At 41.0% G+C, this 72,089-nt stretch overlaps 1 long non-coding RNA gene and 2 pseudogenes across 1 annotated transcript; 1 reads left to right on the top strand and 2 right to left on the bottom strand.

Moving 5' to 3' along the window:
- Positions 1-2,375: 2,375 nt before the first annotated feature.
- LOC137572535 (uncharacterized) lies at positions 2,376-5,076 on the bottom strand. Its single transcript, XR_011031698.1, has 8 exons — positions 5,012-5,076; positions 4,853-4,949; positions 4,666-4,782; positions 4,383-4,558; positions 4,172-4,310; positions 3,338-3,509; positions 2,634-3,235; positions 2,376-2,480 (listed from the first exon to the last, which is right to left on the bottom strand). It is a non-coding gene; the product is annotated as an uncharacterized lncRNA (long non-coding RNA).
- A 6,617-nt stretch (positions 5,077-11,693) lies between these two features.
- Positions 11,694-14,720, top strand: LOC137572527 (uncharacterized; annotated as a pseudogene).
- A 30,692-nt stretch (positions 14,721-45,412) lies between these two features.
- Positions 45,413-47,907, bottom strand: LOC137572529 (interaptin-like; annotated as a pseudogene).
- Positions 47,908-72,089: the final 24,182 nt, after the last annotated feature.

Here is a 72,089-nt window from a genome sequence, read left to right on the forward strand (position 1 = left end):
TAAATCAACGATCCGATTTAATTGTTCGGAAAATACCCTCCGATTATTTTCATACCGCTTGGTTAACAGTTCCCAAGCGGCACTATAATTGTCAGCTGAACCTGACAAAAGATGAGCTACCATGCTCCTTGCTTCGCCCTTTAACGCGGATTTTAAATAATTAAACTTGAGAGCAATACTTAAATCTTCTCTTTTTTCAATTAATTCTGTAAATAACTCCACAAACAGGTCCCATTCTCTAGCCTCTCCAGCAAATGTGGGTACCTGAATCTTGGGCAACACCGGTAATTCGCCCCTCACGGTAACATTCTCACTCTTACAATTTTCCTTTTTGTTCATTTTCATTTCTAACGCTGATAGAGAATTCCGGACATCGAATTCTAAATCATCCATAGTATTCTTAAATCTTTCATTACTTGTCAGTACCTGGCACGCCTGAACTTTCTCCCATAAATAATTGATTTTATTAACATACACTATGCATGTCTCATTGCCTGTTGAATTGTCTAAAGTGTGTAAATCTTTGACTATTCTATCCAAATATTCCTGGAGCTGTTGGACTCTATCCATAAATATCTCCTGGTTAACCTTAGGGTTTTCATTACTGGAGGTCGCATTCCCGCGCGACTCTCCTATGCTATCATCAACTATCTCTGACATGTTTGCCTCCGCTTCAACGCACACCGACTTACTAGTGCCTGGTTTTTCTGACTCCCCTGTGGCTATAATTTTGGCAACTATCGTTAACGCTTCTTCATGTAGTTTATTTCTGAAATAATCATGATCTAAATTTGGAGCAGTCTCAATCAATTTTTTGTTATTAGGTATCCATTGATTCCTTATCTCTTTTACTTCCTCTACAACTTTGCTAGTTATGCTTCTAGCATCTAGTGCTTCCAACTGCCTTAACCTGGCATGTAACCCTGCCTGCTTCTCTAACACTTTTGCAGCCTTATTTGTGAACATTTTAACTTATGAGTATATTTGGATATCGATAATATTAAAATATATAGGTTGATGTAAGTACTTATGACTATTTTAATTTATATCTTATCTGATGATCCTGTTTGCTGCTGCTTGTCCGCCAATGGGTAGAGTTCGCCGTTTTATTTTTATTGTTTCGTCGCTCAGCTGCTGTTGTCCAGGGCCTATGGGCTCAGGCGGTACCGGTGCCGGATTTCGCACCAGATTTTCTTATACTGACACTTTTCCAGCCTCTTTTTTGCAACTATCTTGTTGCTCTGCTGCTGTTGGTAGTTGCCGACTTGCAACTACATATACTGCCAGCCACTTTTTTTTTTTCGATATTAGGGCTTCGAATACGCCACACACGAACTTTATATTGTTCTCTTTTTTTTTTTTACCGCCGCCGAAATTATTGCAGTTGCTCGACTAGCCAAACTGCCTTTATATATTCGGTCGCACTCACTTTTTTTTTTTAGTATTGGGCTTCGATTACGCCACCCACGAAAAAACTCCGCCGCCGAAATTACTACAGTTGCTCCGCTAGCCAAACTGCCTTTAAATTCGAACGCACGCACTTTTAATTTATTAACCAATAATATTTTGCTTTTATTTTATACTCTGTCTCTTACCACTGGTGGGGAAAACAAGAGTTATTTATTTTGCTACCTTTAGCTGTTCTAAGCATTTACACTTGCATTAGATCTCAAACTCTTAAGGAGCTGATTGAACCTCTGAGTCTCTTACCACTGGTGGGGGAAAACTACAGAGTTCTTTCTTATTTTGCTACCTTTAGCTGGTCTTAGCATTTACACTTGCATAAGATCTCAAACTCTTAAGGAGCTGATTCATTCTCTGAGTCTCTTACCACTGGTGGGGGAAAACTACAGAGTTCCTTTTTTCTCGAAGGACCAAAATGAATAGGGATTCCGGAAGAGAAAGAATAACCCAATCTTCATTCGTTAAATTCAAAATATGAACTGATTTTATTAACAAAAGTATGGAGTTTATATAGGGAATCTTAGGCTCTAGGAGGTAACAATTGTTCTTAAAATATCTTATTCTAATGAGACTCAAACCCAAGATTTCGGGGGTTGAAAATTATTATTATTTTGGGCACGGCTTCGGCCACTTGACATCCTGCCGTTGTGATCTTTTGGGTTAGTTTAGAGTTACAAGTGTTTTTTCTACAATGTGTGTGGCTGATTGTAATTCTAGTCATATGCTAGATTACTTGTTTGTGACAAAAGTACAGTTGTATTATGTTTTCTTTAGTGCATCTGATTTGGTGAAGCCGCTTCAGATGAACACGATGTTTATTCTTAAACATCTATGTGTACAAGCCAAAGCCTTTTGACACTGCCTAAAATGGCTCATAGGGGAAAAGAGCTCACTTAGCACACGATGCAAAGTCACTGTTTTTAAGCAAATTATTGTACCTATCCTAAACCTATCCAGTATGAGGCAGCGTGATCTCGGAAACTCTGTTTAAACAAATCTGTGGAGCGCACAACAAGCTGGTAAGAAAAATTACGGTCTCAGACTTATTTAGCACAAATGCTTTTATTCGCGACAACACAATGTAAACTCTATGGAACACAAGTATGATTCGGCATGTGTGCGATTGCCTATCTCCACCCAAGGACACGCAAATGCAGCTCGAAACTCACCACATATCACTCACCAGCTCAACCAACAGCAACATGTAGCATCAGCTCAGAACTTTTCATCTGCTTTTGGCCCCCAGAAGCAGCAATCATCAACTCCAGATCCTCCAATTACTGCAACTTAACAATAACAGCAGCAGCAACAAACAGCATGGCAGCAGCAGCAGCTCACAGCACATGCCTCTCAGCTCCAGGTGTCTCGGCAGTAACTCTTCATAGCCAGCACAGCAAATCTCCAAGCATCTGCTCCGCAAATTACGACAGAAAACTTACAGCAATTGGGAACACCTCACGAAACTGCCAATAATATAAGTCGAGTTACAAACAAATTTGCACATACCGCAGCTGCACCAATCAGCCACACATCACCTTTCTGATGCAGTGGCCCAGCATCAGCAGCAACTCTAGATCATCAAGGCATAGTGGCCCAACAGCACCAACAGTAAACTACAGCACAGCAACAACAACAAGCGATAGCACTACAGCAGCATTTGGCAGCCTCAGATCGTTTAAATTCATCGGCTCCAATACAGCAGCAAGTGATGGAACATGCTCCTCACCTCTAGGTGACGCGACAACAGCATGCAGCGGCCAGTCCAATAAATCTGCATGTACTTGCACAGCAACAAACGGCATTAATACAACAGCCACAAGCAGCATCTCACACAACTGTAGTAAATCCATCGTCTCAACAAATTAATACTCACCTATCACAGCAGCAGAAACCAGCAGCTCAACACTCGTCAGCAGCAACCGCGAATCGACAACAACCATCAGCAGCTTCTACACATCATATCCATGTAGTGACACAGCAGCTAAACCAGCAGACTCCACAAGCCCAAGCAGTCATTCATCTAGAGCAGCGAAAGAAACAGGAGGCTACGGCCCACTTTGATAGTGCCCTCTATAAATTACTAAAAATCATAGCTCGCAAATAACTGTTGACACTTTTCTATTGTCTGCAAATAAATGTCTTTGACTGACACAATAATAAAGACTCAGACAGAAACTGTTCTTGTCGCGACTGACTTAGCTCGCTCGCGCTCTGATCGAGACAGTCATTTCTGTTTTCATTTCGCTCAAGTCAAACACTGATCGATTGCTTGAGTTGAATGAAGAAAATTGTCTTTTGCGTATGTATGGGTAAACATACGCGATTGATGCGTTCTTATTTAAATTTATGTATATGTATGTATGTATGTATTTACATGTACACGGTAGGCAAAGATCATTTCTGTTGAGTTTTTTGGTCAAACTGTCTTTTGTTGAGACTCTTTGTGTGATCAAAAATCGTTTTACTCTTTACGCGACACTCATTTGAGAGCGTCACACGAATGAGTCAATGCAAAGCGGTTGACAAAAAACAATTTAAAATAAAACAAAAAGTGCCGCTCAGAGAGAGATCGTTTCTGGAGAATCTTTTCGGTTTTGATACGAAGCAGAGCATATGAGAAAAACGATCAACTGTCATTTGCGAGCTATGCTAAAAATGAGCTCCAAAAACAAAAAAGAAGCAAAACATAGAAGAGCGAATAAAGTACCAGCCCCTTCAGATCCAGCGGCTAATCTTGCCTCTGCTCAAGCCTGGGGAAAGTATTATCTATACTGACCAGCAGCTCTCAAAAAATCTTGAGCAAAGCGAAAACGAGCTCCTGCACGAGATTGATCATAGCTTAGAAGCTAAAACGAACAAAAAAAGAGATATTACCACCCAAGAAGGTGCACAAAACTGTTAATCCTTTCTTTACTCACTTTCACCCAGTTGATTCTAGTGCAATCTCGATCCTCCCGCTTTCAGTCAACTTTCTCCAGACGGGCCTCCAGGTGGACCAGATGTACCTCCCATGTGGGGCGCAATAAAAAAGGACCGTCCCATCCTTCTTAATTGACGCTTCCTTTCGTCTGAGAGTACACCACTTGGGCCAAATCTGGAAAAAATAGAGAAAAAAGCACTAATAAGAAAACAACACAAGAAATCAACACTTCTATTTTTCTCCTTATGTTGCTGCAACCAAAACGGCTAAAGATCGCTTACCAGCTGCCTGTCTACGGAGCTGCTGCTCTTCAGGGACGGATGCGATCCTCGTCTAGAGTCCTCCTTTGGGCCGCGATGCATGCAATCCTTGTTCTGGGTCCTCCTATGGGGCTAATCCTGAAAAATAACAATAATATACAATTAGTGTATACTCAAAATTCTTGCTTATTGTAATTTTAAAACTTGCTACTTATTTCTTTCCTATAAGAAAAAATTTCCGCCGCTAAAAGCGCTGCTCCAATGGAATTGCCGTCTCCATTGACGTTGTGGATCGATTTGATGGCCTGCAAGAAAGTAATTATTCTAATTATTTTTATCTAAAACTACTTGTAAACACAAAATTTACCAATATTAATTGCACTTTGGAATATTTTTTCTTTCTTTTTCGCTTTTGTTGACGCTTGGTATGTATATCCCAGAAGCATTTCTTTGCATGTAAAATATTTCCCACAAAAATCTGCCTATCGATATAACCCAACAAACACTATGTTACATATAATAATCATGTCACACAATTATTTAAGAATAAATAAAATAATTCTACTTTTTATACCCGTCCGTGCGTATGAATTTTACCCAGCCATCTTAAGAGCTATCGGGCTGAAATTTTTTTGTGTGCTGTTTTTTATCTGGAGCAGATTAAGTATGAAAATTGTCAGGATCGGACCACTATATAACATAGCTATACAAGACACATTTTCAAAAAAATTTCATAAAAATTGGAGTATCCCCATGAAATTGCAGAAAACATATTTTGAGCTTCGGCATAGCCGAATTTAACTTCTTTGATATTTTTTATTGTATTTGTATATGCCCATAGGCGAAAAACAAAAGATGGTTGGCTCCCTGAGCTCTAGATCTGTGGACGTCTGTGGCTAATGAAGCATATATGTATAACGGTGACTTGCACATTTGTTACAAAAGAATTCAAGCTGCAAAGTGCAGTTTTGTCAACAAAAAACTAATTAGTGAGACAAATCACACAGCAAGAAAACAAAAGAAACACTTTAAGCTGTTTTTGACAAATGGAAAACTTCTACCAAAATCGTTGCAATTGTAACAGTTAATGCAAGTGCAATGTTGAAAGCATGCGAACTGCTCAAAAGAAAAATGTTCCCTGCTTTGCTCACTCGATTAATTAAGTTGTGCAGGGCTGTCAAAAATTTGAATTACTTGGCCGATATATTAACAAAGTGTAAGAATACGGTGACGTATTTTAAGTCCAGTTTGACAGCGTACAAAAAGCCGAAAGACTGCCAAGATGGAGAAACAAAATACAGTCTTAAACAAGAAGTTCCTACTCAATGGAACAGTGATTTTTACATGATAGAGCGAATTCAAAAAACGAACGAGAATATTAGCAAAGTTTGTTTAAATACATACATCAAAAACAACATCACCGTTTACTACGTTTTGAGAAGAAACGCTTCTGTGACCAATACAAATAAATTTATGGTTGCTTATTTTATTGATAAAAAATGCAAATGATTCTAAGTTTTTGTCAAAAGCATTATCGAAAGTAGCACTATCGATAGTATCGAATTTTTGCTCTCAAAACATCGAAAATATCGAATGGCGCCTTTATCGATAGTTTCCCAGCTCTACTGTATTGCACTTTCAAGGACTAGACATCTGTTAATTTAAGGAATGTTATAAGATTAGTCGAAGAGAAATGTAGCCTAATTAAGAAAACAAAGGTCGAAGCCTTTAGAAACAGAATCCTCTGCCTCAAAGTCAATCCGGCCACACGGCGCAGCGCGGAGTGCTTGGTGTTAATATTTACTACATCGACAAGGGCTTAATGTGCACTAATTGTAAGACATTTACATATGTATGTATGTAGATTGATCGAGTTGACATTTGAAAAGCAAGTGTATAGCATTTAAACCGACAATGGTCAAAACATGGTAAAGGCAGTGGAATTACTCAACAATGATTCAGAAGATAAAAAATAAGTTCCTGAGGAGTTGGATGATGAAGATCTTTTAGATTTATTCCATACGTTTGATAAAATGTGCAGGACATACCCTTCAACTTGCGGTGAAGGATTTTCTCCAACGCCACGGCTCGGCTGTATTTACTAACAAAGCACAGCAGATTGTCAAGCTTTTAAGGACACCAGCATATACATATGTACAATGTACATACATATGTATCTACACTGTAGATAGTTAGATTTGATTTCAATTATAGTTATAATTAAACATGTATAAAGTTTTTTTTTTTTATTTTGAGTGTAGGTATTTAATAACGGAGGTGTCATTGGCACAACCAATTTTAATTCAGCTTAAGAATTTTAAAGACTTTTGCGAAAGGTGCTTCGAATGTTCAATGAAGGTGACTAAGACTGAGTGGGATGACTTAAGAAGACTCGTTAGTACCCTAGAACCGGCATACATAGCTACAATTAAGCTACAAAGCACACGGATTTTAAATAATTGAACTTAAGAGCAAGATTTAAATCTTCTCTCTTTTCAATCAATTCCGTAAATAATTCGACAATTTGTTTCACCTGGTGTAAGGTATACCCAAGTCGGCGAGGCGACTTACTTACTTCATTTATTCAATTCCTCTTGTTCTTGTTGTTTGTACTTCGTCTTTTGCTTGGCATATTTGTGTGTTTATCTTTAAAGTCTCCCTTCAGTACCGGGGATTCCCCGGGGACATGTCGCTTGTCCCCTGGGACAAAGCGGCGACACTCCCATTTAAATTGCGGCAACATTTAACATTGCATGTCCTAGCTTTCAAGACTGGAACGACAACCCGGCGACAGTTGTCGCTCCAGTCGCCAAGACAAATGTCGAAATGTCTTGCCGAACGCCGGGACAAACAAGCATTGTGTCGCCGCTTTGTCGCTTTTGTCCCTCTAGTCGCGGTGACAAGAGGGACAATTGTCGCCCATTCGTCCCGTGCACAAGACCATTGAGCGACATTTGTCCCTCCAGTCGCCGGCGACCAAAGCGACTAATAAACAGCCCGGCGACCCGAGGGACAAATATCGCTCAATGGTCTTGTGAACGGGACGATTGAGCGACAATTGTCCCTCTAGTCGCCGGTACTGTGAAATTTTTCGCTCTGGTCGCCGGCGACTGGAGAGACAATGTCGCTAGGTTGTCTTAGGGACCACAGGGACAAAATAGATAGATTGTCGTACGGACGATAGGGACAATATCGATAGTTTGTCCTAGGGACTAGAAGGACAATTTCCATAGTTTGTCCTAGGGACTAGAGGTACATAAATTACATTAAAAAAAAATAATACATTTATTTTTTTTTTATTTATTTTTTATTTAGATAATTTGGCATCTGCTGCTTCAATTTTCTGCTTTTTGGGTTGTTGTCCTTATTTTTCACTCAGGCCATCGAATTCTAAAGCCCACTCCGGCTGCCCCGAGGAAGTGTTTTAAACTGCTTCTGGAATAGAAAAGTGCAGATATTATTAGAAATGAAATGAATTATAATATGAAAACTAACGCTTTAGCTCTCAACAATTAATCTACTTACCGAGTAAAATGGTCAAGTCCTTTAGAAAGGTTCTAAGGCTCAACTTTTGGTTTTTCGTATCCGGGTTGTGGCTCTTCAGAAGTGAGAGTTATTCGTTCTCCACAATCGTTTCCACCTTTCAGTATTGCTACATCGGGGGGAAACTCCACCTATGTCGGGGTTCGAACTCGAGCACAACAGAACTGTAGTTTTAGTATGTCACCATTGAGCCACCGACTAGGCTGTCAGAAGAGAGAGTTCTCTCCAGCCATTTGAGATGTCTGTAAATATAAAAAAAGTATTAAAATTTTTTTTGATTTTCATATAATAGTTGTATACTTACATGGCTTTTTTGACTTTCCCGACGTAATGCTGTTCTTCAAGTCAATTATATCCCAATCAGTTGTTTATGTTTTTTTATTTAAAAAAAAAAAAAATATTAAATTATTACAAAATAAAAAAAAAAGTATTCTTTTGGCACGGCCCGGGGTCGAACTCGCATTTAATTTTATTGGCAAAATACTTTGTTTTCCTTTCACCACTAAATATAGAATAGAATGGGGTTCCACGCTCAGGCTAGCGTTTGTAATCAACAAATCTTGAATTTGACGCATCTATGTATTCTATGGTTAGTGCTGGTACTGAAGGGCTTTTTCTGTTGATGTAAGTATGTATGTAGGTATGTAAGTACATACGTACGTCTGTACGTATGTAGGTGAACAATGATTTAGCCTATTGTGGTTGTTTTTGATATATTCAACAAATTAGATCAATTCGATTAAGTACTTTATGTTTCTCCTTTGATAGGTCAGCGCAGAATTTATGTATTCTTCATCTTGCCATCTTTCGTGCAAGAAATTGATTCCAAGCTTATAAAATGTTTGATCCTTGCTGGCAAAAAACTGGTTCAAGTGGTTTTTGACGTCCTGATTTGAGGTGAAGGTTGTGCCAAGTCTGGAGAATATGGTGCGCGTGGTATCACATCCCATTCAAGCTGCAATAGCTTTTGGCGAGTTATCAAACTTTTATGCGTTCTCGCATTATCCTGTTGGAACACTACACCTTGTCTATTGACAAATTCTGGTTTCTTTTTTTTGAGTGCATCTCTTTATTTGTCTAGTTGATTGCAATAAACTGCAAAATTATTTGTTTAGTTGTCCGGCAAAAACTCAAAATTAACGATCGAATTTAAATCCCAGGAAACATTGTAGCAACGCTATTCCCTTCAAGGCCGACGAGGAACTTAGCAGCGAGCGGAACACAATGTGCACCGATATTCACAGATGTTGGTGAAGTCGTGGAAGCAGGGAAGAGGATAAACGTACATAAGGCCCCGGGCCCGGACGGGGTTCCGGCTCTTGTAATCAAACTGCTAGTTTGCAAACACGCGTCGACGTTTGTGGAACTTTTCAACACATGCATGCTGCAACGGGAGTTCCCTACGAGGTGGAAGCTACAAAGGTTGGTCCTGCTTCCCAAAGGTGATAGAATAGATGACCCATCTGCATACAGACCCCTGTGTATGCTTGATGTGATTGGGAAACTTTTTGAGCGCATCATTTGCAACAGACTGGAGAAGGAACTGGAGCAACGTCATGGACTGGCAGTTCGGATTCAGGAGGAAACGCAGCACTATCAACGCAGCACTATCAACGCCATCAGTTCGGTGGTAGAGAAAGCCGCTAAAGCCATCTAAGGGCAACGCTGGAAAGGCGGCAACAAAAAATACTGCCTTATATCAACGTTGGATGTACGGAATGCTTTTAATTCGGCCAGCTGGGACTCCATTATCGCGTCCCTAGAGCGATTAAACATATCTGAGTACATCATTAACCTGATATGCAGCTATTTCCGGGATCGGGTGCTACTCTACGACACAGCAGCTGGTTCACGGAAACACACCATCACAGGCGGAGTACCCCAAGGATCAGTGATCGGGCCAACATTGTGGAATGTCATGTATGACACTGTCCTGCGATTGGACATGCCAACTGACACTCGCATAGTGGGATTCGCGGACGACATCGCCATCGTCACTGTGGCCAAGGATATCCAGCAAGCGGAAGAAAACACCAATGCAGCAGTGTTCAGGATTCTGGAATAGCCGCACACAAAACCGAGGCCGTGCTCATAAGCAGCAGGAAAAAAGTGGAAACAGCCAGGATCGAAGTCGCCGGATGCTCAATAACATCAAAGCCTGCCATTAAATACCTTGGAGTCATAATGGACCATAGGCTAACATTCAAAGCCCACCTGCAGTATACCGCAGATAAAGCTGCGAAGGCCACGTCAGCTATAACTCGGCTCATGGCTAACGTCGGCGGCCCCAAGCAACGGAGCAGATGGCTCATCTCGACGGTGGTAAGGTCCATCATCCTATATGCCGCCGCCATATGGGAACCAGCGATGTCATCCCCCACCTACAGCCGGGACTGCAGATCGTCGTACCGAACATGCGCGCTCAGGACCATATGCGCGTTTAGGACAGTCTCCGAAGATGCCGCCTTGGTGCTGTCTGATATGGCCCCACTAGACCTCTTGGCTAACGAGGCTAGAAATAGAGATCCGCTGCCAGTTAGAAGAGAGACGACTCTGACTAAATGGCAACGCAGATAGCGTGACTCAAACCATGGGAGCTGGACAAGGCGCCTTCTCCCCGACATTCGGCCATGGCTTAATCGCAAACATGGCCAGACTGACTTCTATCTGACACAGTTACTGACGGGACATGGATGCTTTAAATCCTACTTGCATAGGTTTAAACATGAGACGGATCCCTTTTGCACACACTGTGCGGGGAATATAGAAGACGCAGAACACGTCCTGTTTGTCTGTCCTAGATATTCTGCTGAACGGGAAGAGCTAAGCCTAGGCATTGGGAGGCCATTTATAGTCAACGACTTTATGGATATCCTACTTAGCTCGCAAAACAATTGCCTAGCTGTTAGCCACATGGCAGCAGTCATCATGCAATCCTTGCGTCGCGCTGAACGTCAGCGTAACCAAAACTTCAGTTCTAGGTAAACTCTAGACGAGGCATACGTGCCATCTCCCCCTCGTGAAGTAGTACTTCAGCGTTGGTTCCGCGAGAGGGATACGGAGCATAGGGTAGGTTTTAGTGCGGTGCGGTGACCACTAACCAAGGTCGATACCAAGTCCCACACTTCGGCTTTCAATGCTTTCCCCCTATTTATAAAATAAAAAAAAAAAAAAAAACATATGTATGTATTTATTTACAGTGCAGTATCAATCCTTAATAAGTCCTTAATTCTGAAAACCATAAAGAAAAGTGTATGAAAGTCCCTAGAAATTTTGTATCAAAAAAATATAAGTATCAAGCTTATATTCATAAAGGGGATTACAATCCTCGTTTCTCGAGTGAGCTTTAATGTTTTATTTTTTTTTTTTGTTCACTTTTTGGTACATATGTATGTACATACATACAGTATGTATGCTCATCCATATACATATGCAGTGTGACTATTCGAAAAGCAAGCAAAGTTTCGTTTTACATGTTTTAAATCTGAAAAATTTCATTCAGCACCATGAATCATTTGCGAGTGCACAAATTCAAATTAGGCGGCAAGGATAAAATGGCTTTAGCCGATATTCCTCAGACTCCAACGGAGAGCAATGATAGCGCCAGCAATAAGAACAATCACAAAGGATCATTCCTGAATCGCATTAAGCGATACTCCGTGCTGGATAATACTCTGAGCCGGCGCTATTTGGGGAGCATGACCCTGCCATGTGGTGTCGGAAGTGATTCTACGGGAAAAACTAGTTCTGGGTCCGGTTCGCCCAATAAACTGGCCTCAGGCAGCTATAACATGACTGGTAGCAGTTCAGAGGACCATCGTCTGGAAATTGGTGCCCCAATAGTGATATCGACTACCACTCTAAATACAGATCGTTTCGATGTCACGGAAGCGAGTCTAAAACAAATTGGAGGGGGGAATAGCTCAGACATCGACCTTATCGCAAAAGATATTCCGATCACAGTGCCGATCGAACCGCCCAAGCGAGAGCCACATATCAGGCGTCAGCAGCAATCGCTATCGGTTTAAAATCTTCATCGTTCTGAGCTAAAGGTGTGCCTGCAGAAATCGTCTTCAATGAGCTTGGATTTGAATGTCACCGCACCAGCTCAATTGGGCATACTAAATCTACCCGAATTGCCAGAGCTATATGGCAACAGTAAGCTCAGCTTGGCAGCTAGTGAGAATAAGGAAAATGTTCTCGATTCGGAAAATGAACCACCGCTGCCGTCCGGCGCAATATCGCCCATTTCGCCCCCACACTCCACCGGCCAGCAGTGATAGTTGCACACCTGTCGTGCAAGGCGTGGGTTTCGTTGCCCAGCAAGCCCATTTCAAAAGTATTGATGCCCTCTCCCTCACGAATCCCGCCCACGGATCCAAGCAGAGTTCCAAGCAAAGTCTAATGAGCTCACAATGCAGTTTGAGTCGTGATGATAAAGAGGAGGAAGGATTTGATTATGATCTCAAATCTGTGAGCTATGCCCAAAATCTATTCGTTTCGATTGATGAACTCCAAGAGATCACCAGACAAATTAATGAATCTGAAGACTTTAGTCGCGAAATCGACCAGCTACGTCCGAGCGAACGGCGAATTACGCTACTCAAGAACAGTCACAATAAGGAAAAGTTACGCAAAGGTTGGAACGGCATGAAAAACTGTATAGACGAGGAGAGTACGCGATTAAAAGAAGTGGTGCGACAGCAGACACCGCTGAAACGCTTAGCGCAATCGCGGAGCAATCTTAATCAATCAGTATCGGAGTGTAGAAGCCGCCAACAGAGCATGTCCCCCGAATGAAGTCGGAGTCGCAGTCGAACGAACGGAATTTGAGTATTCTCCATCACAGAGATCCAGTGAGGAGGACGTCTCTCCACATGCCAAAAGGTTCAAGGATGAGGTATAATGATTCGAACTGTTAACGCCATTTATTTAAAGGGTTTAGGCTGGAGTTGAAATTGCTTTGAATGAATAAAAAACAGTAATACATTACTTTAATTTTACCTTACAGGGACAAAACGGCTTTGAGGAACTGAGACGATATGTTAAACAAGGTGGAGATTTTAGCAAAGAGTTAATCTTTGTCCTGCAGGAGCGGTAAGTAATCCATGCATCTACCTACTTCATTTATTGTATACTCTATTATTTATGTACTTCAAACAGGACCGATTCCGAGCTCATTTATTCAAAGTCTCTCTCAAAACTGGCCAATAAACTAAATAAAGCTGGAAGGGAGATACCTGGCAGTGTGGCCGATGCTTGGCGTTGTGTGGCTACAGAAATGGAAAGTCGTAGCGATATGCATCGCTCGGCAACATGCACAACTTTGCACAGCAATACGCCCGTCTCATCTCCGATATGAATCCAATTTTGGGCACACTGAGCACTCGTCTACAGCCACAGCTGGATGCCTGTAATGTGACAAAGGATATGCAAGTGGTTCGCAATATACTCCGCAATTCGGAAGGTCCTAGCGAGCAATTGCTCCCCGACTTCTACTGTGAGCACACCACATTGGCCATGAACCGTGAGAGACGTTAACATGCCCTGATTAAGCTACTGCAATTGGTGAAAACGGATCTGGAGAGGGGACGACGCTCCCGTGATGGCCTAAGGGGCTTATCTCAGTCACTGAAAAACCAGGAACATAAAAATATTACCGATAAGCTGTATCATGTGAGTTAAAATTAAACAACTTTGGATTTTTGTTTTAATCAATTATGCTTACCTATTTGGAAGGAGCTCGTCTTAAGCTACACTCGGCCTTGCTAGAGCTAGATCATAAACCCCGTTCCACCCATCCGCTAGCTCAGCATAAACAGGTAAGTTTCGAAGCGAAATGCCCCGTGTTTCCATCCGTAAAACTAACTCATTGATTCCGACTGCTATCTGAAGATCACTCGCGATCGCACTGGTCTGCAGCAAAGTATTCTCAAAGTACCCACGTGGCTGAAGAACAATTCTCAAAGTACCCAACGTGGCTGAAGATGCCACAAACACTGCCGATGACGATGATATTGTCGATGAGGATTGCTCGCATTTGCAAATGCAACATCGAGACATTCACCAGTCAACCAAAGATAATCTCAACGACGAATCCTTCACTGGCTGCAGCCAAATCGAAAACTATACGAGCAGCAACAACAGGAACGGTATCGGAACAGGACCGCGGCCAAGCCGATGGTGTTTCCAATCAGCAGGACTCCGATTTCGATGAGTTCAGTTCGCAGGACGAAGACGAGGACGATGCTGACACTGAGCCAGCCAAAAAGTTACCAGGCCAAACGCCAAATCCGCCGACGCAGCATTTCTATCAGAATGCTCAAGAGTTGCAGAAGAACGGCAAGGACAATCAAGTGCTGGGCAAATGTAAGGCCCTCTATAGCTATACACCAAAACTTTACGATGAGCTGGAACTGAGTCCTGACGATATCATAGAAATTCATGCCAAGCAGGACGATGGCTGGTGGCTGGGAGCGCTAAGGAATCACATTGTCATCTTTCCGGCCACGTATGTGGAGGAGTGCTCGTAGTACTTAGAATCACATATAAGATATTGTACACATCATCTTTTTTTAAAATACATATATATATATACATATATATATATATATATATATATATATATATGTGAGGTTAACATTATATTTGTAATAGTTTATTGTACATAATAATATTAACTGAAATGTTTAAATTGAGGTGTAGTACATATTTCTTTTAGAATAATAATTGATTTCATAACTGCCGAACGCTCTCGTAACCCGTTTATCTCTTGCCCGTTCTCGACGACGACTGCCCTTAGACTCTCTCTCTTCGATGCCTCTGCCTCTCAGCTGCTACACGACTCGAAAATAGGGGCAATCTCAGATCAGTGTGCCCATCTCGTCTTTACACTCGGCCCTCCTGATAATCGTCTTCTGACTCAGAAGACAGCAACTCGTCGTTCTCAGCCACATATCGCCAAAGTCTCATATAGTCCACGCTCGTAATTGTCATCCTTGGCCCTTCACCATTGGTCGCTTTCTTTACATCGTACCGGCCGTTGCGCTTAGCTTTGATCACTTCATAGGGTCCCAAAAACTGACTTGCCAATTTACGGCCCGCTACAAACTGCGTTCTCTTTATAGCTACCAAATCGCCAACTTGGTAGATAGCTTCGCCTTTCCTGTTCTTATCATAGTTCCTCTTGTAAGTCGCCTGCGCCTTCTCTATATTAATCTTAGCCTCTTGTCTTAGCTTTTGACGCTCGTCGTTGAACTGATCTACTTGTTCCTCCTGTAATATATCCAGCAAACGGTCATCTATATGGTTACGCATTCTCGTTCCAAACAGGACTTCAAAAGGTGACATTTTAGTTGAAGAATGCATCGTTGTATTAATAGCCTTCTGTACTTGAGAAACCGCTTTATACCATTTCGTGGGTTCATCTGCTGATATTTTTCCGGTAATAGACAGGATACAACGGTTAACTCGTTCGATTTGGCCATTGCCCCTTGCTACTCCTGTGGTTGACAGTACATGCTCTACATCGTTTGATCGAAGGAATTCTTTAAAAGCGTTTGATGTGAAGGCCACCCCTCTGTCACTTTTGATCTTCTCGGGAAATCCAAAAATGTCTGTCCATTCGTTGAGTCTTTTAATTACTTCTTCCTGACCTGTGGACTTCGTTGGAAACAACCATACAAATTTCGAAAAACCATCTACCATTGCCAAAATGAATTTGTACTGCTTGGAGGTGCTGTCCATGGGTCCTAGATGATCGAAATGTAAAGTATGTAGCGGTGTGTCTCCTTCTTTTTACCCAGCTGTTTATTATGAACTATACATTTTATGCAGTTTGCAACCAATCTTGATACTTTACTTTCCAAATGCGGTATCCAGTACTGTTGGTCGATAGCGTGCATTGTCTTGCGCGTCGAAAAATGTCCAACCTCGTGCGATCGTTGTATTATCTACCGTTCCATTAGCTTTGGTACAACCAATAACTCATTACCTTCAACTTCTTTGAATAGCAAACCACCTTTCAGGTTGAAGCTTTTATATGGTTGCTGCTTTAGTAACTCTATAATCGCGATAATATGATCATCTGTCTGCTGTGCCTTCTTTAGACGCGCTGTTATTTCACTTTTACTACTAAGCACGACTGCGGGTAACGGCTTAAACAGTCCACGTGCTGCATCTTTACTGCTGATCGGTGCTCCACGTTCAAATTGAAATCTTGTAAATACAATATCCACTGCGCAACCTCCCTTGGGATGTCCAGCTTTGACGTAGTTTGCTTAAATGCAATGCAGTCTGTCACCAATTTCACCGGGATCCCTAGCAAATAATGTCGAAATTTTTTTAACGCCATATATGCTGCCTTGACTTCAAGAATGTAGCTATGCCTCTTCGAATCTGCTTCAGATGCTTTCTTACTCCAAAAATAAATCGGATGTAAATTGTTGTCAAATAGCTGAAGAGTACTGCTCCAAATCCGTCTTTTGAAGCATCCGTGTGTAACTCGGTTGGTGCCTCGCGGGAATAGAGGTGTAACACTGGTTCGTTTATTATCGCCGTCTTCAATTGCTGCAACGCCTGAAGCTCGCTTGGACCCATAATAAACTTAACATCTTTTTTCAGCACTTGGTAAGAGGGCTTGCTATCTGCGCATACTGAGGAATAAACTTTCTAAAGAATCCGGTTAAACCAAGAAATGCCTGAATCGATTTGACGTTTGTGGAATTCCGAAACCACAAACGCCTGATCGCCATCGTCTTATCTTTACCGGGCCAAATCTGTTGGTGTTTTGATTATATAAAATAAGCTAACATTAAGACAATTATAATATAGAACAAATAGAAATGTATGTCAATTAAGTATGTAACCCGATTATAGATATAGATGGCTCATCAGTCATAAGTAGGTCTGATATGGTCAGCAGTAAACAATAAAGACCTAGTTAATCAATAAAAACGTCTTTTGCTGACCTAACACTATGTCGAACTATGCACTGGTGAGCTCGCTATTTTGTACTATAAAAGAAATGCATTATTCTTAGTAAGATCAGATACCAATTGTAGCTACATCGGGTGTGCATCGCTGTGTCTTTGGCCCCCATCTCTACCTTTGTAATCTCACCCCGAGGTCCACCCAATTTATGTGTTGGTTGCGACAACCTTTAGTCACTGGTTTATGTGCTAGTGCCTAGATATATATATAAATAAATAAACATTTAATAACTTCAAGAAACACTAACGTTTTTCATTGAACATTTTGGTGACCCCGACATTGGCGGCTCCAAGTTAAAAGAATAACAGACTTGGTGAAACCGTCATCAAGCGAGAACATTTGGTCAACTCAGGCGACCAATCTCTCAACAAAAAGGAAACTGGTCAACTAGGCGACTACTTTCTTTGCACGCTTGGGACACGACAATCCTAAGCGAGGGCACAAATTGATGAACATCTCACATCAATCTGGGGTCCCGACTAAAAACATCGCAATTGATTAACTTGGCAATCATTGCGTAGCCACCTTGGCGAATAAAAAGATTTACTGGAAAACTAGGAGTTGGTTTCCGCAACGGGGTAGCAGTGCATACCCATTTAATAAAAGTTGATCAACTAGGCGATCACCTTATAAAAATCATTTAACAACGATTTGTGTCAACGAGGCGACCAAATCATAAATCATTTTGAATCAAATCATAAAAAGTTATTTTTGTATAAAATAAAGTTTGATCAACTCAACTCTGTTGCATTCCCTGGCGTCAGCAATATCTGACCTAGTTAACTCGGTCAGTAACCCAGGTAGTACGCACGAGTATAGATTTTGGCATTGATCAGCAATTTTTTTTTTTAAACAAAGAAAAGAAACTCCAAAAATTGGTTTCACTGTCGTGGCAGTTATCAGTGTAAAAGAATAGGTATATTGGAAATAAAAATAAAACTATTGTTAAAACACTATTCAAAAGGCAACTTCGATTTATTTCTTATTCTTATTTGTGCTACACTTGACCATTTTTAGGAACGAGTCGGAGCGTTCCCTGTCTTTGACAAAATAAATAAACTCCCATCGGGTCAAGTACTAGTACAGACAAGCAATTACATAAGAATATAAAAGAACATGGAGGAATTTTATAAACAGCAGACAGAACGAGGAGAGGCAATCCAGGCCTTGATTCGGAATAGCAAAAAAGATTCTTTCGCCAGGAAAACGAAGCCATCTTATTTCGAGGAGAAACTTGAGCTCCTGGAATACATGTGGGAGAACTTCGAGAAAGGTCATCAGGAGTTGATGGACAAATTAAATAACGTGCCAACTGAAGATGACTACTTTATAACGGACTATTTCAGCAAAATGAAGACGGTTGTATCTAATATAGTGGAAGATTGGAAGGACCATTTGGCAAAAATAAAGCTAGAGAGACAAGCTCGCCAAAGAGAGGAAGAGCGAGTCATGGTCAAACCACTGGTTCGTAAGCAAAGTGCTCTGCTGGAGTCATTGTCCAGGACATTAAGACAAATTGTGCCTGAAGAAAAAATGACTTACAAATCGGTAGTCGACAAATTATGGATGCAAATTGAAGAAATCCATTATGAGATTCATCGGCTAGCTGAAAATCCAGCCGAAGCCGGATATAATATAGCTACGTTTGTGGCCGCAGAAAATACAATGCTGAAATTCTGTGTGGCACCAGCAGAAAATGTAGTAATACAATCACCACCTGTATTGCAATCGATACAATCATTGCAACTACCCAAAATTCCCATTCCAAAATTTGATGGGGATTATCTGAAATGGCAACAATTTCATGACATCTATAAAAAGGTGGTTCATGAGTCAAATGTATCCACGATAGAGAAAATGTGGTACCTAAAATCAAACCTTTCTGGAGAAGCAGAGAGACTGATACGGCACCTGGAATTAACAGAAGCCAATTACAACACTGCTTGGTCAGTGTTGCAGGAACGTTTTAATAACAAACGAGTTCTAGTAACAGCCATACTGGCAAAGCTGTTTGATCACCCAAATGTGGGAAATGACGCAGCTTCTATAAAGAATTTGCATGATAACATTTTTGAATCATTGCAAGCCTTAAAAAATATCGGCGTCAATATGGAATCGTCAGATGCTGTCATAATGTTTCATATGACAAGAAAATTGGATAGATTCAACCACGCACTATATGAGCAATCTCTTTCCAACACAAGGGATCTGCAGGAAGTAAAGGACTTCTTATCCTTCTTGGAACAGCGCTTCCTAACATTAGAGGCGATTGGGAAACCGAGAAACGAAAATCGCAGCATTGAGAAACCAAGTCCAAGGAAGACATGCGCAACAGCATCTGGGACAAACAGTACCCTGTGTGCTTTCTGCGAAAGAGCAAAGCACAAACTCTTCCAATGTGAAAAGTTCAAAATCAAATCCGCAGCAGAGCGGCTTAATTGGGTGCAGAGACACAAATTGTGTGTCAATTGCTTCAAGCCGGACCATATAGCAAAAAATTGCTCTTGGAGGGGATGCTTTAAATGCGATAAAAAACATAACACAATGTTGCATTTAGAAACAGGCAACCAAATTGCTACATCTGCTTCTGCAGCTTCTGCGTATGGAATTGGCAGAAAATACACCCTGTTGGCAACGGCCAAGGTAGTGGTAAAGGGGATCAATGAAAGGAAAGGAGAATTTCGAGCACTCCTGGATAGCGGCTCTCAAGTAAATCTCGTCTCAGAGAGACTGGTAAAGAAGTTATCGTTAAAAATTAGCGAGACTCATGTTCATATAAATGGAGTGGGTGGTCAACCACAGATAAGCAAGGCGCGAGTAAGCTTGGTTGTAAGGTCAAGATACAACAAGTTCGCAATGCTAGTTGAGGCATTTGTATTGCCACACATAATAGGTGACCAACCCACAGAACAAATAACGCAGAAAGTCACATTACCAGACAACATTCAATTAGCGGACCCAACATTTGATAAACCCGGAAAAATTGATATGCTGTTGGGAGCTGATGATCACTATGCTATACTGCTACCAGAAAGGAGACGGGGCAATCGAAACCGTCCAACATTACAAAACTCAGAGTTTGGATGGATTGTTGCTGGCAGAATTAATATGTCAACGTCAGCTTCAATCACATGCATGGTAGGCATGACGAATCCAGAGGAATCACTGGAAAGATTCTGGCAACTAGACACACTAGAGCCAATAAAAAGGTACAGGAGTCCGGAGGAAGAGTATTGTGAAAAATTCTTCCTCGATAACCTACACACGGCGGCGGACAATCGGCTAATTGTAAAGCTTCCATTTGCTGAAGAGGCGTCATCTCTTGGAGAATCTCGGGAAGTAGCCATAAGAAGATTCATGTCGTTAGAGAGGCGAATGAACCCTGACATAAAAAAGGAGTATGTAAAATTTATGTCAGAATATGAACAGCTTGGACATATGAAGCAAGTAATGGTAGAACAAATTCCCAAGAACCATTACTTTATACCGCATCATTGTGTACTAAAACCAGAAAGTACCACCACCAAGCTAAGAGTGGTATTTGATGCTTCATGCAAAACGTCATCAGGAAAATCACTGAACGACATTTTATATCCTGGACCAGTTGTACAGAGTCAACTCTTCTCAATTCTTCTGCGGTTCAGGACACACAAATATGTGTTCACGGCAGATATTGAAAAAATGTATCGTCAAGTTTGGATAAACCCTGCCGATCAATTCAATCAGATGATTGTGTGGAGAGAGGATCCAAGTCAAGAACTAAAGTTTTATCGTTTAAAAACGGTAACTTATGGAACCACGTCAGCCCCATATTTAGCGACGAAGTGTCTGGAATATTTGGCACTGAAAAACATTGAAAAATTGTCGTCTGGAGCATCAGCATTAAAAAATGACTTTTATGTTGATGATTGTCTCACAGGAGCAGACAGTTTACCAGAAGCCCTGCAAATAAGACAAGAGCTTCTAGAAATCTTGAAACCTAAGGGTTTCAACTTACGAAAATGGTGTTCAAATAGCAGTCAACTTCTAAAGGAAATTCCAAAGGAAGATACGATTGCTGACATCAATCTCGGTGACACACTGGAACAAACAAGTGTCAAAACATTGGGAATCATATGGGCACCCAAAGAAGACCAATTATGTGGAAAGGCTCAAAGACATACAAAAGGAATAACCAGACGAGTGGTGCTATCCGAAGTCGGTCAAATCTTTGATCCTCTAGGACTGTTCGCACCGGTAGTGGTAAGAGCGAAAATGTTTCTTCAACATGTTGCTACCGAACGAATTGAGATGGATGGTGACCTACCGCCGTATTTGGAGAAGCAATGGGAAGCTTACCGAGAGGATGTACAGGCACTAAACCACATGAAAATTCCAAGGCATATTTTTGATGGCAAGGTCCCCACTACAAAGGAATTGCATACATTTGTTGATGCATCAGAAAAGGCGTATGGTGCGGCAGTTTATGTCCGATCAACCTATAAAAATGGACAAATTTCGGTCAGATTGTTGTGCGCCAAGTCGAGAGTGGCTCCCCTGGAAAAACAGACACTGCCCCGGCTGGAACTATGTGCAGCTGTACTTGGAGCTGAACTCACGGATAGAGTTCGACAGGATCTCCAATTCGGATCAGAAAGTGTAGAATCATTCCTCTGGTCAGACTCAACAGTAGTACTCTCGTGGATTAATTCACGGGCATCACATTTCCACACGTTTGTGGCTAATCGGTTGACAAAAATACACGCAGTATCACATCCAAGGCAATGGCGGCATGTGTCATCAGCGCTCAACGCAGCTGATGTTCTGTCTCGAGGCATATCAGCAGTTCAGCTTAGCACACATACATTATGGTTGTATGGACCACTATTTCTGCATGGACCACAACGTGGCTGGCCAGCACCATTTAAGCCTACAGAGCACACGATGGATACCGCTGAGAAGAAAACCAAGGTATTCAGCATGGTGACTGCCACGGCAAACAACAAGAGTGAATGGATATATACGGTAAATCACAAAAATTCGTTTTACCGGCTACAGCGAATAGTGGCGTATGTGCTACGGTTTTGTCACAAGCAGAGCAGGAAACCAACGGCTCAGTTAGAGTTGGAAGAGTTAGACCAAGCACGGAGAGTGATCATTAAGCAAATTCAAGAAACAGGATTTGCATATGAATTACGGCACTTAAAGAAACGACCTGATCAACCGCTAGATCGCAAAAGCACGGTGGCAACATTGCCACTAATACTGGATGAAGATTCAATGATACGAGTAGCAACTAGGCTACAACAAGCACCAGTATCAACGGAAACAAGGAATCCATATCTCTTGCCGTATAATGATCCGGTGGTAAAAATGATGCTACGGAAACTTCATGAAGATAATCTTCATTGTGGACATGAGGCACTACGCGGAATAGCTCGGCAACAGTACCACATCATTAAGGTGAAACCGATGGTCCGGAATGTGATTCAGGGCTGCGTAGTATGCACCAAGTACCGGCCTCAGTTCTTTAAACAAGTCATGGGCGACTTACCTGAGCATCGGGTATCTCAGAATAGACCCTTTCTCAATGCCGGAGTAGACTATTGTGGACCATTCTGGATCCACCATAAGGTTCGAGGAAAACGTCCCGACAAAGCCTACATTGCAGTATTTGTATGCTTTGCAACCAAGGCAGTACACTTGGAGTTGGTCGGAGACCTGTCCACCTCTTCATTTGTGGGCGCGCTTCAGCGCTTTATTGGGCGCAGAGGAAGATGCCAGACATTATACTGCGATAATGCAACAAACTTTGTTGGAGCAAACAACCAACTTAAGGAACTGACCGATACAATACACTCAGAAACGGCAGCAGGTAGTATCAAGGAATTTTGCAATCAAAAAGGAGTGCAATTTAAGTTCATACCACCACGGTCTCCACATTTCGGAGGATTATGGGAAGCTGCGGTAAAGTCCGCTAAGCATTTACTGTTGAAAAACGTATCGACAGCAAACTTAACGTTCGAACAACTGTCTACCATCATTGTCAATGTTGAAGCAGTGCTGAACTCTCGTCCGTTAACGCCGAACTCAGACGATCCCAACGACTTAACAGCTCTAACCCCAGGCCACCTATTGATCGGAGAACCATTAGTAGCCCAACCAGATGCAGAACCAATAACACAGCGATCGATTCCAGAGCAATGGGAATTAGTGCAACGGCTTAAGCATACATTCTGGACACAATGGTCTCAAGAGTACTTACAAGAATTGCAGGGTACATCCAAGTGGAAAAAACCATATAACAATGTCAAAGAAGGCATGATGGTAATTCTAAAGGAGGATAATGTGCCAATTTTGCAGTGGCCAATTGGACGAATTGTTAAGTTATATCCAGGCTTGGATGGATACGTCCGCGTGGTAGACGTTAAAACAGCCAGAGGCACCTACAAGCGGGCTATCCATAAATTGGCCCCCTTGCTTAGAGAGACGGCAACAAAACGTAAAATCGAGGCAGATGACACAGAAGCGAATTCCCAAAAAGACCCTGGTATCGAGGACAACGCAGAACCAAAAACAAAAAGACGCTTATCGATCGGTCTGCCACCGTTGGCAATGACGATCTGCCTAATGCTGTTGTTATTGCCTATAGCATTTGCTCAAAGAACTAATATAACTCGATTCAACCCCAAACCAGGCATATACTATGAAAGTATTGGCACAGGAAGGATGGCAACGTCTGACTGGACTATTGTGGCATTCTACGATCTCGAACCATATTGGGCCGACCTGAAGACATTTTCAGACGGAGTAGTAAAGGTTGGAGAAATATGCGTATTAATGAAGGTTCCAGAGGCATGCACCGCAATGCAGAGGCACTTCGAGCATGTCAACTCAGAGCTACGGACAGGAAATGATCTCCTTCACATAGAACGCCAACGACGATCGCCTTTAGATATAATTGGGAACATTGCGAACGGCTTATTTGGTGTGCTGGACTCAAAGTATGCAACAGAGATGTCAGGCACCATAAGAAAGGTTAAATCAAATGAAGATTACTTATTGAACTTGCTGCAAAATCAGACATCTGTAATTGATTCAACGATAAATATCATTAAGCGAGATGAAGCCACAATTGAAAATCAGATGAAACTAATGGAACAACAAATGAACGACATGACCAAAGTCCAGGACAATGCGGTAAAGGCGTTGCAATGGTATATTACGCTAACTACTCAGATGACAGTTATTGCAGGGAATTTGCAACGAATTCAAACAGAAATTTCCCGAGTATTTACAGATGCCCATCATAGCAAAATAAGCCCGTTACTTCTATCACCAGGCCAACTTCGGGAACATCTGAACCAACTGGAGAGACATCTTCCGTTTGGTTTGGAGTTGCCAGTTCCAGATAACGACGTCTTGCAACTATATGGCTTAATGAAGGCACAAGGAACAATCGCAAACAATCATGTGATATTTAAGGTCACATTTCCATTAGTGGCAACGCAGGCAGTACAACTGTATAACCTGGTACCCATTCCAGCAATTGGAACTCATGGGATTGTAATCATGAACATTAAAATTCCCATCATTGCTGTCAACAAGGAACAGAATCAATACATTGGGCTCTCAAGAGCTGGTTTGGAACAATGCCATCAGCTCAACAACGAGCAATATATTTGTTTTGATAAACAAACGACGTTTTCGGCTAATAGCAACTGTGAGTTCCAGCTATTCAAAAACACAAAATCATCAACTTGCCAAATACAACACACAAACAGATCATTCGGGTGGTACGACATGTATCACAAAAATCAGTGGATTTTTGCCACCACTAGACCAATTGAACTCGCAGTGACCTGTGACGATAATATACAAGGTGTCACTATTAAGAAGACTGGATTGTTAACTCTAGACCCGACGTGTACAGCTAGGAGTTCTGGTATACGAATAACAGGTCACCGTATAACTACGACAGACACAATGAAATTGTCATATGTCCGATTTGGCAACTTCAGCATGGGCCCAACAAAAGTAGCGCCAACAACAACACAATTCACAAAGATGCAGCTAAGCTACGATGAACTAAGCAACGTTCAAGGAAAACTGGAAACTAAGCAAAACTGGAAATTGCCAGAAGACCTCAGCCAGCCGGCTCATCATGTTATAGTCTCCTACGTAGCGCTAACAATACCATTGGTTCTTGTGATGGTATATGGAATAAAAAGATGCTCACGACCCCCACGACACAATGGTCCAGAGCAGACAACCGTGAGGATCGTCAATCCCATACCGACTCCTGCTGCAGTAAGCCCAGCCCCCAGCAATTTTGCGGTCAACGTTGGATAACGTTGAACAGGTGTTCAACGGCCGGGAGTATGTTGGTGTTTTGATTATATAAAATAAGCTAACATTAAGACAATTATAATATAGAACAAATAGAAATGTATGTCAATTAAGTATGTAACCCGATTATAGATATAGATGGCTCATCAGTCATAAGTAGGTCTGATATGGTCAGCAGTAAACAATAAAGACCTAGTTAATCAATAAAAACGTCTTTTGCTGACCTAACACTATGTCGAACTATGCACTGGTGAGCTCGCTATTTTGTACTATAAAAGAAATGCATTATTCTTAGTAAGATCAGATACCAATTGTAGCTACATCGGGTGTGCATCGCTGTGTCTTTGGCCCCCATCTCTACCTTTGTAATCTCACCCCGAGGTCCACCCAATTTATGTGTTGGTTGCGACAACCCTTAGTCACTGGTTTATGTGCTAGTGCCTAGATACATATATAAATAAATAAACATTTAATAACTTCAAGAAACACTAACGTTTTTCATTGAACAAAATCTTTCCATCTTTAATTTCGTGACCTAGAAAGCTTATGCGTTTTTGCAAAAAACTACATTTTCCCCATTTTATTTTTAAATCATACTTTGCTGCAGTTTTTAATACCAATTTGGTTTTGTTTAGACACTCGTTTGGTCAGCATATACTATAATGTCATCCATATATAATTGCATTATATTCTTGTTAATCAGATCCTGAAATATGTGGTTAACGAAAAGAATGAATGAAGCAGGAGAATTACGAAATCCAAGTGGCGCTCTATTAAACTCGTATAATCCTTCTCTAGTAATAAACGCTGTATATGATTTGCTAGATTCCTCTATGGGCACATGGAAGAATCCATTTTCCAAATCCATAATCGTATAAAAGCTTGCTGTCTGCAATTTCTCAAGTACTTCATCCATTAAAGGAACTGGAAAGCAGTCTTCCAAGACCATGCTATTTAGCTTCCTGTAATCTACACAAACCCGCAAAGTATTGTCTTTCTTCTTTACGACTACAACTCTGCTAGCAACATTCGAAGTGGATTTGCGCACTATTCCGTTTTCTTCCCACTCATCAACTTGATTTTTAACCGCTTCCGCTTCTGGTGCCGACAAACGACTGGGTGACTGCCTAAATGGGATTATTGCGCCATCTGGTACAATTTTCAACTCAATAGGACAATTTACCTTCTCTGCATCATTCAGCTCAAAGCTATCCTGTATCAACGCTTCGACTTGCTTTTGATATTGCGGTGGGGCCGAATAACTACATGAGATGTCAAAAACATTGTACCAATTGTCAGCATATTCTTCTTGCGATTTGGTGTCTTCAACCAGGCTCATAAATGTATATCCACGCTCATCGATCGATACTCTAAACTTCTCCACAAAGTCGTATCCCAAAATAACGTCACAGTCCATAGTGTTGCTCTCCACTACCAAGAATTTTTGCTGCGTCTTTAGGTTATCCACGATGACTTCTGTATCGAAAAAGCTTTTTGCTTTTGTTTGGCTTTTGCCTAGGCCGCAGAGCATTAAGAAACTTTCTTTTAAATCAATCTTACCCAAGTATTTTAGAAAAGAGTTCTTTACAATAGTGACATCTGAGCCCGTATCGATCAAACCGTCAACATTTACGCCATTCAACGACACCGACTTGACGCGTTTTTGTATATTTATTTTACGAACAGCTGATAACTTTCTGGGGCAATTAGTTGAAATATGTCCACTTTCATTACAACTAAAACATTTTCTATCCGCGCTATTACAGTCTTTACGCTTGTGCTCACTGGAACCGCAATTAAAACAATATTCTTTCTTTTTAATGTTTTCAACTTTTGCAATAGACGTGATTTTTCGATTGTTTTTCTCAATGTTTGTGTAGGGGGGTCGAATTTCCTTCTGGTTGATGGCAGCTAGGTGAACTTTTCCTTTTCCCTTTTTCCTCCCAGTAAATTGGTTGACACGCAGAGAGTATTTTCACTTCACTTGATGTATTCAGGTATAAACTTCAACTAACTCTAGCTTAGCTTAAGAGCAGGGCACCAAGCCCCGCTTGGAGCGGAGTGTGGGGGAGTTCTTTCGTGGGGAGAGCGATGGGCACCATCGGGAGAGCGGCGCGAGGTGAAAGCTTCCGCCTCCTTTAACCCTTGTGTTGCCCGGTTGGGCATAAACATGCTCCCCCCTTGCAGAAGTGCAAGACCCAGGCAGTTTAATGGCACGCTCCGGACAGGGTTCAGCCAAAAACTGTGCGCATCGCAATCGGCCGCCCGCCAACCCCAGGTAGACTCCCTTCTAGCATGACCTCCGTGATCACATCCGCGCCCAGGACCAGAGACACTGACGACGGTCGGTAGAACGTCTCATCCGCCAGGACGATGCCCTCAAACTTTTTGGCGATCTGTGGGTCCACCGGAGCGCTTGGAGTGCGGCAGCACAAGCCATCGACCACCTTCAGGATCGCCTCCAATCGCCATCCTTCACTGATTGGGGACCGGATCACTGCTGCCACCGCTTTCTCTGCCCCTATATTGACGGCTGTCAACTTGAAGGCCGTGGCCAATGACGTCGCCATCGACGATACCGCAGAACAAGGGTCCACCAGGGCCTTCACGTCGAAGGTTTTTCCCTCCGTCTCAATACGCACCATCGGCGTGGGCATCAGATGCGGATTGCGGTGCTGCAGCAGTGTGGTCAAGGTCAGTTTCGGATCGGAGGCTGGCGTTGGCGCGACCCTTCGTCTGGAGGACTCGGGGGTGACTCGGCGTACGACGGAGCTTGGAGTGCGTCGACGTGGCTGTTCATGGAAGTGAAGCAGCGTGTGGTGATCCTCCTCACAGATTCGGCACTTATCACCGCTTAAGCAGCTTCCTCCGGAATGTTGGTGGGCCAGGCAATTGGCGCAGTACTTATTCGCCAGCACTGCCCTCATCCTCTTCTCCACGTTCAGCCGCAGGAAGCGACGGCATCGCTTCAGAGGATGGATTCCGCGACAGACTCGGCAACGGAAGGACTCAGTTCCTCGCGAACATCTGCGCTCCTCTTTCGATGCCTGTACTGAACGCGGTCTCGGAGCCATGGAAACGGGATCTAGGTTGACGAATATCAGGAAGCTGTCGGGACAAATAATGAAGAGAGCGGATTAATGTAGGACGATAGAACACATATTACTACTGGCAGCTCGGCCCTTCTTACTTGGGAGGAAGGACCAAGTGCTGGACGCTACTGTAGTTTTACGTAATGGGTTTGAATTCTTTCTTCTGGAGGAAGAAAGATCAACTTTGCGACGGGACGCTTCACAATACCGCGAGCGGTAAGCAGTTCGACGACGCGGACATTGCCGTCACTGCCAGGGTGTGTCTGGTGGATTCGCCCGAGACGCCATTCATTAAATGGAAGATTGTCGTCTTTGAGTACCACCAGATCGCCCACTTCAAGATTTTTAGAAGGGAATCGCCACTTATTGCGCTTATGTAGCTCCTTCAGATACTCGTGTTTCCATCGGGTGCAGAAATGCTGACTCACGGCCTTCAGACGCTGCCACCGGTTAATGATAGACGGTACCTGATCCTTGATTTCAGGTTCCGTCACGGATAGCAATGGACCGCCAACTAGGAAATGGCCTGGGGTCAAAGCTAAAGAGTCGGTGGGGTCTTCAGACATAGGAGAAATCGGCCGCGAGTTCAAACACGCCTCTACCTTAGCCAGCAGCGTAGAGAACTCTTCAAAAGTATACCTTTGGTTGCAAGTGGGCTTGTAGAACAGAGTTTTAAAACTCTTAACTCCAGCCTCCCACAACCCTCCCATGTGTGGTGCCCCGGGAGGGATGAAATGCCAGGACAGATTCTGATGGCTGTAGTGGGATAATATTTTCTGCTGGGTAGAACTTAGGAAATCTTTTTCAAGCACTCTGGATGCACCTACGAAGTTTTTTCCGTTGTCGGACTGCACTTGCTGGGGACACCCTCGCCTCGATACAAAGCGAGCGAATGCTGCCAGAAATGCTTCGGTACTCAAATCCGAAGTTGCCTCAAGGTGAATGGCTTTGGTGGAAAAGCAAACAAAGACACACACATGTCCCTTTGATATGCGGCAAGCGCGGCCGGTGAAACTCTTGATGTCGAAAGGACCTGCGAAATCTATCCCGGTGGTCGTGAAAGGTCGTGCGAAGGTAGTTCGCTGGGCCGGAAGGGTGACCATTAGCTGTGATTGCAGCCTTCTTTTATAAATCACACAGACTTTGCATGAATTGACCACCGATTTTACTAGATTCCGCAGTCTTGGAATCCAGTATCTCTGTCGGATGAGACGGACTACCAGTTGGCTGCCCCCATGGAGAGAGATCTGATGCGTGAAAAGCACCAACAGCCGGGACAACGGACTTACTACTGGCAACAGAATGGGGTTACGCTCATCGTAACTAAGGGCCGCTGCTTGTTGCACGCGCCCACATGCCCGGATCACACCTGATACGTCAATGAAAGGATTCAAATTGAGAATGGTGCTAGACGTGGGCAGAGATTTCTTCTGCTGTAGACACCGATGTTCCGTCGGAAAGTAATCACGCTGAGTGACTCGGATCAACGCCTGGAGTACTTGATTGATCTCGCTAGAGGTCACCTCCCCGGAGTAATCGTTTGGAAGTTTACGACACCTTCTGCCGAAACGGATCACATATGCTATCACTCGTAAGGCACGTGCCAGATTGGAAAAACGAGATAATATCTCGTTGGCTGGCTTAGCGATTGCGACGTGGACCTTCACTACCCGCTTCTCCAAGGCAGTGTCTAGTGGGAGTGGTGTCGCTCGCTGCCAGGACTCTTGTGGTTCCCGTAGCCATGGTAGGCCGTGCCACCACAAATCCTTGTGTACCAATTCCTGCGCACTCAGGCCGCGGCTAGGGAGATCTGCTGGGTTGTCCTCTGAACTAACGTGATTCCATGGGGCGTCATTTGTTGCCGTCACAATCTTTGCTACCCGATTTGCGACAAACGTTGTCCATGTGCAGGGTGGCTTATTTAACCACGACAGTACGACGGTGGAATCTGACCAATAAAAAGCCTCCGCATTATCAACTGGAAGTTGCGGAAGAACTGCAGCTGCCAGTTCCGCTAAAAGTGTAGCTCCGCATAATTCAAGGCGGGGCAATGAAACCGTTTTAACCGGGGCGACTCTAGATTTCGCTGCAAGAAGGCAGCATGATATGCCTTGGTCATTGCTAACGCGAATTAAGATTGAGTCTGTTCTGGTTGAGTGTTAAATCAAGACTGCTTTATTGAATAAAATCATATTCTGGTTTGGCTTACATCTAAGTGTTTATAATGTTTTCTTCTGGTCACTTTTCTTGTGACACTCTATGTTTAGGGAAACTGTCACTTATCTTGTGACACTCTATGTTTAGGGAAACTGTCACTTATCTTGTGACACTCTATGTTTAATGGAATGGTATTGTTTATGTTTACATTAATGTGGAGTGTAGACCTCTTGGGTCGGCTGTTATAGGAAGTGTTGCTAATGGCATAACTCCTCCCCCTCTGAGAGTATGAATTCTCCTGAATTCTGTTTACATTAATGTTTATATTTTTCTTTTTACAGTATATATGTATATAAATCGATAAACATATAATAATAATAATAAAAAGTGTTAAAAATATGCCATTTGTCATTTTCTTTTCGTATTTAAGTTCTGTGATTTCTTTTAAATTGTCAAAATTATCTATTGTTACATGATCAAAGTTAATTGTGTTTTTATAGGTTTGATTCAATAGTTCTGTTGGATAAAAAAATTTTTCGTGAAATTCTGTTTTTTCGTTAAAAAATATTTCATTTAGAATTTGAATTTTACAGTTACCGAATTGAATTAAGTTACTTCCCTTAAGTATAATATTTCTTTTATCGCAATTTTGATATATTTTTGTATTCTTGGCATTTTTGATTATAATTGTATCATCGTCAATTTCTTCGATACTCGTTATATTGTTGAATATAAATTTGCAATTATTATTAATGGTACAACTTTTACTTAATTTTAATTCTTTTAAAATTTTGTTGGGTTCATATGTAAATGTTTTATTATTTATTTCTACAATTAACTGATTTTCTTGGTCTATTTGTATATAATCTATATTTGGTATAGGAATAATTAACTTGACATCTATGGTTATAAATGATTTTGGGATTTTAATTGCGATTATGATGCAATTATTCTTATATTTTAAAATGCCCATACGGATTAGCTTTAATTTATAAAAATCAATGTCAAATTTATTTATTTCCTCTTCTGATAAAATTTCTGGTACGATTATATTATTTTTTGCTGATGCTATGTTTTCCTGAATATAATTTATTTTGAATTCTATATTTTTTAATTTCCCCATTTGGTCATTATGAAGTATTTTCATTTCTATTTCTTGATTTTGATTGTCCATGCTTGTAAGTATGTCCTTGATTATTGTTCTGTCTTGTTTAATTGTTTCTGCTAAGTTGTGTATTGTTTTATTAAAGTGTGTATTTATAACAATTTGTTGGTTCATGTCTTGTATAATATTATGGTTGTTTTGGTCAATATTGTTAAGGTGATCTAAAATATCTGTTCTATCTTCATCGTTCATAATTCCAAAAAGCCATTTGTATGTTGTTCCTACAATATTTAAAATTCCTCTTTTTATTCTGTTGCTTGGGGTTATGGATTTTATTTTAGCTCTAATTAGATTTATTTCGGCTAATAGCTCCTTTTTTCCTGTGATGTTAAAATGTTTAATGTTTGTCTCCATTTGATTTATTATAATATTTAAAGGGTCGATATTAATAATGTGTAGTATAATTACTGTTTCATTAACTATTTCCGTGGAATAAGTTTGTATAAGTGCATATCCTGCATTTGATTGAATTGGTTCAATTTGTAATCTGCCTTGAACACACATTATAACGTAAAAAATTATGAAAATCTGAGGATAAGAGAAAAAAAATTTTTTTGTTTCAAGGATGTCAATCTGTATTTTGTTGGAAATTAATTTTTTCCTGCTTTGACGGTCTTTTTATATTACATGGATGAATATTATTTAATGTTGTAATTCTAAAATAAGGTTCATCCTTATGCCTAACTCGTTTATAGTTTTTAATTGGTCCTTCCTGTCTTTCCTCCTCATAATCTTCTCTTGTATTATTTTGTTTGCTTAAAATTTTTTTCTTTGTGCTTGATAATAGTGTTTTTTAGTTTTTCCTCATCTTCTATGTTTTTTGCATAATTTGGTGTACATTTTATTGTAGAGTGATAACGGTTATTATAAGCTGTTATTGCTAATTGCATTTTGGATGAAATTGATAAATCATCATCTATTCCTGCTATTATTTCAATGAGAGTAGAATGTAGTCTTTCTATGTCTGCATTTCCTGTATGTGAATTTGGCTTTGTATAATGGATTTCTATTTGTTCTTGGTTTAAGTATTGTTTTATCTGTTCTGATCGAAATTCATTATCCATTATTATTTTATGTGGCTTATTGAATTTGGCAAAGTGTTCAATCATAATTTCCATTTTAGTTTTCCAGTTTCTATCTGTTATATTATAAGCGACTGCGAATTTTGTGAGCTTGTCTATGATTGTAACAAACGATTTATGTTTTATATGAAATATGTCTAAATGTATAATTTGATTTTTAACATCCGGTGTTTCTGTGAATTGAAACTTAGGTTTGATTGGTTTTCTGTCATATTTAATTTCCTTACATTTTTTTACAATTTGAAATTATCAACTGAATATGGTCTCTTAGCTTTGGAAAATATATTTTGTTCTTTAACGAATTAAAAGCTTCATTTATTCCGCTATGTAATGAATCTTTGGTGTGGTAAATAGCTATTTGTTTGTGTAACTCTTCCTCGCTTGAAATTTCCTGAGCTCTCTTAGTACATTTAAAAAATTTTATATTATTACAGTGTGAAAAAATGTTCATTAAGATACATTGTATCTTATAATATTCTGAGTCTGGAACTTCTGAAAAATTCCTACTGTTCCTTTATTTATATTATTTTGCATTTTGATTTCGATTTCAATTTCTGTTTCTGCTGGGCTTACTTCTATTATTTTTCTACCATGCTGAATATTAATATTGTCCGTTGTTGTATAAGTTACTATTATCTGAGTTTTATATTTGTTTACAATATCGTCTTTTATATAGAAATTTGTAAATCCTCCTTCCTCTGCTGAATGCTGTGTATCTGATAGTTCAAAGTTTGACTCATTTGTTTTATCCTTGTTTATTAGTTCAGCTGTTTCCTGTCTACTTAAAAAATCTGCCACTTTATTGTCTTTTCCTTTCAAATATATTATGTCATAATCGAATTCTTGTAATTTTAAAATCCATCTTTGGTGTCTTGCTGTCATTTCTTTCCCTTTGTATTTTGAGTTTAGATATTTTATCGGAGCATGATCTGTTCTAATTTGGAATTTATTACCTATCAAATAGTGTCTAAAATAGTTTACTGCATGTATAATGGATAAAAATTCTTTATCAATTGTACTGTAATTTTTTTCATGTTTATTTAAAGTTCTTGAAAGGAATGCAACTGGTTGCTCTTGTTGAGACAATACTGCACCTATTGCGAAGTCACTGGCATCTGTTGTAATGGTAAATGGTTTATCAAACTCTGGATATTTTAAGATTGGATGTGAGCTTATAAGTGTTTTAAGGTTTTCAAAGGCATCTATAAACTGTGGGTCATTTGTATTAATTTGTGTGCCTTTTTGTAAATATCTGATCATTGGGTAAGCTATTTTGGAATAGTCCTTAATAAATTTTCTGTAAAATCCTGTCATACCAAGAAATCCTTTCAATTGCTTTTCTGTTTTAGGTAGCTGCATTGCTTTTATTGCTTCTATTTTATGTGGATTGGGTTTAATCCCTTCCTTTGTGAGAATGTGTCCTAAATATTCAGTATATTGTTTCATGAAGGAACATTTGTCTGGTTGAATTTTTAAGTTATGATTTCTAAGTACTTTGAAAATGTTCTCTAAAGCAATCTTATGTTCCTCAAGTGTTGTTGAAAATATCAAAATATCGTCCATGTATACAACACAACTTTTGTTTATATAATCCCTCAGTATTTCATTCATTAAACGTTGAAATGTGGCTGGGGCATTTTTTAACCCAAAAGGCATTCTAACATATTCATATAAACCCATTGGTGAAATGAATGCTGTTTTCTCTATATCTTCTTCTGCCATTAAAATTTGGTGATAGCCTTTTGCTAAATCTAATGTAGTAAAATATTGAGCTTTACCGAGTTTGTCTAATACAGCGTCCATGATAGGTATTGGGTACTTATCTGGAACGGTTACTTGGTTTAAACGCCTATAGTCTACACAAATACGATACTTTTGAATTCCAGAGCTATCTCTTTTTTTTAGGTATGACACATATTGGAGAACTATATTTGCTTTTGCTTTTTCTTATAATTCCATTGTTTTCCATGTAAATTATTTGTTTCTTTATTTCTTCTTCATATTTTGGGGAGACCCGATAGAGTTTTGAATTAATAGGTTGGTCTGTAGTAGTTTTTATGCTATGAACTATAGTGTTAGTATTGGTTAAGTGATCCCCTTCTTTGAAACATAACTTTTCGTACTTTTTTGAAAGATTTCTTATTATTTGTTCTTCCTCAGTATTGAGTTCTTTTAACTTAAGATCATCAATTTCACTTACTTCCATTACGCAAACATCTTCTGATTGTTTGGAAAGGAATGGAATTTCGACCCCATTGTTAAGTTTAATAATTTTGTTTTGAAAATCAATATTTGCAAAATTCCTTTGAATGAAGTCCATGCCCAATAGAAAATCATATGATTTTTCCAGGGGCATAGCCACCCATTTTGTTCTTGCATAATTTATATATTTAAACTCCCTTGGCACTTTTGTTTTCACTAAGTAACTGTCACTTTCTATTTTTCCCTTTATCGTATGTATGGTTTTTGAATATTTTTCAATTATTTTGTATTTGGAATTATGTACATTAGTTGTGTTTAAAATGCTTATGGTTGATCCTGTATCTACCAAAATAATATAAGTATCTTCCTCTATTGTTCCTTTTATAAAAATTTTTTTTCATCCGAGGCTAGTTGGTAAAAAACTCTTGATTATCTGTGCTGTTTACTACTTCCTCATTTATATTATCTACACTCATTGCTTCTGCTGGTGGTTGCTGATAATTTTGTGGTTGCTGATAATTTTGATTTTGTCTTACGTTCTGACTCTGTTGTCTATTCGGATTTTGATACTGTCTAATATTTTGACTCTGTTGTCTATTGGGATTTTGAGACTGTTTTACATTTTGACTCTGTTCAGTATTTTGGTTTGTATTTTTATTGGTTGTCTGTTTGTTATATGTACTATGGTCATTGTCATTTTTGGTTAATAATAGTTTTTTATTTAAATTTCCATAATTCAGACCAATATAATTTGCAAGTTCAATTCTTATATCTGTTAATGTTGTTTTATTCATTAAGGCAATGGCCATTGGACCACAAGATAATTCTTTTACTCTTTGAATTAAGAGACCACTTAATATGTCAACTAATCTGCTATTGTTTTCAAAGACCGAAAAATCAGTAATTTCCTCAACAATTGCTCTTACTTTAAAATCAAGATCTCGAACGGTAGTTACCCTTAAGTTATTAATTTTTCTGGTTAGACCCATTTGATCCGTTCTTGGGCGATAATGATGTCGAAGACGAGTTTTGCAATCAGCCCAAGATGTAGGGGGGTTAATATTAAGCATAGTTCTTGCCTGACCTTGAATTTTGGTGTTGAATATAACAGTGAAGACCTGGTCGTTATCATCATACTCCTCCATGATTTGGTTGACTGCCGAAATGAAGCCATGTAACGTTCCCTCCTGTCCAGTGAACACCGGCAAGTACCTTGTTTCCTTCTCGATGCTGTTTCTCTCCCTTGTTGTTGGATTAGAATGCATCTCTTGATTGGATATTATTATTGATGTTAGCATTTGAATGCATTGTTGTATTTCGTTAATTTGTGCCATTTTAATGGTGTATGTTTTATTGTTTCGTTAACTTTTTTTATACCCTTGCAGAGGGTATTATAAAATTGGTCAGATGTTTGTAACGCACAGAAGGAGACGTTTCCGACCCCATAAAGTATATATATTCTTGATCAGCATGAGAAGCTAAGTCGATATAGCCATGTCCGTCTGTCCGTCTGTCCGTCGGTGCGTACGCGTTTTACTCAGCCATCTTAAGAGCTATCGGGATGAAATTTTTTTGGGAGCTTTTTTTTTACCCGGGTGAGATAAAGTATGAAAATCTTTGGGATCGGACTACTATATCATATAGCTCTGGAACAAAAATTTTTGCAAAAATTGGAGTATCCCCATGAAATTTACCAATATAATAGAATTTGATATAAAATCTCAGATCCCAAAATTTGACCCTGATCGGATAAATAGAACACAAGTTACAGTCTATATAAATCGGTTCAATCGCTGCCGGCAGCTCTGCTTGCTGCCTACTACGTCACCATCTGTTAACAGAGCACATGCATACACACACAGACGCAACGCTACATAAACTGTATGTGTATGCGTGCGTTGCTTTGCTTAGGGAATGAGGGAAGAAGAAGAACAAATTGTACATAGTATGAAGAGTAAAATTGTTTTGTTTGTATATTAATGAATTGAGTTGCAGAAAAGAAATTTTGAACATGTGAAATTATTATTGTCAAGGACTGCAAGGGTATATAAACTTCGGCATAGCCGAATTTAACTTCTTTGATATATTTTTTTTTTTTTTTTTTAAGTTTCCACAATAATTCTTTGTTTGTTTGCACAAAGTGTTTTTACAATATTATATTGTTTCGTTATTTGTCACAAAATGTTTTTATAATATTATATTGTTTCGTTGGCCTAGATTTTCTCCAAAGTTTCCACAATATATATATTTTATTTTGTCACTAAATGTTTTGTTTTCCACAGTATTATATTGTTTCGTTATCTTTGATTGCGTTCAAAGTTTCCACAATATTTTAGCTGTGAACTCGAGTACCGACTGCGCCAATTAAGATTGAGTCTGTTCTGGTTGAGTGTTAAATCAAGACTGCTTTATTGAATAAAATCATATTCTGGTTTGGCTTACATCTAAGTGTTTATAATGTTTTCTTCTGGTCACTTTTCTTGTGACACTCTATGTTTAGGGAAACTGTCACTTATCTTGTGACACTCTATGTTTAGGGAAACTGTCACTTATCTTGTGACACTCTATGTTTAATGGAATGGTATTGTTTATGTTTACATTAATGTGGAGTGTAGACCTCTTGGGTCGGCTGTTATAGGAAGTGTTGCTAATGGCATAACTCGCGCACGTAAATTGCGGCACCATAAGCCCGCTGTGACGCATCGCAAAAACAATGGAATTGGATGTCGGAATTTGGGTCATGAAGAACCCATCGTGGAATCCGGATCTGGTCAAGGAAGGAGTAGCTCTTTGTAAAATCCTGCCACCTGTGATGGAGTTCACTGGGCAATTGATCATCCCACCCTAGCTCTTGTAACCAGAGCTCTTGCATAAACACCTTGGCTTGAATCACAAAGGGAGCCAGCCAGCCAGCGGGATCGAATAACTTGGCGATCTGCCCGAGGACTTCTCGCTTAGTATAAGCTGACTTGACATCTTGGGGTGAGATGACAAAATAAAATTCATCCGTAGTCGCTTTCCATCGGATTCCCAGTGTTTTCGCTGTGCTGGCCTCTTCGATGTCGAGGAAATCAGCATTCAGTAAATGACTCTTTGGAATACAACTGAGCACGCTCTTCACATTCGATGTCCACTTGCGCAAGGGAAAGCCAGCTGAACCCAGAGCGTCTTGAAGTTCATTGACCATTGCGATTGCCGTTGTTTCATTATGAGCCCCTGCCAGGACATCATCGACATACATATAGGACTTGATAATATCGCTAGCCAAAGGAAATTTGGATTGTACATCACTTGCGAGTTGCTGAAGTACTCGGATGGCTAAGAACGGAGCACAGTTAATGCCAAACGTGACGGTATTCAGCTCGTAATCACCAAGTTGCCCCTCTTTATTTCGGAACAGGATCCTCTGAAATGGCGTATGGATTGGATCGACCATAATTTGGCGGTACATTTTTGTGATGTCGGCATTGAAAACTACTCGGAAAAAACGCCACTTGAGAATCTGAGTAGTGAGATCGGACTGAAGTACCGGACCAGGGTAAAGTATGTCGTTGAGACTTACTCCGTTGGTGGACTTGCTAGAGGCGTTAAAAACTACCCGTACCTTTGTTGTGGTGCTGTCGGGCTTGAAAACCGCATGGTGTGGCAAATAAAAATTGTTATTAGTGCCGTCAAATGGAACCTGACGCATGTGGCCCAAGTCCAAATATTCTTGGATGACGGCGTCATACTCAGTTTTTGCCGGAATATTTTTAAGGAGTCGGCTTTCGTTTTTTAGGAACTGAGCCAATGCCCCTGGTCTGGAATGACCAAGGTTGATGTTGGTTGGATCTCGAAACGGAAGTGAGACCGTATATCTCCCCGAAACATCTCTTCTTGTGGTCTTCTGGAAATTGACCTCGCAAACAGAGTCAGAATCTCCTACCGGTTTGCCCGGTAGATCCTCCACCTCCCAAAACCTTGTGAGAAGAGTTTCAAGTCCCTCCTCTCTGCTAACTGCGACCCTCGTGGTGAACGCGGCACATGAACTGACGGGGACCCCTTGCAACGGGCCTGAAATGACCCAACCGAATCTCGTCTCTTGAGCCATTAAAGATCCGCACACTTCGGTCTGGATGCCGGAAAGAGTCACCGCTGGTATTACATCAATGCCAAGGAGTAGATCGATCTTTGCCTTTAATCTGAAGGAGGGGTCGGCTAGAGGAATATTGGGCATTCCTTCCAGTGTGGCTTGGGCTATCGTACATGACGGCAAATCATCAGCAACTTGGGACAAGACAAACGCTTCTATCTCGATCTGGACTGGAGGTCCATGCGATGACCGAATGCTTATGTGACAGACCTTCAAGGTTCTATTGACCTTTCCGTTAATGCCTGTCACTTCGGCCCTGACAGTTTGGAATGGTAACTTCATGAGTCGGAACATTCTTTCGGATATGAAATTGGCTTCAGAAGCCGGGTCTAATAGCGCCCGTGAAGCATAAGTAGTGCCCTTGTGCCAAAAGTCCACGATCGCTGTACCTAGCAACTTATCTCGTGAGGACCTTGCCTCAGAGGTAAAGTAAGTCCGGACAATATTGTGCGAACTGGGCTGGGCTGGGACCGACGTTGGATTATTCTCCGGTCGGGCGTCCTTGTGCAAGAGCGTATTGTGACGCCCCTTGCACGTGAAGCAATTGTGCTGACTCGGACAGTCTTTTACTTGATGTCCTCTTGCGAAACAGTTCAGACAAAGGGACTTTTTCTTTATGTATGCCACCCTCTCTGGCACCGTCATCTGAAGGAAGCGGGGACATCGACGCACCGGGTGATTCTCCTTCATACAGAGATCACAGGATTTTGGTTTGGTGGTCACCTTGGCTTCAAATGTATTAGCCTTTCGGGTGGCTGGAATCGGATTTCGTGGAGGTTTCGATGTGGGAACCGAAATTGCCATTGCAGTTGTATTTTCCACCGCTTCGAGCGTACGGAACCGCTCAGTGAGGAAATCGTCCATCATTTGCCACTCTGGAATGGCAGTCTTGTCTCCCAGAGATTGCTCCCATAATGAAAGGGTATTCTTTGGCAATTTGATGGAACAGAAAAATACGAACATGCCTCCCCAAGTGGTTACTGGCAGGCCACAGTGCTCAAAAGCGCGAATGGATGCCTGCAGAGCATTCTGATGATCCTGTAATGCTTTTCCGGACTCATGGGAAATTTGAGGCAGGTCAAGAAGTGCTCGGAATTGGCTGTTCACGATAAGTCGCTTATTTTCGAAACGCTGTTTAAGTGCATTCCATGCCGTTTCAAAACCATCATTTGTAAGCGGGAATTTTGCTACAATGAGGTTGGCTTCACCCCTCGTTTTCGCTAGGAGATGGTACAGCTTTTCAACAGGGGAAATTCGCGAATCGCTTATGTAGATGGCTGTAAACAAGTCACGGAACGTGGGCCATTTTAAATAATCTCCCGTAAAGACTTCTGTGTCAATGGGTGGCAATCGACAGCCTCGTTCTGCTGGTGCAGAGGTAGGCGCATGACGGTTCGGAGGAGTCGGAGCAGACCCTTCATGGATAAGCTCGTTTAATCGAGCCGTGCATCGCTCGTAAACTTGATAGCATTTGTCATATTTAGCTTGGATGGCTAAATCTTCAGAGCTATCGTCTTTACCATCTGAGAGTGCCTCGCATTTCTCATATTCCTGCTCGACCTTCTCCCACAACGCTTGAACTCGGTCACGACGGACTTGGAGCGTAAATACGCTGACCTCGGACAGTGACGTGACGTGGGTGTCGACTTCAAACTGACTTAGTTTATCGCAAATGGAAACAAACTTCTTCAAAGCCATGGTGGAAGCAGCTAAAACCCTTTTGGTCTCGGACCGAGTGACTCTTGGGGCGGTTACCAAAATCTGTGGAAGTGGTACCAATGATTTGACCTCTTTTTGGCTTGCTCGTCGTGGCTCTGACGTGGCTTGCTGAAAGGTCGTGCTCGATGGTGCGGACTTGAGAGTTAGTGGACTAGAGAGGGTCTGAAATGCTCGGGAAGGAGGAGTAGTAGGGCTGGTACTCCTCTGGCGCTGACCTGGAGCAGCAATTGAGGATTTGCTCGGGGCGGAAGTGTTCTCAGCAGCTTTCTCGTCTTTTGACGGGCTCGTGCTCATAACCCCAGAGAGTGGCGGTTATAAAGTGGTGAGCTGGCTTGGCACGGCTTGAAAATTAGCCAAAAAGACGAACTGGAACGTTTGGGAAAAACTGGAACACTACCAAACCACCTGACGAACGGCTTTGAAACGCCTTGAAATAGATTGAAAAACCAGAAAACGAGCTGGTACGTTTGGAATGACTTGGAACACTGCCAAAAAACCCTAAGAACGGCTTGGAACACCTTGGAATTCAAATATAACTACAAAGATGCGACTTGGAGCGGGTGGAAACACTTTGGAATTGAAAATAGAAACAAAGATAAGACTTGAAACGCTTGGAAACACTTTGTAATTGGAATCTAACTCCAAAGATACGACTTGGAACACGCGGGAATACTTTGGAATTGAAATATAACTCCAAAAATACGATTTGGAACACGTGGGAATATTTTGGAATTGAAATATAACTCCAAAAATGCGACTTGGAACGCGTGGAAACACTTTGGAATTGGAATCTAACTCCAAAGATACGACTTTGAACGCGTGGGAATACTTTGGAATTGAAATATAACTCCAAAAATACGACTTGGAACACGTGGGAATATTTTGGACTTGAAATATAACTCCAAAAATACGACTTGGAACACGTGGGAATACTTTGGAATTGAAATATAACTCCAAAAATACGACTTGGAACATGGGAATATTTTGGAATTGAAATATAACTCCAAAAAATGCGACTTGGAACGCGTGGAAACACTTTGGAATTGGAATCTAACTCCAAAGATACGACTTGGAACGCGTGGGAATAGAATAAACAAAAACGCGGAACACAAATTTTTACCAATTAAATATTATTCGATTTTTTCCTCAACGTGACCCTTCAACATATATACCCCACAAAGTGCCTGCCAACCTAGGGTATACAGCACAGCTACTTTTGGTCGTTTGCTTTGTGCCGGTCTTTGGCACATGAGCTTGCAGCTGTGCTGGTATACTGCAGTTAAGCGGTACTTATGTATGCACGTATGTATGTACATATGTATATAGGCTGCAAGGGATAGCGGGATTTGTTCGCGGTGATGGAAAAATATATTTGTGTGCGAAAAAATTAGAAATTTTTGTGGAATACATATATGTATGTATGGATATGTATATGAGAATCAATATGTAAAATTTTATGTATGGAAAAAAATATGTATATGTATATGGATATGAATATATATATGTAAAATTTTATGTATGGAAAAATATGTATATATATGTATGTGTATGGATATGTAAAATGTTGGAGTATATATATGTATTTAAAAATTTCTTTTTTTTTTTTTTTTTTTAAATATGAAAATATGGAATGGCGATATGCAGAGGTGTGAATGGATCGGATTTCTTTATATAAATTAATGGTTTTTTTTTTTTTTTTTTAATATGATTTCTTTTGCTGTGTCTAACCGATATGCCCCCAACTTTATAGGGTGTCTGGTCACCAGAAATGTCTAAGTGTGGCTTTTATATGTGAGAGGGTGGTTCACTTTCGTTTTTTTTTTTTTTTTTTTAAAAATCTTTATTATTCGTATTGAAAATTTTCTTCTCTTCGTTGGAACCACCTTTCACTGCGCGCACACTTTTCCCAGGAGTGGACTGTATTTGCACAAACCCTTTATTTTTGGATTTAATGTAGCACTGGATATGTTTGTAATTTTTGTCACATTCACACACTCTGCTTGCATATATATATATTTTATATGTAGGAGATCACTTTTTCCGTAGGTTTGATTCACTGCATACATACATATGTGTTAATATTATTTTGAAATTGCGAAAAAATATATATTGGAAATAGGCAAATGAAATATGGCGCCTTATATACTTGGCCTATATATGCCAAAGTGCGAAAAAAAAAACTTGAAGTGGGCGAACCAATATGGCGCCTTATGTACTGGACACATATATATGTATGAAAATTTGGGGACCAAAATTTTCTCTCCTTTGAGGAGGAAAAATTTGCGTGAAAGTAATTTTTACTTGGATTAGGAGAATCAATGGCAACAATTATATGTATGTGAGTATGGGTACGGATGCTGGAGGCATGTACATGTACTCATATACCTATAATTTGCAAAAAAAAAATTACTTAGCTTGAAATATGGATGAAATTCCACCGATGCTAGTGGTTCGAGAGGATCTTAGTATCCGGCTCGAAGGACCAAATGTTTGTGTAGGGGGGTCGAATTTCCTTCTGGTTGATGGCAGCTAGGTGAACTTTTCCTTTTCCCTTTTTCCTCCCAGTAAATTGGTTGACACGCAGAGAGTATTTTCACTTCACTTCATGTATTCAGGTATAAACTTCAACTAACTCTAGCTTAGCTTAAGAGCAGGGCACCAAGCCCCGCTTGGAGCGGAGTGTGGGGAGTTCTTTCGTGGGGAGAGCGATGGGCACCATCGGGAGAGCGGCGCGAGGTGAAAGCTTCCGCCTCCTTTAACCCTTGTGTTGCCCGGTTGGGCATAAACACTCAATATTATCAAATTTTTTTACATGCTCGAATACACCATATTGCTCTTTTAATTCTTTTAGCGATTTGCAATTGTACATTGAGAACTTGAACTCGCTTTTAATATTAAGCCCATCAACTATGTACCGTATAACCGCCGCGTCTTCGATTTTTCCAGCACTAGCAATTTTTCTCATATTCAGCATATATTCGTGAAACGATTCACCACTGTGCATTTTACGATCGCGTAGCTGTTGATGTAGGTCAGCGCTACTCAAATTTGACTCGAACTCACAACACAACATTTGTATCAAACTCTGAAAATCACTCACTGTTTCTGACTCGAGATATAACTGTGCCGCACCACTCATTTTATTTCTCGCTTGCACATACATCTGCTTGTCTGTGAGCTCGTAAGCTTCGGCATTCTGTTCAAAGTTCTCAAACCATTTCTCTACCGGTACATTGTAACCGTCAAACACACATACAACTTTTTCGAAATGCTCAGGGTTTATTTTGACTTCTGCATACTTTCTCTCATCTGCTTCGATTTTAAGAGAAAACATTTGTATTAACTGTTGCATCTTTATATCTAGATCTCTGGGATCACTTTTTTCTACGTCACTAACTTCTTTCACTTCCATATTATTTTTTATCGATTCTTCATCTTCCACTAAACCGAACGTTTCGTTCAAGGTCTTCTTTTCAACAATCTTGGCGAAATTTCGGTTTTTCGCGACTTCGTGGCGCCGACTGTTCGAGAACGATTTCTTAGAAAAGCTACCGCGCACTACTGGAATTTTCACAACTGTACAACTTTTATTTGGATGTTTTGTACCAACTTTTACAAAATCAACCGCAACTTTACAACTTTATTGTTTTTTTTTTTTTTTAATTCCAGCACAACCGCGTTTACATTTTTCTAAGAACTTTCTCCACATTACACATGCACTAACACACACAAAACCGGCGAGCCCCCAAATGTGAGGTTAACATTATATTTGTAATAGTTTATTGTACATAATAATATTAACTGAAATGTTTAAATTGAGGTGTAGTACATATTTCTTTTAGAATAATAATTGATTTCATAACCGCCGAACGCTCTCGTAACCCGTTTATCTCTTGCCCGTTCTCGACGACGACTGCCCTTAGACTCTCTCTCTCTTCGATGCCTCTGCCTCTCAGCTGCTACACGACTCGAAAATAGGGGCAATCTCTGATCAGTGTGCCCATCTCGTCTTTACATATATACATACATGGATCTACATACGTGTAACTGTGTCTCCCCAATGTTTGTATGAGTTGAGTGTGTGTCCTTTTTCAAATCTATAAATTTCTCGCAGCTTTTTTTTTTTTTTTTTTTTTTTTTTTTTTCTCTTTGTTTAAATTACAATTAATAAATTACAATTATGCATACAAGTGTAAAATATTAAAAACAAAAAATATCTAACATTTAAAAATATATGTATATAAAATTGCATTAAGTGTGTTCTTTATTGCAGCTGGTTGGGCCCAGGAAGTGTCATGGATACGCAAGTTGGAGCAACTTCTTCTAGCAATAGCACCAGAAAAGTAGCGCCAGCACTTCAGTTCACATTAGTTGACTTGACGGCAACTGTACCCGGTGCTATATCCATGCCAGCGTTGTCCAGACATCTGAGCTTCTGGTACATGTTTATGTAGTGAGCTTGCAATTGCTTCTGATAGCCCAACACCTTGTCCTTTTCGGCACACCATTGGCGCTTCTCAAGCTCTAGATTGATACGAAAATCATCTGATCTGACGTAATTTTGCGATATCCTCAGCGTATGACGTAGACTCTTCGATAAGAGTATCTAGCGTTTGTTGTTGATATTGCTGGGGTGGGGTGGCTTTCTCCCGTTCATTCTCATGTTCGTCGTTGCCCTCCCTGATGTTTGGTACTATTGAGTATTTTCGAGTCTTCTGGCATATATCATTTAGATTATCCAGTTGTTGTTTCAGCCGAGTATAACGACCGCATGGCTCTTCACCGTATTCGTGTGCTACGGCCAAATCAGATAGTTCTTTGCGCAATTTTTCCAGCTCATTGGTCAGGGCACTTATGACCTGATTCTTAAGTCCAATTATCTTATTCAGTTGCTGTTGCTGTTGCTGCTGCTGATCCTTTGGTTGACTTTGGCATAGACTTGTTTCACAATTGCTGTTGCTATTATTATCGTTATTGTTGTTATTGTTACTGTGCTTCAGACTGACAATAGCATGATCTTTGAGATGAATATCAAGCTGAAGATACAAAAACAAATTGTACAACGAATTAAATATGATAATCCAAATTGGTATCCCTGACGTTTTCACTTACATGGGCCTCCTTGAGCTGTGTTTTAAGTAAAGCTATCTCGCCATTTCGTTCGCATACTTTCCATTCGCTATCCTCCAACTGTATACGCAAGCCGACGACAGTTTTACGGGCCTCCTCCAGTTGGTTACTGCTGCGAGGGTGTTCCAACTGCTGCTGCAGCTTCTGCACCTGCTCCGATTGCCGCAAATTATGCTGTTTTAATTGGAATTGCTGTAGGGCCAATAGCTGTTCCATTTTCTTAAACTTCAACTGATACTCGCGTTGTTGGCCCTCGTAAAAGAGTCGCAGCCGTTGCGTTTCATTCTCCCAGTAGGCCTCTTTGTCCTGGCAAGAGTGGAAATAGAAAAAAAAGGAATAGAGTTTAGTTCGACGGGCAGTTCGCTAGATATCTAAATGTAACCTTTTGTACTTGGAAAATTACTTTCTCATTATGTTCCATTGTCTGACGCAGATAGGACAGCTCAGAGTCACGATCCTTTAGAGTAGCCTCCAGCTCAGATATGCCAGAGTCAGAGGGTGATGGGGTTAGATCGCTGCCATTGACGGCGTTATTGGATTTACTAGAAAAACCAGAGACCATGTAAATTTTGGGCCTTTGTGTCTGAATGACATTAGTTAACCTATTAGCATCATGGTGTACACCCATGCAGTCAAGATTGGGATTTTCTTCTTGGGCGGAACGCTGCGTTATCCTGTGATTCCGTCTTCGGGCCGCCAAATGTCGCAAGTCCGTTGTGCCTAAGAGCATATTGGATGTTCAATGGATCTCAAACAGTTCACCGATATATCTTTCGTTGTTCACTTAAGGGATCTCAATATATGTACATATTGCCAAACTTCTGAGTAGCTGCTGGAGGTAAAGGCATCAATGAGGGTGTCGATCCATATCCATAGCGTTCTGTCTGTCTATTCACTATTGCCGGTTGATGGTACATCTGTTGCTGCTGTTGTTGTTGTTGTTGCTGTTGTTGTTGAGTTTGTTGCTGTTGTTGTTGCTGTATACGATAGTCCGGCTCAAATGGAATAGGCTTAAAAACAATCGGTCGCAGAAAGGTTCACTGCTTTGATTCTGAGAGAAGTGAAGAACAAATCATCGTCATCGTTGATAAGATCTAACCAAAAAGACCTCACCTGTTCCACTGGCTCGCCCAATAGTGTTGGCTTATTAATCGCCAAACGACTACCGCCAGCAGCAGCAGCTATAGCAGATCCACCCGTAGATCCAACTGCTATAGGCGTGGTCCGTCGCTGATTGAGACTTAGAGTGGCTGGCAAAGAGTGAAGCGCCTCTTCGCCCACACAACTTCGACTCAACTCGAACATTTGTCTTATATTTTGAAATTTGCTACCTAGCTGAGAGCTGGTAGCTCCAAGACACACTCCTCCGCCTCCACCAATTCTAACAGCAACCCCACCATCATCCAGATTACTATGACTGCCAAACTTCTGGCTAAGACGGCGTTGCTCTTGACGTGACTTCAGAGTACCCGTGTGAGGAATAAAGTGCTGACCAGCGGCATGGTGAAACTGCAGCAATGGCGAGCCCAATGCGGACTTACCCAGATTCGGGGTACTCCTCAAAGCCAATGGAGCGTTATTCTCCAGCGAGACACTGCGTTTGTGGCCGCGTTTGCCCAAGGGTAGACTCAGTGTGGACCCTGCTGGCGGTGTGGCAGCACATGATGGAGGTGCCAGAGGTGCAATTGTGGCCGAAGCTGGCGACACGGCATGGGCAGACATTGTCATTGGACTGGCTGCTGCTGCTGACATGCTGATACTGTTACGAGGTATCTGAAAATATCAGTAGGATGGCTTTTACTTTCAATGCTCTCAGATGAATTTATTTAAGATATCTTTACTATCGATCTAACTAACTGATAATCACAGTGACCTAAGTCTCAAAACGTATTCAAAATTAGCCAAAAGTTGTAGCTAAATTTATGGTATTTCATTTATCAAAGCCAAAAGACAATTTACTAATGATAAACAAATGATCATGACCAAATGCTATTTCGTTTTCAAACTTTTTTTTTTTTTAAATTTCATTTATTGGTTAATTGAGTTAGGTTGACTTAATAAATAACAGTATATCATTTTTTTTTTCAACTTATGCTAGTCTCTCATCGAGCTCTCGGCAGAAATAGATGTTTGTAATTTAGACTTTCTTTTCAAAAATAAATTTGTTTTTGTATATATACTTAAAAGCTAAATTAGTGTAATAAAACCAAAATCGATCGCAACAAAAAGTAAGGAAAAAATATGCGTAAGTAGGGTAGTTTAAGATAAAAGAAGAGAAGAAAACAAATTTTAAGACCGAGCCTCAATTTCTATGAGCCACCAGAAAAGCTTCCTTGATGCTAACTGGAATCCTTTGTCTCTGATCGATAGACATGTATCAAATCTTTTATTTTCAACAGTTAAGCTTTTTGATTGTATTGACTTATTATTTGCTCTTCTCAGAATGTGGTAAAGGATAGGTATGCCGCAACTGTCTTGTATAAATCCTCTTTTATCTAGAAAAAGGAATGATTCAGGGGGTGAGAACCCGTTACAAATTGCTTGCTCTAAGTAGAGATCATCTTCATAGTATGGAGCTTTAATAAGATCGTTAGAGCTCTCCAGACAGCGGCAGATGTGCCTTCTAATAAGATTTATAATTTGATTATCAATCCTTATTATACTTGCAGCGTTATAAAGTTTATTGTTGGAATAAAATCTTATCCAGTTACTAGCTGGAGTTCTATATAATGAGGTGCAAGCTCTAAGAATCTTTCTTTCAAACATTCTAATTCTTTCCATGTATGATGGTGAAATTAAGTACCATATTGGGCAACCGTACGTTATTATGGGCCTGATGACAACTTTATATAGCAAGACTTTCACTTTTTTATTGAGTATTTTGGAGCTAAATGCCTTTCTGTACAATTGATATGCGCTCATTGCCTTGGAGAGTTGTAGATTGATGTGATCATTAAAGTAAAGGAACTTGTCAAAATGTACCCCCAAGTATTTCACCCTATTAGCGAGAGGAATGGGTTCGTTGGACATGTTAGAGACAACTTGGAATCTTTTCCAATTTTTTCTGATATTATAATTGCATTTGCTAATTGGAGGTCGAAAAAGAATACTTTCGCATTTACTAATATTTATTTTAAGATGCCAGTTTAGTGTAAATTCTTCTAGTGTATTGAAGCTTTTTGTAGGTTTTTGTTAATTTTGGCTATTGTTTTGTCTGCATTGTAGATAACAATATCATCAGCGTAGGCTATAATATTTTCAATTTTTTCCAGTAAATCGTGTATAAAGATAGTAAACAACGTAGGTGCATTTACGGTGCCCTGCTGCAAACCATTGATTGCTTTAAACTGTGAACTACTAGTTGTGCCATTTAAATGAACCACAAACTTCCGAAATGAGATCATATTGTATATTGACATTAGAAGGTGTAAGGGGAATTTGAAGCTAATTAATTTTGCAATTAGTCCTTTAATCCAAACCGTATCAAATGCTTTTTCAAGATCGACAAAACAAGCGCCAACAACATGCTTTTTGTTCCAATTCCAGTTGATTTCAGATGTTAAGAGGTTCATTGCATGAAGTGTTGAGTGATTAGATTTAAATCCGAACTGTTTATTGCATACGATTTTGTTTTTGGCACAAATTTTATGTATGCTTAAATTAACTAGTATCTCAAATACTTTGCTTATATTAGGGAGTAGACTAATAGGTCGTAGGTTATTTATTTCGTTCTTGTCTACCTTTTTCTTTGGTATGACTACTATTTAGCTTAGCAGTTTTCCAAAAAGAGGGGTAATATGCGTTATTTAACATGTTGTTAAAAATTGAACAATATTCAAGAAGAAGGCCTTTTGGTATATGTTTCAGAATTAGGTTTGGGATTTCATCGATTCCTGATGAGGTTTTAGGCTTTAAGTTAACGAATATTGCACTTAGTTCATTGCTTGTAATAAAATAGTCATCAGTCTGGCTTTTTGTTAGGCAATTAGCTCTTTTGTTTACGCTGAATTCAATAAGTGTAGATTGTATGTTGTCAAATCTATTTTTAATATCTAAAAATTGATTGAAACAGTACTCTACATTGCTATGGACAGAATTGGTCCCTGCACTCTGTTTTTCAGAGTGGACCACTTCAAAAAAATTACCTATAAAGTTGAGAATGGCTTGCTCATTTTCCAGCACTAAATTGTTTGAACCAGGGTCTTTGTAAAGAAAATCGGAGTGTGTATTGGCCTTTTGCAGGAGGTTTCTGAAATCGACAGTGTCTGGTATGGTTATGTGATCTAAAGTATGGCTGATACCTTTAAGAAAACATTTTTTAATTGTTGCAAATTTAAGTGGATCAGAAGGAGTTAAGTTAAGAAGCTGTGACCCCACCATCTTGTTGTAGTGCAATATTATGTTTTCAGTCATAAGTTTCTTGATAAGTTTTAATTTGGTTTTTGCTAGTTGTAGAGTAGAGAGTGGAACTATTTGCTCTAGTCTATTGTGTTTTTTATAAGTGTTAGGACCTTGCTTTTTTCTTTTTGTAATTTTTTGATAACACTACTTTTAGTGAGTATGTCTAGTGTATGTGTATTCTTGTATTTTGGTACACTTTTATTGATTGCCGTTGTAAGGATCTTTTCTAACTTCAGTAAGTGATAGTCTATTTCTGTATTAGATAAATTATAATCATTGGGAGTAGGTATTTCTCTTTGAAGCAAGGACGAACATTTATTCTTAAATGAGACCCAGTTGGTCCTTTTAAAATCGCGTTTTAATAATTGTCGTGGTTCAGAAAGAAGAAAAAAATCGTCTCTACCCTGGCAAGATACATTTATTACAATTGCACGGTGGTCACTATCAAAGTCCAAGCATTCTAAGCAGTTCACAGATTCATTAGTTTTGTGTATCATTAAGTTAAATTCTGACAGGCAAATATCTAAGAAGGAGCTTGATCTTTCGAAAGATGGTGTTTGAGAGGCATATAAATTACAACGATACCTAATTTCGTTGCGACACAAGAAGTTTTGAAGAGAGTTACCCTTTGGATTGCAGCATGAATTGCCCCAATTTGTATGTTTACAGTTCATGTCACCAGCTATAATATAGTGGTGGCTAGTGTTGTCAAGCTTAAGAGTTTCAAATAAAATGTTAAGTTCGTTTTGAAATGAACCGCTTTCGTTTCCTGAAGGACAGTATACGGCAGCCAGAAATATGCATTTATTAGACTGTAAATAAAGCTTTACCACACATGCCTCAATGTGGGAGAAAAGGTTTAAATTGTGATTATATTGTCTCTGATATTTTATACTATTTTTTATTAGTATTGCGACGCCTCCCCCTCTGGAACCGATGTCCTATCTTTTCTTATTACTTCGTATCCGTTTATGTACAATTTGTGCATGCGATTGAGCTTGGTTTCATTCAACATAAGGATATCAGGCTTGTTTTCAATAATGAACTGATTGAGCTCAATTCTTTTGGATTTACTAACTAGTGAATTTACGTTAATTGAAATTATTTTTAAAGTATTTTTAATGTTCGTGGGGTGCCTGATAGTATTGGGTTAATGGTGTTTGTCTTTTCTTATCCCTGATCCTCTGTTGGAGTTCTTTGTATCGCTCGCATCCTTTATACGAGGCCGGGTGGCCACTCTTCTTGCAGAGTACACAGAACAGTTTCTCCTTGTTACACTCAGAGTTTTTGAGGATGGGGCAGGGTGCGTCGCCGTGCTGGGCACCACATTTCACACATCTAGATGGAAGGTTACAGTTAGCAGAACTGTGAAAAAAACGTTGACACTTTCTACATTGAGGAATCTCCGCTCGGCGCAATGGTTCCCATTTAATGCAATGATGTTGAATCGCCTTAATTGCTTTTTAAAGCATTTGCGCTGCTTTCTGCGCTTATTTGCACCAAAAACATAGGTAAGACAATTTTCCGTTCCACAGAGGATTTTGTGCTGAAGGGTTTTACTTGTACGAATTTTAGAGCTTCTGATTCAAAAGTTTTTAAATCACTGAAAATTTCCTGTACGTCTGAATCCCCACATAGGCCTTTCATTAGATATGTTTTGGTTTTGAGGCTCCTAGGTGTATAGGAGAAAAATTGAGCGTTGGATTTTTCCAGGTGGCCACGTACTTTTATGTAATCGTTCATGTTTGTCAAGAAAACGGCAGTTTTGTTTTGGTTTAGTTCTCTAATAGTGAATTGTGTAATTTTTAAACCAGTTTTAATTAGTTTTATTATTTGTTTTGCTTCAATGTTAAACACATTTATTGGGGGTATATGTTTGTTGTTGTTTTTGCTGGACTTTTTAATATTTTCTGCATTGGGCCCTGTACCCGCCGTTATAGTTGAGGTGATTTTTTGCAGCTTTGGAAGTTGACGGTGATGGTATGGGCTCATCTGTTGAAGCTGTTGTTGTTTTTGTTGTTACTATATCGCAGTTTTTGCTTTGTGCACTATTTCTTTTATTGAGACCAGCTTGTAATTGCACATGCTGCGTAAAGCTTTCAAGCACTTCTTCGTCGCACCGTTGCGAATCAATGTCTAATAATTCGTAGTAGTTAGTGCATTTACGCGGAGCTTTTTTTTCATGCTTTGTGGGAGAGTAAACACTTTTTCTTTTTCTGGAGTTACCTAGTATTTCTTCTAGGTCCATATCATTAGAATTGACGTCCATATCGTCGAGAGCATTATGCTCAAACATAATTACGGGCTGCTGCCTCTATGGGCAGTTAGTATTTGTATTAAACACTCAAAAAATAATTAATTGTAGAAAAGAAACTACAGAAACACCAATTGTTAAGCACTTAATTTCTTGACACGTCTGCTTCTCACCGCTGTCAGAATCGAACTCATTCGTTTTCAAACTAGTTGAGAGCTGAGGTTTGATTCAAGAAATGAAGTAAATATTAAGACTTCGATTGAGGTATACGAAAAACCTTACTTAATTACATCAATGCACATATGTATGTGGACACTTGCTGCATTTCTCTACACAAGATTTACAGCATTCTTTCGTTCATCTTTTTGGTTTTTGCACTGGGTTCGAATGCGGGCTTACATGCTTTTTTGGTGGTCTTTCTGCATGAGGTGGTGACTCTATGCCGCACCTCACCTTCCCTCACCTGATCGATCTGGTTGAGCATTGGCCTTAGACTCAGTTCGATCTTCCAAACCCAACTGGAAACTAACTGTGCAGAAAGCATCGACAGTCTCGCACTTTCCCATATTTCGATTTTTCTTGTCCATCTGAACTTGTCTCTTTCTCGGTTTTTCAACTTGTTTTTTGCGTTTGGTTTCTTCTTTTATTGGAACCAGACACTTGCGACTTGCGCAGACAATGAAAACAAATGGGAGGATGGGTGGATATCCTTGGAGCACATATCGTTTCTTATCAAAGGTTATGTTTTGTTTAACTCGGGATACATGACACATTCAAATGTGATTTACCAATAAAAAGCTGTAGCGACTTTTTCGAACATACCCAAAATTGGCGTTGTCAAAAATAGCAGAGCATTGTGGCTTTTAATCGGATTTGTATTTAAATTAGAGCAATTTGCCGAATAAACAATAGAAATTAGTTGAATATTTACGAATACCTTTTACAAATAATGCTTTCCGCACCCACAAAGAGTTGTTGATTGTTGTCCAGATTAATCAAGACCTTCATTTCGACCGTTAATTTTATCGTTTGTCCCTACCGCAACTTTAGGCATTTATAACAATAAACTGTCAAATTGTGTGCGATAAATTAAGGAATTTGAGAACATATTTCAGTTCACACTGATCAAAGCCAACATAATAACCCAACGTATAACCGCGACACATATGTACATGTATAGTACTACGAATTGGGAACGTCCAAGTTTATTATTCAAATATTCGTAATGCGATCTTAGGACATTTGTCTTTTTCCGGATCGTGCTTTTACTACGCGATCTATAAGGGCAGAATTGGCCGTTGGCTAACAAAACAGCTTAATAGACATACATACATATGTACATTTGTTTTTCGAAATTTGAAATATTTGTTTCACCTTGTGTATGGTATACCCAAGTCGTCGAGTCGACTTACTTAATTCTAGTCATATGCTAGGTTAGTTGTTTGTGACAAAAGTACATTTGTATTATATTTTCTTTAGTGTTTCTGATTTGGTGAAGCCGCTTCACTCTAGAGCCTAGATAGCCTACGTTTCTATAGTCTGCAAAGCTTATAGAAAATTGCCCATCCCGCAATCTTACGAAAAGAATTATAACTTGTGTTTTATTTCTTTATTTATATAATTCTTTCTGGTCAAATTTCTTACGAATTTCAAAAGTTGAAAAAATATTCTTTTTTTCATAAGCTTCATAAAACTGTCAGAGTCCATGTAAAGCTTGACCGCTTTATTTTCTTTGGGGCACGCGTTCAAAATGTTTCTATTGATGACCGCCCATTTATCGGTTTTCAGACCTGCATTTTGTCGTTCGAGTAAGTCGAAAATATTACCCAAGCAGTTTTGTATTTTTGGCAATACAACTTGGATGAAAAACAGCCTCGTATCGTTCTATTGAGCAGTTTACATACAGCACCCACTCCATGGTGACTTCCAATGTATTCCAGATTCTAGAACGGAAGTTTCCATATTACTCTCTAGAGTCCCGACAGCCTACGTTTCTATAGTCTGCGAAGCTTATAGAAAATTGCTTCAGCAGACGGCAGAAGTTTTGTTGTTCCAGGCGGATTCTTAAATACTTTAAACTACTTGCTTGTTTAGTCAAATTGAATTAAGTGATACGCTTTACAAAAAAAAAAAAAAAAAAACTTAACAAATAACCGAAACTAAAAATAGCACCACTTGCAGTACAAAAAAACAAAACGTCATCTAAAACCAGGTTTTGGAGGAAAAATCGTATCGTTAAGATGAAAAATTGTTTGGTTCTTTTAACAAAATGATTCGAAAAGCGATCAATTTCAAACAGAGGCCTGAAACTCGCAGACAAAAGACCAAGCGGAAGCAGCAAAGAGACGTCCCCTTAATGCGAGAGAGCAATAGGGATTCTTTTAAGGTTGTAACTGATCTGAAAAAGGACTTTAACGCATAAACTGGGGTCCAAATTGTTCGCAACTACATATGTATGTACCTTTGGGAGAACAATTCAAGTTTCCAGCCGAAGAAAGCCTTCACTTTTAAACGCAAGACATAATGCCTTGCTTGTTCGCTCTTAAACTTTTAGTACCGGGTAATGCGTTTAAAAAAATTTAAGAAAAGTAAAAGAAGGGAAAATAATACCAAAAATAGTTTAAGTTGCTGTTGCTTTCATTTCGAGAGCCAAAAAGCAACTGTTAAAGCGTCACACAATTCGGCACCCCGTGTACCATTAGGTATGGGGAAAGCTTCGATTAACAATCGATAAAAAAAACAATCGATTTTGTCGGTTGTCGGTAAATATTTACTTACTCGAGATTTCAGTGTTGAAAAGTGGAAATAATCGGCTAAAGTTAGATTTCAGTGTTGGCAAACGCCAAATATTAGCCAAATATTTTACTTATATTATAAATTCGAGGAATATTCGGCTGCTCTGCTCCGAGTATTGTATTCTGAACTATATTTGTTCTATAAAATCAAGAAATGTTGTAAACTCAACAATATTTTCGTTTTGTTGAGAATAGTACGAACAAAAGATTAAAAAAGCCCGCGGATTCGAGTATCCAAAATTCGGCATCTGGCAACACTATCTCAACAATTTGCAAGTTTTTTTAGCCGAAAACAGCTACTTTTAGCTATAATTCCTCTAAAAACATGAATTTTCAAATTTAATTACACAAAAACTACGGAAATGAAGCAAGTAAGTCGACTCGTCGACTTGGGTATACCATTCACCAGGTGAAACAAAGGTAAATGTTTACTATTACTACTCGAGATTTCAGTGTTGAAAAGTGGAAAAATCGGGTAAAGCTAGATTTAAGTGTTGTCAAACGCTATTTTTTATTTGGCGCGCTGTTTGACTGCCCTGGTAGCCAAATATTTTAATCTAAACTCAAAAGTCGAGGAATATTCGGCTGCTCTAGCAGCCGAATATTGTATTCTAAACTATATTTGTTCTATAAAATCAAGAAATATTGTAAACTCAACAATATTTTCGTTTGTTGAGAATAGTGCGAACAAAATATTCAAAAAGCCCGCGTATTCGAGTATCCAAAATTCGGCATTTGGCAACACCATATTAAAATTGAACAGCTTTTTTTAGCCGGAAAAAGCTACTTTTAGCTATAGTCCCGCTAAAAATATTAATTTTCTTTTGTTAATTACTCAAAAACTACGAAATAAATCGCCAAGGCGCAGCTGAGGTCGTGCTCGTGCAATTTTTCTCTTTCGTTTGATACCAAAATTATGTAGTTTAAGCGCGTTTTGGGCCCGAGTAGTAATAGTAAACATTTACCGAAACAAATATTTCAAATTTCGAAAACCAAATGTATTAAATTGTTTTAACATGTTTTACTCTAGCGCCGCAACTAGCCAACGGCCAATTCTGGCCTTGTGGACTGCTTTGTAAAATACGTTCATACGCATATTTTGCATGTTTCTAGTCCGATTTTAATAAAATTTGGTAGTTTTGTAGAAATAGATAAGATTAAGTCTGCCGAATTTGAATGCGATAGTCAAAAAAATACAGGAGGAAATCGGTTTTTTCTTAATTATGGAGGCGGAAGTGTGCGTGGCAAAATATGAAAATATATATACTCTGCGCGCATGCTAAGCCAGTATACATACTAAATTTGGTGACTTTAGCTTTGTATGTTTTTAATAAAATCAGTTTTGTTTAATTTGCGGGGGCGGAAGTGGGCGTGGCAAAATTTTTAAATAGCCAACTGGCTATTTGCGCGTCTATTAAACTAGTCTGCATACCAAATTTGATGTCTCTAGCTATTATACTTTTTAAGAAAAACAGTTTTATGTGATTCCTGGGGGCGTAAGGGGGCGTGGCAAAAAGTTTCAGCAATTAGTTTCTGCGCGCTAACTAAACGGGTATACAAACTAAATTTGATGTCTCTAGCTGTTATACTTTGTAAGAAAAATAGTTTTATGTGATTCATGGGGGCGTGGCCGAAATTCCAACTAACTCTATACATACATACCAAATTTGGTGGCTCTAGCTTTTATAGTCTCCGAGATCTGCGTGTTCATACAGACGGACGGACGGACAGACGGACATGGCTAGATCGACTCGGTCATCGGATCGATTCGTTCATCCCGATCAAGAGTATATATACTTTATAGGGTCGGAGAAGCTTCCTTCTGCCTGTTACATACATTTTGGCGACTTTAATATACCATTTCACCCTATGGGTGTATGGTATAAAAATCGCCAAGCGCACCTGAGGTAGTGCTCGTGGAATTTTTCTCTTTCGTTGGATACCATAGTTTAAGCGCGTTTTGGCCCCGAGTAACTTAAGTAAATATTTACCAAATATTTGGCTACCAGGGCGGTCAAACAATGCGCCAAATAAAAGATAACGTTTGCCATCACTGAAATCCAGCTTTACCCTATTTTTCCACTTTTCAAAACTGAAATGTCGAGTAGCTTAAGTAAATTGTTTTTAACAATTGCCCTTATTATATCTTATTCTGGTGAGACTCAAACCCACGTTTTCGCGGGTTGAAGAGGTCTTTTGTGTTAGTTTAAAATTACAAGTGTTTTTATACCATACACCCATAGGGTGAAATGGTATATTAAAGTCGCCAATATATGTATATGTAAGTAACAGGCAGAAGGAAGCTTCTCCGACCCTATAAAGTATATATATTTTTGATCAGGATCAACAGCCGAGTCGATCTAGCCATGTCCGCCTGTCTGTCCGTCTGTATAAACAAGCAGATCTCGGAGCCTATTAGAGCTACAGTCACTATGTATACTCGTGTAGTATGTAAATGTATAGAGTTAATTGGAATTTTCGGGCATTTTACAAAAAACAGTTTTTCTTAAAAAGTATAACAGCTAGAGACATCAAATTTGGTTTATACACTTGTTTAGTTAGCGCGCAGAAACAAATTGTTCAAATTTTTTTGCCACGCCCACTTCCGCTCCCGAAAATAAAATAAAACTGATCTTTTCGAAAACCAACAAAGCTAAATAAAGTCACCAAATTAAAAATGTGCATGTTTTTAGTAAGCGCGCAGGATTTGCATCACTAACCATAGAATACATAGATGCGTCAAACTTAAGATTTTTTGATTACAAACGCTAGCCTGAGCGTGGAACCCCAGAGAACTTCGGCAAAAGCCGAACAGCGTAGAACCCCAGAGAGCGGCCGCAGTGTCGCTACACATCGAAAATAATTCAGTCTGCCACAGATCGCAGAACGATGAGCGCATGTCTGTGTCGCTGTGCTCTCGTTTTGCATATGTATGCGTACACTCGTCGGTACATGCTCAGGCTTCGTAGTGTGTGTGTGTGACGTGAAGTTGCACAACATCGCATTTCAATAGCTCCCTCAACCAAAATTTTTAATTTTCGACAAAAAAGCGACAATGCGAATAGGTAATGCCTCTGTAAAAAGAATATCAAGAAGTATTGGCATCAGAAGTTTTTTTTCTGTCTATTTTTTTTATTTATATAAAAATAAAAAAATAAAAATAAACAAAAAAAAACCTTCGTTAACGATAATCGAGTTGGGATTCAAACCAATATATTGCTGCCACTCCATGCTTGCAATTTATCGGAAGCTATATTATCTATACTCTGGCCATCGATATATTGAGTGGTTATCGAACTTTTTGAGTCGAATTGCAATTTTTTGAAAGTAATTGTTGGAGGAGACGTCATTGTTAACTTAGATTTGTATATATTAAAATTTCTTATATTATTTGTTTAAGATTATCGGAATTTCTACCACTGTATTTACATTAACATGTTCTAAAAGCTTTTGTTACATGGCTTATGAAGAGCTTCTAACTCATGAAAACGAAATATAAAAATGACTTCTTTCTGGAATTCGAAGAAGAGAAGACTTATTTTTCCTCACTCCACTCCACATGCTATTGAGCATTGGAGTTTTGTACCATCTGCAACTGGGCAGATCAAACATTGGCGACCGTGACAGAACCTTGCACTTCGCAAGTCCCAACATAAAAACTTAAAAACTATATAAAGTCGTTTATTCGTTCATTATATTGCATTCATCGTTACATCATCTTGGACAGTCATCATTGGACTTTTTAGCGTACATCATCATCACATTCATCATTGGACTTCTTCATCGTTACATAATCATCTTGGATAGTCGTCATCGGACTTCTTCATCATTGGCATTTGCAAGACATAATCGTGGCATTTTACAAAGGCAATCATATTACAGCGCATTGGCGCAAGTAAAAAAGAAAAACCAGAAGAACTTAGTTTCTTTAATTCATCGACTTATCATGGGGGACATCATAATCGGCTTCCATCCCTCAAATTACCTAAATTCGACGGCAAATATGGGGAATTCAAAAAATTGATTACTTCATTTACAAATATGGTACATGAAGACAACTCATTGTCCAATGTTGACAAATTTAACTATCTAATAAGTTGTCTATCTGGCCAAGCTCTAAGCGTAGTCTCGCCATTTCAAGTATCAGACGAAAATTATCCCAAGGCCCTAGAGCGCCTCAACGAGCGATATGACAAAGAAAGTTCTTATTTTCGTAGAACATATTTCAAGTTTATTTAACATTGCTAACATGAAAAAGGCAGACGCTGTTACCCTAGGTACAATTTTGGATACGGTTTCAGCTCTACGCGGATCATTGTTGTCTCTTGGGTCTGAAGCTGATGTATTAAACGCAGTACTTATTCACATTGTTATGTCAAATATTGATCTTGAATCCAAACAAGCATACGATCGGGTTCAAGAATACGATAAATTGCCAGACTGTTATCAAATTCTCAGTCGACACTGTCAGTATTTGGAAGGGTATCTGCGAAAACGACAAGAGGAAAGACCCGTCAGAGACAAAATTCATAGTACTTCAAAAGTATTTGTTGCAGCCCAAAATAGATGCCTTCAATGTCAGTCAACTGAGCATAGATTAGCATTTTGTCCAGTTTTTAATTCGCTACCTTTTATTGAGCGATTTAAGGTTGTTAAAACAGCGTCACTTTGTTTGAATTGCCTCAATAAGGGTCATCCAGCCTCAAAGTGTCCTTCATTGAATAGATGTCGTCATTGTGGAAGTTTACATCACACAAACATGCATAAGGATTCAAATGTCCAGGGAAATTATCAACTAGATGGACCTTCTATTTATCATCAATCGCAACAAATCATTCATAATACACATGACGAAAGTAAAACATTTGACACATCAATGTTGACAACAAGACAAACTTGGTGAGTTTCAGCTCGTAAGAGCATTACTTGATTCGTGCTCTGAGCTTACCTTTATAACTGAAGAATTAGCCAAAAGGCTTCAGCTTCCGTTTCGTTACGATCATTATGAGATTGCTGGAATCGGTGAATTACGTACACATATGAAACATTCCGTATCTACCAAAACTCGTTCAAGAATATCTCCAGATAAATGGAATATGGAGTTTATCGTGACTAAATCTATATCTCTACCTCAGCCTGAAAAGAGACTAGATGTGTCAAATTGGGCCATTCCCAAAGAAATTGAGTTAGCCGACCCATTCTTTTATAAGCCCGGAAAAGTAGATCTATTGCTTAGCGGACTACTCAAGACTGGAAAAATTAGTTTAGGAATTGGTCTTCCTCATCTAGTGGAAACTGCATTAGGATGGATGGGGGTAAGATTGCTGAACCTCAATCAACTCAACCCTACACTTAACATATTATTAGAAAGGTTTTGGAAAATGGATGAAATACATGGAATTCAAAATAAAGATATTTCGTTAACCTCAGAAGAACAAGCATGTGAAACTCACTTTCAGGTGCACACACAATTCCTGGATTCAGGGCGCATACAGGTTCGGTTGCCTTTCAAGGAATCTCCTGAACAACTTGGAGACTCGTTGTCCTGTGCAAAAAGACGTTTTCTTCAACTCGAAAGACGGCTTGCATCTCAACACCAATTAAAGGAAATGTACATCGATTTTTTAGATGAATATCTTAAGTTGAATCACATGGAGGTAGCTTCGTTAGATAATTTGCAATCGGAAAATCATTACATTATTCCTCACCATTGTGTTCTTAGACCGCAGAGCTCATCAACTAAACTTCGCGTAGTATTTGACGCTTCGTCTAAGTCATCATCAAATAAATCATTAAATAATATTCTCATGGTTGGTCCTACTATTCAACAAGATCTAATCCTAACATTACTCTCGTTTCGTTTGTATCGTGATGCAATTACAGCTGACATAACAAAAATGTACAGACAATTTCTCGTCGCACCTGAGGACAGAAGTTTCCAACAAATCTTGTGGAGAAAGTCACCGCAAGAACCTATTCAATTATTTCAATTGAATACTGTTACCTATGGGATGTCGTGCGCTCCATTTCTCGCAAGCAGGTCCTTAAAGTTTTTATCAGAGACTTATAAGGAGTTGTTTCCAATTGGAGCTGCTGTATTAGCTGAGGATATGTACGTCGACGATCTACTTTATAGAGCTGACTCGCTCGAAGAACTCAATGCTAAGACGAATGAAGTTACCAAATTGCTCTCCAAGGCAGGCTTAGCATTGACAAAGTGGAATTTTAGTGGGGCACCAACAGATTATGAATATAATCTCAATATTGACAATAGTGATGTCACCAAGGCTCTTGGCATATCGTGGCTGCCAACTGAAGATCTTATATTATTTCGATTTGATCTTCCATTAACTGCAATACCAACAAAGCGAAGAATATTATCGATCATGGCCAGGCTCTATGATCTGCTAGGATTATTAGCTCCAGTCGTAGTACGCTACAAAATCTTGATCCAGGACTTGTGGATCGAGCGCTTGGACTGGGACGACCCGTTGCCAGAGATCTTACGGACTAGATGGCAACAACTTGAAGCTGATTTATCTAATCTTGACATGGTTCGCGTAAATCGATTTGTTAACACATCACCAAAAAATAAGTGTGAAATCCATGGATTTTCGGATGCCTCAAATCGAGCGTATGGATGTTGCATATACGCAAGGGTCTTGGACAACGGAAAATATGTAACTTCATTGATCAATTCGAGATCGAGAGTTGCGCCCACTCAATCGCAAAGCATACCTCCTTTAGGGCTTTGTGCTTCCGTTTTTACTCTGCCAAACATGGACTAAAATCAAACACAAATTAAATTGTCTTGTCAGCAAAGCATATTTTTGGACAGATTCAACTGTCGTTCTCCATTGGATTAAAATGCACCCATCAACTCTAAAATGCTTTATTGCCAATCGCGTATCAACCATACAAACTCAATCGCAGGATATCATTTGGAGTCACGTGCCGGGAAAGGATAATCCAGCCGAAATCTGAAAGAAAGACAGATTTCAAGCCCAAAGAATTAGAATTGCGAAGCACCCTTGTATTGAAATGTAGCACTAGTTATAAAGAAAAGAGCATAGTTGAGCAGATCATTAGTAGACTATCATCGTTTCGTATGATTGTGAGAGTCTTAGCATACGTTTTAAGAGTTTTCAACCGAGTTCCTATTAACCGCAATAATACGATAAATGCTACAAGAAGCATTTCAGTAGAAGAATTTAAATTGTCTTTTAATCATATAATCTCTTCCATTCAGAGTGATGTGTTTGCGAAAGAACTAAAGGACTTACAAGCAGAACGAAGTCTGAAGCCGGAGCTTCAAAAGTTAAATCCATTCATCTCAAATGAACAGATAGGTTCTCAAAATATTCGACTTATCCGTGTTGGAGGCCGTCTTGCAATGGCTGACATACCATTGGACGCTAAAATGCCGTTGTTGCTTCCAAAGACTCATAATTTCACTTATAAATATATTGAAGATCTTCACTTGCGAAACCTTCACACGGGAGCTAAGGTTCTGATAGCGATTCGTCGCCTAACAGTATGGATTTTAAATGCTCGCGAACTGGTCCGAAAGGTTGTTAGAAGTTGAACACATTGCTATCATTACAAACCTGTATTAATGCGACAAATCATGGGCAACCTCCCAGCTGACCGTCTCCTGGCCGAACGCCCGTTTCTGATATGCGGAGTGGATCTATGTGGACCATTTCTTAAGTCATACCGCATTCGAAGCAAAGTTCCTTACAAAACATATTTGGCCATATTTGTTTGCTTTTCTTCAAAAGCTATTCATAAAGAACTAATCTCTGACCTATCTGCTAATAATTTTATTCTCTGTTTGAAGCGATTCATCGGACAACGTGGCATACCCAAAAGGATTTATTGTGACAATGCCACCAACTTTGTCGGAGCATGTTCGGCAATTCTGTTCAGAACTCAATGCAAAAATCTGGAGGAATTTAGCCGAAATGCCGGCTTTGAATTCAATTCCATTTCACCGCGTGCTCCCCATTTTGGAGGCTAATGGAAAGCCGCAGTAAAGTCAATGAAGACTCTGCTCATCAAAAATTTGACCTCTTCTCATTTGACGTATGAAGAGCTTCAATCGATTGCAATTGAAGTGGAGGTGATATTGAATTCCCGTCCAATATCCATTCACAGCGATGATCCCAATGACGGGGGAGGCTCTGACGCCAGCACACTTATTGATCGGATGTTCACTGCAAGCGATCCCTGAGTGGTTGCATCCCGAAAACAACATAGCAAAGGATCAATTAGTTCTCATCCATGAAGACAATCTTCCACCGCAATGCTGGATTACTGGTCGTGTGGTCGAAGCCATACTTGGTGCAGATGGAAGAGTTAGAGTAGCCGATGTTCGCACCAAGAAAGGAATTATTCATCGCCCAATCTGCAAAATTGCTCCATAGCCTTTAAGAGATGACGTTTATGTAAATTGAAGGAGTCATACTTTATCCTTCAATGGGGGAGTATGTTGGAGGAGACGTCATTGTTAACTTAGATTTGCATATATTAAAATTTCTTATATTATTTGTTTAAGATTATCGGAATTTCTACCACTGTATTTACATTAACATGTTCTAAAAGCTTCTGTTACATGGCTCATGAAGAGCTTCTAACTCATGAAAACGAAATATAAAAATGACTTCTTTCTGGAATTCGAAGAGGAGAGGACTTATTTTTCCTCACTCCACTCCACATACTATTGAGCATTGGAGTTTTGTACCATCTGCAACTGGGCAGATCAAACAGTAATCTTGAAAGTTGTCCAAATATTTTGCCATTATATTAATAGTGAACCAGTTTCATAATCTCTTGCTTTTGGCCATTAAATTTAAAAGATTTTATTTGAATACAAATGGTCATACATTGGTGCAAGCCTTATTTGTTTGCAGCAAATTTGGTTGCAATTGCACGACCATATGTACATATATATATATATACATATACATATATGTGAAGAGGTGTTGTGCAGATCAGAATGGTTATGCCCGTCCCTGGTAATTGAGAGAGCGTCTACAAAAAGATTGAGAGACCGAATCGGAACGAGAGGCGTCAGTAGTCAGTTGCAGTTGAGAGTTGAAAGTCGTCAGTTGAAAGTTGCCAGTCGAAAGTTGTCGCAAAACTCAATTAAAGTTGTTCTCAGTTGTATTTCACAAGACCAATGTATTGTAACCTAACCACTCAGAATCGTCTATAATACTTTAGTTAATAAACATAATCAATTTAATAAACTTTACATTTGGGGGCTCGTCCCGTTCTGAGTTGGATTAGGAGTTACAACTGTGTCGTCATGCTCGTCCCGTTCTGAGTTGGATTACAATTGTGTCGTCATACTCGTCCCGTTCTGAGTTGGATTGGGAGTTCTGAAAAATCGTTGGCTAGTGGAGGAGAGGTGTAAGGAGAACGGAAAGTGGACAAAGTTGAACCCATAGCAAGCAGACAAACTACCCAATGACAGAACGCACACCACCTTACAAGTCGAAGTCTCAGAAAACGCCGAGAAAAACGCGAAACGCTGTGGCTGTGGCGCCAGCGTCAGCAGAGAAAGCACCGTTTTTGCCGCCAAAAAATCAGCGTCAGAAGCCGAAAGAGGAAAGAAAGAAATAGATAGATACAGTGCCCGAAACAGTGATCGATACATTGCCCGAAAGAGTGATCGAAACAGTGACCGATACAGTGATCGAAACAGCGAGCGAAGAAATCACAGAAGCAGAAACCGAAACAGCGCTTGACCTAATGAACAAAATTGAAACAGTGGAAACGGAACAAGCGATGGCTAACGCCGGGGGAAATGCAAAGTCAATTGCAACAGATGATGCAATTACTGACGCTTAAAATACAAGTCGACGAGCAGCGAGAAAGCCAAGTTCATATGGCATCGAATTGCCTTGAAAACATTGTTGGAGAATTTAAGGGATCTGGCCCAAGGAAATGGTTTGAAGTTTTCGAGTATAATGCAGATGCATTTGAGCTTAACGAAAAGCAAATGTACGCACAGGCGAGAGGCAAGATGAAAGGTGCTGCCAAACTGTTTTTGGAATCAGTAAGTGTTAACATTTATGAAAATTTGAAAAGCTGTCTAATCGAAGAATTTCAGTGCGAATTAAATAGCGCTGAAGTCCACCAACTGTTGAGAGAACGGAAAAAGCATAAACAGGAATCGATTCAGGAGTATATTCTCAGTATGAGAAAGATCGCCTCCGATGGGGATGTAGAAGAGTCAGCTGTTTTGCGATACATCGTCGACAATCTGTTATTTAAGAACGAATTCAAAGTTGGTCTATATGCATGTGAAACCTTTAAGGAGCTAAAGGAAGCCTATGAAATCGTGGATAAACTGGCAAAGAACGATCCAAGGAGTATTTTTAAAACCACAACAGATGTAGCAAAGACGCAGCTTCCAAAAAGGCAGTTTTGTTTTAAATGCGGATCAGCTGAACACAAAATAAAAGATTGCTTGGGCGAAACAAAATGTTTTCAGTGCAATGAGAATGGACATTTTGCTAGGAATTGCCCTCTTAATGTTGGAAACGATAAAAAGGATACTCGTGGAGATTTTATAGTCCGCAATATAGTTAATCGTCGACGAGTTAAAAAAATTTCTGTAAATGGGGTTTTGCTTGACTTGCTTGTAGACACAGGATCGGATGTGTCAATCCTCTCGGAAAGCACTGCGAAACAGTTGCCAACCATCGAAGTGCATAGCAACGTTGACTGGTCTAGGCAAAAAAGAAACAAAACCGATAGGCGCAGTTGTGGCCGATGTTCCGAAGAAGTTCTGGAAAAGCTTCAAGCGGCCACATTCTTTTCAGTTCTGGATTTGGAAAATGGTTTTTTTTCCACGTGCCGGTGGAGGAATCCAGTAAATACCTAACAGCATTTGTAACAAAAGAGGGTCCTTTCGAATTCAATAAGTCGCCGTTTGGATTTAAAAATTCACCTGCCGCATTTATAAGATTATGTCTTTCGACGCATGGAGTGCGTGTACATGAGGTACGTGTGTTTAGTAGCGGAGGCGCTGTGATCCGCACGCCATCGGTAGGCGAGCTAAAGCGGGTGGTAGCGAACAAGAAGTTCGCAGAAGTTGGCCTTAACGTACGGCAAAATTAAGCGGCAAAGCCTTTGCTCAGGGTGATAGGCGTAGACATGAAGCATACCCCAGAGGCCTTCATGAAGCAGCTTTATGAAGGCAACTTCAAGGGGATGACGGTAGAGTCCTTCAAGAAGGCATAGTGTCGAAGCCCTGGACTGCGCAGGAGGACAAAAGAGTCAACGTCACCATCGAGGTAGACGACTCGATTGCGGCCCTACTGGAAGGTAGCGACAGGTTTTACATTGAGTGGTTCAGTTACAGGTTTCACTGGATCTGATGCTCTCGATGGACTGCCCGTTGTTCGCTGCCAAGGAGGCGAGGTTTGCAGCTAAACATTAACAATGTTTAGTTTCATCCAAGCCAATTGTGGTCGGGATCGCGTTGCGTGCATCGATATCGGTGTGCGTATGCGTGGCCTCGGCCACTCCTTTGCGTTGCTGCAGGAGCCCCACACAGACCTGGATGGCCGAATAATAGGATTCGCAACCTGATTACGGCGTGCGTGATCGGACTCGTGCGTGAGCCGATAGTTCGTGCGTGACACGAAAAAGTTTTCGAATTGTTTCGTAACACGAACAATTTGTGGAGAGCCGTCGTCAAGAACGGTTCGATGAAGCGTAGTTGAAGCGCCGTCAGCGCTGCGTCGGGCGTCGAGGCGGCCGCTAAATCCATGGATGTCACCGCTAGTGACACCATGGACGAATCGGGAGCAGATATGACGCTTGTCGTCGGAATGCGGGGGAAGAAGGCACGCAAGGCGAAGGCTCGCTCGGCTCGTTCGTCGCCGGTGCTGAGGCAAGTCGCTTCCGTCGCGAAGAGGCCGCATTTGGACAGCGTGTCCATGCCCGCCCCCGGCCGTTGGCCGTGAAGTGAAGAATTGAGGGCCCTCCCGCTTGCAGAGATTGGCGCCTCAGGGCAAGCCATTAGAAATGCCATGGTTAGCATGGAACCACTAGCTGCGATGAAGTTATCGTCTGCCATAATACGGCTGGAGGAGTTGGCGACATCGCGGACCCTGAGAAACGCTCTGTTGGAAGCGGCAGCGAGCAAACCTGCTGCACAGCCACCCACCACACCTGTTGCTAGCCCCGTTGAAACACCCGTGGCTATGCATACTGATGCATTCCACGCTGCCTTTCCCACGGTCACCGCCAGAGCTGCTCCAGTCCCCGGAGTGCCAGTCGCCGGACCACGCTTCAGCAAGCCAGCTGAGAAGTGGTCCGCGGTGGTCACGAGTTGGGACCCGAATGTGTCGAGCAAGCAGGTGGCCGAGCGGGTGATGAAGGATATCGCACCGACGCTTGGAGTGCGTGTACATGAGGTACGCGTATTTAGTAGCGGAGGCGCTGTGATCCGCACGCCATCGGTAGGCGAGCTAAAGCGGGTGGTAGCGAACAAGAAGTTCGCAGAAGTTGGCCTTAACGTACGGCAAAATAAAGCGGCAAAGCCTTTGCTCAGGGTGATAGGCGTGGACATGAAGCATACCCCGGAGGCCTTCATGAAGGCAACTTCAAGGGGATGACGGTAGAGTCCTTCAAGAAGGCAGTACACATAGTGTCGAAGCCCTGGACTGCGCAGGAGGACAAAAGAGTCAACGTCACCATCGAGGTAGACGACTCGATTGCGGCCCTACTGGAAGGTAGCGACAGGTTTTACATTGAGTGGTTCAGTTACAGGTTTCACTGGATTGTAAGAACCCATGTATGCCACAGATGCGCAAGCTAAGACCACAAGGTGTCCAAGAGTGCGGTTGTCCGATGCGGACAAAAAGGACACAAAGTCCGGAAGTGCTTTAATGGTAAACCATCAGGGCATCTGATGCTCTCGATGGACTGCCCGTTGTTCGCTGCCCGTTGTTCGCTGCGAAGTTTGCAGCTAAACATTAACAATGTTTAGTTTCATCCAAGCCAATTGTGATCGGGATCGCGTTGCGTGCATCGATATCGGTGTGCGTATGCGTGGCCTCGGCCACTCCTTTGCGTTGCTGCAGGAGCCCCACACAGACCTGGATGGCCGAATAATAGGATTCGCAACCTGATTACGGCGTGCGTGATCAGACTCGTGCGTGAGCCGATAGTTCATGAGTGACACGAAAAAGTTTTCGAATTGTTTCGTGACACGAACAATTTGTGGAGAGCCGTCGTCATGAACGGTTCGATGAAGCGTAGTTGAAGCGCCGTCAGCGCTGCGTCGGGCGTCGAGTCGGCCGCGAAATCCATGGATGTCACCGCAGTGACACCATGGACGAATCGGGAGCAGAGATGACGCTTGTCGTCGGAAAGCGGGGAAGAAGGCACGCAAGGCGAAGGCTCGCTCGGCTCGTTCGTCGCCGGTGCTGAGGCAAGTCGCTTCCGTCGCGAAGAGGCCGCATTTGGACAGCGTGTCCATGCCCGTCCCCGCCGTTCCCCCGTGAAGCCGGCCAAACGAAAGGCTGCCGTTGGCTCACCCGTCGCAATTCAGAGCCCTCCCGCTGGACCAGCCGTTTCCGAGACGGAAATGCCGCGAAGTGGAGCTTGGCGAATCGTCGCCAGTGGCTCGTCTGCAATTCTTGCAGAGATTGGCGCCTCAGGGCAAGCCATTAGAAATGCCATTGTTAGCATGGAACTACTAGCTGCGATGCAGTTATCGTCTGCCATCATACGGCTGGAGGAGTTGGCGACATCGCGGATCCTGAGAAACGCTCTGTTGGAAGCGGCAGCGAGCAAACCTGCTGCACAGCCGCCCACCACACCTGTTGCTACACCCGTGGCTATGCATACTGTTGCATACCACGCTGCCTTTCCCACGGTCACCGCCAGAGCTGCTCCCGTTGTCCCCGTCCCCGGAGTGCCGGTCGCCGCACCACGCTTCTGCAAGCCAGCTGAGAAGTGGTCCGCGGTGGTCACGAGTTGGGACCTGAGTGTGTCGAGCAAGCAGGTAGCCGAGCGGGTGATGAAGGATATCGCACCGACGCTTGGATTGCGTGTACATGAGGTACGTGTGTTTAGGAGCGGAGGCGCTCTGATCCGCACGCCGTCGGTAGGCGAGCTAAAGCGAGTGGTAGCTAACAAGAAGTTCGCAGAAGTTGGCCTTAACGTACGGCAAAATAAAGCGGCAAAGCCTTTGCTCAGGATGATAGGCGTGGACATGAAGCATACCCCGGAGGCCTTCATGAAGCAGCTTTATGAAGGCAACTTCAAGGGGATGACGGTAGAGTCCTTCAAGAAGGCAGTACACATAGTGTCGAAGCCCTGGACTGCGCAGGAGGACAAAAGAGTCAACGTCACCATCGAGGTAGACGACTCGATTGCGGCCCTACTGGAAGGTAGCGACAGGTTTTACATTGAGTGGTTCAGTTACAGGTTTCACTGGATTGTAAGAACCCATGTATGCCACAGATGCGCAAACTATGACCACAAGGTGTCCAAGAGTGGGGCAAAGAAAGATACATGCTTCCGATACGGACAAAAAGGACACAAAGTCCGGAAGTGCTTTAATGGTAAACCATCAGGGCATCTGATGCTCTCGATGGACTGCCCGTTGTTCGCTGCGAAGTTTGCAGCTAAACATTAACAATGTTTAGTTTCATCCAAGCCAGTTGTGATCGGGATCGCGTTGCGTGCATCGATATCGGTGTGCGTATGCGTGGCCTCGGCCACTCCTTTGCGTTGCTGCAGGAGCCCCACACAGACCTGGATGGCCGAATAATAGGATTCGCAACCTGATTACGGGGTGCGTGATCGGACTCGTGTGTGAGCCGATAGTTCGTGAGTGACACGAAAAAGTTTTCGAATTGTTTCGTGACACGAACAATTTGTGGAGAGCCGTCGTCATGAACGGTTCGATGAAGCGTAGTTGAAGCGCCGTCAGCGCTGCGTCGGGCGTCGGGCGTCGAGTCGGCCGCTAGTGACACCATGGACGAATCGGGAGCAGAGATGACGCTTGTCGTCGGAAAGCGGGGGAAGAAGGCACGCAAGGCGAAGGTTCGCTCGGCTCGTTCGTCGCCGGTGCTGAGGCAAGTCGCTTCCGTAGCGAAGAGGCCGCATTTGGACAGCGTGTCCATGCCCGCCCCCCGGCCGTTGGCCGTGAAGTGAAGAATTGAGGGCCCTCCCGCTTGCAGAGATTGGCGCCTCAGGGCAAGCCATTAGAAATGCCATGGTTAGCATGGAACCACTAACTGCGATGCAGTTATCGTCTGCCATTATACGGCTGGAGGAGTTGGCGACATCGCGGACCCTGAGAAACGCTCTGTTGGAAGCGGCAGCGAGCAAACCCGCTGCACAGCCGCCCACCACACCTGTTGCTACCCCCGTTGCTACACCCGTGGCTATGCATACTGCTGCATTCCACGCTGCCTTTCCCACGGTCACCGCCAGAGCTGCTCCCGTTGTCCCCGTCCCCGGAGTGCCGGTCGCCGCACCACGCTTCAGCAAGCCAGCTGAGAAGTGGTCCGCGGTGGTCACGAGTTGGGACCCAAATGTGTCGAGCAAGCAGGTGGCCGAGCGGGTGATGAAGGATATCGCACCGACGCTTGGAGTGCGTGTACACGAGGTACGTGTGGTTAGTAGCGGAGGCGCTGTGATCCGCACGCCATCGGTAGGCGAGCTAAAGCGGGTGGTAGCGAACAAGAAGTTCGCAGAAGTTGGCCTTAACGTACGGCAAAATAAAGCGGCAAAGCCTTTGCTCAGGGTGATAGGCGTGGACATAAAGCATACCCCGGAGGCCTTCATGAAGCAGCTTTATGAAGGCAACTTCAAGGGGATGACGGTAGAGTCCTTTAAGAAGGCAGTACACATAGTGTCGAAGCCCTGGACTGCGCAGGAGGACAAAAGAGTCAACGTCACCATCGAGGTAGACGACTCGATTGCGGCCCTACTGGAAGGTAGCGACAGGTTTTACATTGAGTGGTTCAGTTACAGGTTTCACTGGATTGTAAGAACCCATGTTTGCCACAGATGCGCAAGCTATGACCACAAGGTGTCCAAGAGTGGGGCAAAGAAAGATACATGCTTCCGATGCGGACAAAAAGGACACAAAGTCCGGAAGTGCTTTAATGGTAAACCATCAGGGCATCTGATGCTCTCGATGGACTGCCCGTTGTTCGCTGCGAAGTTTGCAGCTAAACATTAACAATGTTTAGTTTCATCCAAGCCAATTGTGATCGGGATCGCGTTGCGTGCATCGATATCGGTGTGCGTATGCGTGGCCTCGGCCACTCCTTTGCGTTGCTGCAGGAGCCCCACACAGACCTGGATGGCCGAATAATAGGATTCGCAACCTGTTTACGGCGTGCGTGATCGGACTCGTGCGTGAGCCGATAGTTCGTGAGTGACACGAAAAAGTTTTCGAATTGTTTCGTGAC

Source organism: Drosophila tropicalis, unplaced genomic scaffold (genome assembly GCF_018151085.1).
Source record: "Drosophila tropicalis isolate 14030-0801.00 unplaced genomic scaffold, ASM1815108v1 contig_381, whole genome shotgun sequence".
NCBI classification, from domain to species: domain Eukaryota; kingdom Metazoa; phylum Arthropoda; class Insecta; order Diptera; family Drosophilidae; genus Drosophila; species Drosophila tropicalis.